General features: G+C 39.0%; 1 pseudogene; it reads right to left on the reverse strand.

Moving 5' to 3' along the window:
• Nucleotides 1-24,924: 24,924 nt before the first annotated feature.
• LOC131279776 (omega-amidase NIT2 pseudogene) lies at nucleotides 24,925-25,495 on the reverse strand (annotated as a pseudogene).
• Nucleotides 25,496-72,089: the final 46,594 nt, after the last annotated feature.

Here is a 72,089-nt window from a genome sequence, read left to right on the forward strand (position 1 = left end):
TCCTGTTTCTTGTGCACCCGACTGCCTGGAAGGGGGGGAAGTGAAGGAGGTGAAAAGCAGAATCAGAATAAATGCAGTAAAGTTCCCTCCTTAGGGTGTCAAAGCCAAAATACGTTTGCATTCTGCTCAGGTTCTTAGAAGGTATTGTAGTAACCTTAAGTAAGAGAATGTGTTCTGTGAAGGTAAACTTTGTATTAAGGGTATAAATAATTATAAAAGTTTTACAAAGCATTGTTTAAGGTATTTAAGTGGCTAATTGCAGAAAGTCATTATTTAACAAAACTGAATTGATAATAATAATAATAAAAGGCAATTTTATAACAAACTTATTCGGCAGCCAATCTCCCCTGCCAACTTGCTTCCAAAAAAAAACTGTTTCTGGTATTACATGCTACTAAGTATTTAAGGTGAAGAAAAGTTCATTATTTTAACAAACTTGGTTAGTATTAATGGCAATTATATGTTGCAAGACGTTTGCCTGGTAACTTAGTATGTGGGATATATGGAGTGTGTTTTTATTGTTAAGGCAACAGAAGATGATTTTGTCCCAAGATAAAATGATTGATTATTGGAAAGAGTAGAGTGTGGGACAGAACCTGAATGAATACTGAAAGTGTAGAAGGTTTGTGGAAGGGAAATTTTTATGATTAAATTGAGTAAGATCAATATACAAAGAAAATATTTTATCAATAGCTTCTTGTGCTTTAACCTCATCATATCCTCAATGTTTGAAGAAGAGTTCTTTTAAAAGAACATTTTATGTTCTAGAAATCAAATCCTGAAAAGTAGCCTTTTATTTCAAACTAACTGCAAGAGATTTATTCTTTCACTTTAAAGGAAAAATTAAAGTAATGGTTAAGTTCATTTAATATGTTATAAGTTGAATGAAAGGTATTTAAAGGTGTTATAAAATTAATAGGTTTTAAAAAATTAATAAAAACTGTAACTAAGAGTTAAAATCATTTATAAATGCATTTATATTGTAAAACAGTGGAAAGACAATAACTGAGATTATAGCTGGGTGAATTTAGCCTGAAACTATTATTTAAGTGTAAATTCTACACTAACCTTTCCTTTGTTTATGGTTGCTTCAGGCCTAACCTCGCCCTTTGCCTTTGCCTGTGGTTATTTCATAATTGAGAAGAGCTGGGACATCACTGTCTCCTCTTCTGGTATTAGTAACCCTTTCTCTCATGAATTCAAGTGTAAACTAAATAAATTGCTGCCTGATAGAATAAGGTTAAATGACCACTGGAGTTTTATTATCTCCAAAACCAAAAGGGGGGTGGAGGGGGAGAAGTCTCCTGCCTTGACGGTCAGTGTTCTAAGAGTGGCAATTCATGAGAGAAAGCAGTCTGTCTCCCTGAGGCTTCAAATAGCCTCAGTAAATATATATAAAACTAATCTTGTTGCTTATCCAAAATTCTGCTAATTTCAAGGTAAAATATAAAGTTCTAAAACAAAATGGTGCTAAGGCATTGAGAACATTTTGGTTATTACAATCCATTAAGTAAGAAAGAAAATTCTTGTGGTAAACTGCATGGTCATAGTGCAAATTAAGAAGAGTTTCAAAAGTCTTTGAAAAGTTTAAAGTAACTAAAGTCATGTTGTTGTGTCAAACTATTCATGTCTGCCTATTTGCTCAAATTGTTAAAAATTAAATATGCAGTTATATTTATAAATATTCTTAAAGCCCAAATTGAACTAAGCAGGATGAAAAAGTCATAGAAATCTGATTATGGAAACAATTGGGAAAGGGCCTCCTCTTTGCAAGAGCTTTTAAGGCAAGACTAGGTGTGGCAGATTACACCTATCTACTAGGCTAGGGAATTAAGAATCAGTTTGCCTGGTAATTTCCCAGTTTAAACCTTTGTCAGCCATAAATTGGAAAAAAAAAAAAAACAAAACAAAACAAAGATTAGGTTAATTTTCACAGAAGAAAAATGTTGATGTAACCCGGCGGCCTGCTGCCTCAGTCTCCCACTCCCGGGTTGGACAGCAGTGGAGGAGACCAGTTTAGGCCAGTCCTATGGGCAGTGGAAGGATGCCCAAGAAGGAGCTAACTAAGTCGGTGCCATTTCAGCACTAAATTCTATTCCTTATTTGACAAAGGGGGGGAGCAGGTAAAAACTAAAATGGTTGGAATGTGATAGAAGAAGCAGTTAAATCAAACTTTTGCGTGGGAAAGTTAAATCTCAGATAAGCTGTAACTTCTGAAGTATCCAATCTATGGAAAACAGAGGAAGAGCTTGCATGCTAGGCTTAGGGGTATAAATTGTGTCATTTTTCTTTGTTCGGGGCACCAGCCATATCTGGCTCTGCGCCCCTTCTTGCAAGACTGAGAATAAATTATTTTCTTCTCCACAGTCTGGTGAGCCTTAATTCTTCCAGAAGATTTCTTTCCAATGAAATAAAGGTAATTAGTGGCTCTATTAACAAATTTCAGTAAGTAAAGGAAAGTCCATAAAAACTATGGAGATCTTTCCTAGGTTATGATTTTTAAAAAAAAATTAAGTAATTGTGTAATGTGTTTTAAAACCTGGTAGTCAGTATGCTTTTAATTTAATAATTTTGATAACTTAAAGAAAAGAAGTTTTTAGCTTCCTGTAAGGGAAAAAGAGAACATTCCTTGCATAAACTATTATGGTTTCAATTTTATTTAACTTGAGTGTAATCTCCCATAGTTAATTTATAAACTAAATTAACATTATGTACGAAATCTTTAGAGTAATGAAAATTGTAAGTTCACATTGGTGAAATTAGGCTAAAGGAAAAAGATTGTAGATATGCTCTCTTAAATAAAGAGTAAATTTCTTTCATTGGTAATCGTAATTTAGTAAGTTTATTTAAACATGAGGTGTCTAGTCAATGCGGTTATAGTCAATTATAAGGAGTTTGTAAAACATCTTCCAAACTGAAAATGTTTAAATAGTTCTAATTGTAGAAGTCATTGTTAACTAAAGAAACTTAGATTGGTATTGGTAGCAGAAATAACTTCATGATAATAAACCTGTCTGAAGGCCACTGCAAAATACACATTTAAGTAAATGGTAATAAAAAGTTGTCTTGATTCTATTGGAAATATTCTGTTTTCATTCTAACAATGAAAAATAATATTTTTCCTCTATTACTAAAGTAAAGTACCTACTGTTATCTTCATAGTAAAATTGTGTAAGTAGTCATTTGATATATGTATTGCGTTAAGTTGTTTAAAATATATATAAAACAAGGAATAAACTTTAACATTGTCAAACTCTTGTGCATTCTAACCAGGCCTTGTATACATTACAGGTGGCCTCTCCATGTGAGTTATTGGCTAGGCTGGTCACTGACCCCTCAATTAAAAATATGTGCTATATCAGTCTCTGGTTCTGCTCCTGAAGTTGATGGAAACTATATTGCAGTTTCAAGCTCCTGCAGCCAATAATGACTCGGTACAGCCAAGTGTACAATGGATATCGCTTCCAGACTGGCACTGTTCCATGGTGCCAGAGAGCGCTATGCACCAGGCTAGTAGAATACTGGGAAATCTCTGGAATACTGGAAGGATGCTGCAACTTGCTCACTGCGTTGAAGAACATGCTGAGTGGAGCCATGATACCAGGAGACTGTAAGTAAAACTTGAGCACAATTGGCATTATGGCCTGCTCTCATGGAGAGATAACATGTAAAGTATTACAAACCTGAAACTCAAAACTAATAATGGCAACTCTGAATCCTTATGCATTAAGTAATACATTAGTTAATATTAAGTGCTGTACTTTTATCCTGTACTAAATATATGCCTAATAATTGTAATGTTATCTTTTCTATTTTGGATCAAGTGCAGAAGTATATTAGACATGTTAAATTCCTGGTAAAATCATTTTCTAAACAGTTAATAACATGTCTATAGAATAAGGTGGCAGTCTCAGCCAGTCTCAAGTTAGCAAAAGTGAGGCTTGCTTGCTGATGGTGAGTCACCTATTGAACAAGTCAAAATTGCTAGAAATTGTACAATGAAAACCAAGGTGTAAAAATCTTTATTCTGTAGTTCTGATCACTCCCACAGGTGAAAACTAAGAGTATTTCCAAATTAGTGTTCTAATCCTGAGTGAAGCCAGTTGCACAAGGAGTGCCAGTTCACCAGGAGCATCTGACAGAGCGAATGAGTGTCAATCATTGAACAGCTTGGAATGTGTCTTCAGACAAAGCTAAGTGTCTGTTGCAATTTCTCTCTAAAGATGGATAACTTAAAAAGAATATATGCTGTTCCCACCAGCTTTTAAGGAGTGCCATCTTTATAGGCACCTAACCTTGTCTACCTCTGTAATCCAATGTGTCCTCTTTTAAAAAAACAGGTATTCCAAAATTTTAATTAAGTTTGTTTCTTTCAGAGTGAACATCTTATTAACCATATGAAAACTTCATCCAACTTCGTACAGAATGCCAGATCCATCTTCCTCCAGTTAGAATAAATTAAAGAGTTTTTACACCTTATTAGGCAATGACTACAGCCCATGGCCAGCAGGAAGCAGTTACAGAAAAGAGATCGTCTCCCTTCAGCACCCCTTTTAAATTAAAGGTGTAAACTCTTTAAGAGTAAAATAAAAGTAATAGATGGATCTGGAACCTGACTGGAAATCCACGTGAGTGCCAGTGGCAGCAGAATAACTGAGGGAGGCCCCTGCCCAAGATTCTGCTGTCCAGAATGAAAAGTTCTAAACTTCTAAAAACGGTCCTTGATGCTGTACTAAAGACTGATAAATAATCAGTCAAGACAACAAACAGTCATCCACCTCATAGCTACAACAATAATTATGCCAAAGCTTAGCAAGTAAACTTTGACAAAGGGGGGAATGATGTGGGCTATGGGTGGAAGGCTCTTTGTCTCTTCAGAAATAACTAAGCTGTTTGACTTGTGTCTCTTCAGAAATAACTAAGTTGTTTGACTTGTGGGTGTGGAACGGTAAGAGGCTGCAGTCCTGCCCTTAGGGACGGTGACAGCAGGCTCCAGTCCCAGGAAATGTTTAACAAAGCAAGGGCTATAAACTTTAAGTATTTAGGGGAAATGCAAAAACCAAGGCTTATCTAAAATGTCTGGAGTCCTTGCTAAAAGCTTACCTAAGATGTGGAAGAGATATATGCTAATTGAAGCCTATTGAGAACTGAAACAAAGGGACCATTTGGCCTTTCCTCTCTGTATAAAAGACGTTTGAAAATCTTGTTCGGGGCTCGGGGGCTCGGGATTCAAACTGAAAGCTCCCGAGTCCGGCCGGCCGTCAATAAACCATTTTTTCCTTCTCAAAATCATTCCTGAGTCCTGGCCTCTCTATACTCAATTAATTGAACTTCTCTTAAATTCCACAACAATTTGATATATGTATTGCGTTAAGTTGTTTAAAATATATATAAAACAAAGAATAAACTTTAACATTGTCAAACTCTTGTGCATTCAAACCAGGCCTTGTATACATTACAAGTAGCCTCTCCATGTGAGTTATTAGCTAGGCTAGTCACTGACCCCTCAATGAAAAATATGTGCTATATCAGTCTCTAGTTCTGCTCCTGAAGTTGATAAAAACTATATTGCAGTTTCAAGCTCCTGCAGCCAATAATGACTCGGTACAGCCAAGTGTACAATAGATATCGCCTCCAGACTGGCACTGTTCCATGGTGCCAGAGAGCACTATGCACCAGGCTAGTAGAATACTAAAAAATCTCTAGAATACTAAAAAGATGCTGCAACTTGCTCACTGCGTTAAAAAACATGCTAAGTAGAGCCATGATACCAAGAGACTGTAAGTAAAACTTGAGCACAATTAGCATTATGGCCTGCTCTCATGGAGAGATAACATGTAAAGTATTACAAACCTGAAACTCAAAATTAATAATAGCAACTCTAAATCCTTATGCATTAAGTAATACATTAGTTAATATTAAGTGCTGTACTTTTATCCTGTACTAAATATATGCCTAATAATTATAATGTTATCTTTTCTATTTTAGATCAAGTGCAAAAGTATATTAGACATGTTAAATTCCTGGTAAAATCATTTTCTAAACAGTTAATAACATGTCTATAAAATAAAGTAGCAGTCTCAGCCAGTCTCAGTTAGCAAAAGTGAAGCTTGCTTGCTGATGGTGAGTCACCTATTGAACAAGTCAAAATTGCTAGAAATTGTACAATGAAAACCAAAGTGTAAAAATCTTTATTCTGTAGTTCTGATCACTCCCACAGGTGAAAACTAAGAGTATTTCCAAATTAGTGTTCTAATCCTGAGTGAAGCCAGTTGCCCAAGGAGTGCCAGTTCACCAGGAGCATCTGACAGAGCGAATGAGTGTCAATCATTGAACAGCTTGAAATGTGTCTTCAGACAAAGCTAAGTGTCTGTTGCAATTTCTCTCTAAAGATAGATAACTTAAAAAAAAATATATGCTGTTCCCACCAGCTTTTAAAGAGTGCCATCTTTATAGGCACCTAACCTTGTCTACCTCTGTAATCCAATGTGTCCTCTTTTAAAAAAACAGGTATTCCAAAATTTTAATTAAGTTTGTTTCTTTCAAAGTGAACATCTTATTAACCATATAAAAACTTCATCCAACTTCGTACAGAATGCCAGATCCATCTTCCTCCAGTTAGAATAAATTAAAGAGTTTTACACCTTATTAGGCAATAACTACAGCCCATGGCCAGCAAGAAGCAGTTACAAAAAAGAAATCGTCTCCCTTTAGCACCCCTTTTAAATTAAAGGTGTAAACTCTTTAAGAGTAAAATAAAAGTAATAGATGGATCTAGAACCTGACTAGAAATCCACGTGAGTGCCAGTGGCAGCAGAATAACTGCGGGAGGCCCCTGCCCAAGATTCTGCTGTCCAGAATGAAAAGTTCTAAACTTCTAAAAACGGTCCTTGATGCTGTACTAAAGACTGATAAATAATCAGTCAAGACAACAAACAGTCATCCACCTCATAGCTACAACAATAATTATGCCAAAGCTTAGCAAGTAAACTTTGACAAAGGGGGGGAATGATGTGGGCTATGGGTGGAAGGCTCTTTGTCTCTTCAGAAATAACTAAGCTGTTTGACTTGTGTCTCTTCAAAAATAACTAAGTTGTTTGACTTGTAAGTGTGAAACGGTAAGAGGCTGCAGTCCTGCTCTTAGGGACCAGCAGGCTCCAGTCCCAAGAAATGTTTAACAAAGCAAGGGCTATAAACTTTAAGTATTTAAGAGAAATGCAAAAACCAAAGCTTATCTAAAATGTCTGGAGTCCTTGCTAAAAGCTTACCTAAGATGTGAAAGAGATATATGCTAATTGAAGCCTATTGAGAACTGAAACAAAGGGACCTTTGGCCTTTCCTCTCTGTATAAAAGACATTTGAAAATCTTGTTCGGGGCTCGAGATTCAAACAGAAAGCTCCCGAGTCCGGCCGGCCATCAATAAACCATTTTTTCCTTCTCAAAATCATTCCTGAGTCCTAGCCTCTCTATACACAATTAATTAAACTTCTCTTAAATTCCACAACATAGTAATCCAAAAAATGTGTTAACTGTCTGTCTAAACTGTTAAATAAGAGCTAAGAACATTTATGCTGCTCAGGTTATCCTAACTGGTTGCTGATTACTAAATAAGTGTTTCCAAGAACAAGCTTGCATGTTACAGGCAACATGATTCCAGAAGAAATCCTAAAAGCAGTAAAATCTAAGATGTGAAATCATGGAGAGCTTAAAAAAAAAAAAAAAGCTATACCAGAAAAGTAAGAATTATTAGTCATTTGTAAACTTTTTCTGTTGGTGTGTTGTAATTGTTTTTGTTTTTGTCTTTGTTCAATGTCAATGTATATTTTAATACCTCTAGATGGCATAAATAAATAAAAACTTCTGAAAGAGATCTATTCAAATGGCCAAAAAATTAAATAAGTGCTTATATTATTACCTAAGTTTGAAATATTAATGAGATCTCTATAGTTGTATAATAGAAATGTATATAGTTGATTAACAGAATTACTATAAGTCTCTTCATAAAAAAAATAGCTCTTGCTTAAATTGAAATGAATATTTTTCTTAGGTAAAATGAAAGATGTAAAAGTTAAGCAAATATTGAAAAAGGTAAAAAGTTTGTGGGAATGTTAACTGAAATTTAATAAGATGTATTTTATCCTAAAATAAAATGGTTAGTTTCATAAAATAAGAAAATGGAAATATGCAGAACAGAACTAGTATGCATACAGCAAGTTGTAAAAGTATTGTGGTAGCATTTAGTGAGATAATGTGTTTTGTAAAAGTAAAACAAACCTGAATGAATACAAAATGTGCAAAACCTGTGAAAAGGTCAACGATGGACTTTTGCAGTTCTTTAAGGCTTTCTGCCCTGGCCTGATGGCAATGAAGCCTGCTGCATAGAAGAAACCTGTGGCAGTGACCCTACTGAGAAACATCAGAGACAGTGTTATTTTAAAAGCCTGGAAGAGGCAAACAATTGAGACAAACTCTAAGGTCCCTTTTACTTTATTAAATTCTTAAATGTTGTTTGGGTGGATAAGACAAAACTATACTCTCTGTTGTAATTGATAAATTACAATGTTTTCTCATGTTAAAAAAATTTGTAATATTGTTAGAATACTAAAAATCTTTTATCCCTCACTCAGATGTGTTAATTGGGAAAGGTCCTTCATGGGAGTAGGAGGGCCTCCAGCAGCCTGCTGCTTTAAAAAAAAAAAAAAAAAAAAAAAAGGTGGATATTGACCTAGCCTGTGAATTGGATGTGGCCAGTACCAATATTGGCTTTGGGTGGGGTTTGTGGCAAAGGCAAGGTTCTAATTTAGTACGCCTCGGGTTTTAGTCACAATTGTGGGAAGGGGCTATAAGTACAATATAAAAAATTGTGTGCAGCATCAGGAAGCCCTGCTGAAAGTGAAAGGCATAACCCAATAGTGTCTGGTTACTCTGAAGACTGCCATCCGTATCCAGGGGTGGATTGCAAATACTAAAAACAAGACAGAAACAATGGACTGTTGTGAATCACTCTCCATGGGGGAGAGATCTGTGGAAGAACATCTGGGACACCTGCCAGCAGTGACAGGCAACTGTCTGTCATGTTCCTGTCCACTCCTCTAACATCCCTCTCAGGACCGTTGAGGCAGATGCCTCATGAAGATCTAGAGCCATGAAATTGGGACCTGAGAGGAAGCAGAGTGGCTCCACCGGAAAAGTGAACATCATGAGTACCAGACCTTGGGGTGCCTAGCGCAGCAGTTCCTACTGCCTGCTATTCACCAACAGCTTGTGGCCTTAATGCTCACGTCAATGACTGTGACATCCACACCCTTCTCCTGGAAGGGGCAAAATATGCTTTCACTGCTACAGAAACTGCATCGGGACTCTTAGAACAAGCCAGCTATTGTTCTGAAAAATGAGTCCTCACAATGATGGACTAAGTTTATATTCAGCACTGAGTTGTGGCCCCAGGTCCAGTGAAGAGGCCAAGAGCAGGACCAAGGAAGATATTGGAGTTATGTGATAAACTTCCAGCTGCCCCACAGCCCAAAATGGGAAAGTAAGAATTTGTCATTGCCTATGCCTCAAACTATGCAAATTGGGGAAAATGAGGTCATTTTTTATCAAGTACTGGCCTATATAGCCTTGCTAGTAAGAAAATCTCAAGCCCATGAGAAATCCAAGTTTAGCCATTAAATGTCTTGCTAGTAGCTAAGTCTTATTGTTTGTTGTTGTATAATCTATGGTAGTTATGGATTATGTATAAAATGCTTGAATACTAATCAGAACTTTAATAATGAAACATGGTATACTTAATTGATTTGATGAACTGCAGAGTGATATATAAATGTGTCTTGATGTAACTCTCTTGTTTTAAGTTTGAACAGTCCTGGGACTAAATATATTGGGGGGAAAAGAAAAAAAAAAGTGTTCAAACCTAAAAAGTGAAAGTATCACGCAGGAAGCTTTGTTAATATCATTTGTGTAGACTTTGCAAAAACAAAAGGGGAAATGTGGGAAACTGACTTGCCTGTTTGCTATTGTAAATGTTACACCTGTTAAATGTAGCAGTTGTTAGATGTTGTAGTTGTTCCCTGTTATTGTAAGTGCTATGTGAACTGCAACATCAAACAGCTCCTTGGTAGTTTCCCAATAAATGCGATGGGACAACAAGGGTTGAGGTTCTCAGTTCCAGGAGCTGTGAGTCCCCTGGTCCCAGGTTTTTCTCCCCTCTTGTGTCTTTACCTTTATTTCTGTGTTGCCTTCCCTTCAAGCCAACCTATTGTGAGCTGAATGCAGCACCTGTGCATTCAAGTTCATTGAAGAAGTCAAGGATAAATTATCTTCATTCTTATAATAACTTTCAAGCAATGAAACTATAACTTTTAAAAAAGTAGAAAGGAAATTTTGAGAATTTTGATTGCTGTATTGATTGGCTTTCCAATACATATTACAGAAAGAAAAGAATAAGAATTCTAAAGGAACAATATATCCTCATCTAACTTTTTGCTAGAGGAGCTCTCCATTTGTCTTTATTCAGAAAATTATGGATGCTACACTACTTGCAAACAATAGTTTACTAGGGCAAAGGACTGGATGAATTTGTCATATGTATAAACAGGAAAAGGATAAGCTTTTCTATATAAAAATATTAAACATATTGAAATGTTTAAGATGAGTTATATATTTTTGTTAAATTTTCAGATTGCTACCAGTGCATAGAAATTGAAATTGCTATTTCATATTTTTGTATCCAAGAAAATTACCAAAATGTCTAATTCAAAATTATTACATTGTATATTGGGGTTTGTTACATGGTAGTCATAAAACTTACAAAAATATTTAGATCCCTAGATTACCTGTCTTCCTATTTTCTTGTTTTTCATGTTTAAAGGCAGCAGATTATATATAGAAATAATGTAGTCATTTACACATCTCTTTGATTCATACTCTTCTTAAGGGAATGCTTTCAATAGGTCAACATTAATGTTATATTCCTTTAAAGTTTTGGTAGGTTCCTTTCATCAAATTAAGAAAATTCTTTCCAATCCCCAATCTAATAGCTTTTGAATAAATATTGAATATTTGATTGTTTGATGAAATTATGATTTTTCTTTGACTGTTTATACAATGAATTATACATTTTATTAATATTTTCAACTATTTCATTCTTAGAATGAACCCAGCTTCTAATATCTTCTTTGAATATATTTTGAATATGAATGATATTCAGTTAGCTAACATGTTTTAATGATTCAAACATGTATTTTATGAGATTGATGTCATGTTTTTATTTTAATAGCATCCTCTATTTTCTTGCATAATTTAATTCCATTTTGTTTTACTGTGTTCTGTTTCAGTGCATTCTTCTAATAATTATTAAAAACTAAAAATTTATCTTAAAGCCCATTTTCTTTTATTCCATGAGTTTTTAGTTCTAATTTTTATATCAATCAGGTCTAAATACTTATTTCTTCTTTGGGCAAGAAAGTGCTGAAATGTGTCTCTATTTTGATGTATAAAGCATTATGTCAGTTATTGTGAAAATGTTTTGTTACAAATGACCCCAAGCTAAGTGTCTTTAAACAAAGGCATTTATATTGTTCACAAGTCTATTCATTTGCAGGGTAGTTCTATTCTGTAATGGGCTTACTTACTCAACTCCAATCAACTGTGAATCTGGTACATGGATCTCTCCTCTTGCTTGAGACATTTACATGTTTGGAGGTCTGCCTGACTCTGCCAATGTATTTCTTTTTTCTTTTTTTCTTTATTTTTTAATACTACATTAAAAACAAATGAGGTCCCCATATACCCCCCACCCCACCCCCAATGTATTTCTTACATCTCTTCATTAGGCTAGTTTTAGAATGTCCTCAAAACAATGCAGAGGAGAGTCAAAGATAAAGGAGAAATACTCAAGCAATATTTCATAATCTGGACAAGGATGCAGAGAAGCATGAAAATTTGAGGCCATTAATGCAATCACTGAACTACGTAAAAATAGAGGTCATTTTTGTAATTTCCAATTTAATGGGATTGGGGTCAGAAAAAGGGTCTGTGTAACAACAATCTTGAAATTTTGGGACTGGTTACATATGTAAATTAACAAATCCTGAATACTTGTGATAAAATCTCTGTATATATTGGTGGATGTTTTTAATACCTGCCTTAAAAGCCACTATTGGATTTATACGGATTACAGTTGTTGTATTAGCAGCATTCACATGTAGAACTATTAGCTTCCAAGTAAACCAAATATATCTTATTAGTTTTAGGGTACACTTTATTTCTAGCAATGCTTATTCACTTATTGTTCATCATATTAATATAATTGCATCTTCCTTCTTTCAGCAAATATCTGTGTGATACATTTCCTCATTTTATGTTAAAATTTTATGTGTCTTAGATGTCATCTCTCTTGACCAGATTGTAACTGAATTTTTTTCAATAGATTTTCTTTGACTGTACCAGAGATGTAGTCTCCATTTGAATTTACTTTGAAAAGAACTGCATTTAACTTCTAATACTTGTTCAGTCTTTCTCTTCTTAAAATTATTTGCTCCCTCTTTTCTATTCCTTATAACTGATTAAGTAAACTGTTTCATTTTATTTATTTTTCCATATTTTTCCTATCCTTGTATGGAAGTTAAACATTGGACTCATTTTGATGTTTTTGGTCAGTTTTTACCTAAATTTGTGTTCTTATGAGTTCAGTGTTATTAAACTGGGAATTTTTATGTAATTATGTAATTAGCCAATAAATTGGCTAACTTCTGTATTTTTCTTTAATAATTCTTTTATGTTTTCTTTTCCTATGATCTTTCTCACTTTGATTTTTTTTTTGTTCCTTATAACTACTTGAACTTTTCTATATTATATTGTTTTCATTCTACCTGTGAGGCAGTTAAATATTTAGATTCTACTGTTTTAATGACTAAGCTCATTGCATATTTAAAAATCTCTGGACTTAACAAAGGTCTTTACTATAATGCTTAATAACATAAGTATAGAATGTATTGGGAACATATGTTATATTAAGTTTATGTGCTTTTAAAGCTTGAAATAGTCCAATTTTTTTGTTTTAAACTTTTAAATTCTCAATGTATACCCATTAATTTTGTGATCTCATTCAATTATAAGGTTTTAATTACAAATTATAATTAAAACTTAAAATTTTACATTTCTTGGTGACATGTTCTCCACTGCACTGCAATCTTATAAATAAATCTAATGGTCTACTCCACATCTACATTTAGATGTCAACTTCTATTTCAGCATTTTCTTATTTAAACTTGTGCTTCAGCTCTTACCTCATCCCTAACACATTCTTCTTATCTTCTCCTTTTGATTTTAATGGAAGTTCAGTTCTCATAGTTACTTGGTTGAAAAATATGAGATTCAATATACATCTCTTTTTCTCCTACTCCACAATTGGCCAGAATTTCCTAGGAACTATACCCTCAGAGTATATGAAGATTCACTCTTCTCAGCATATGTGTTGGTATTATCCTGTTTAGAGATAATGTCATATCTCACCTAAACTTAACTACTTAACTTTGCAGTATAAGATGCAGTGAAAAAGAGAAAACATACCATTCTCTAACCTGCATGCAAGTTTATTTTTCGTTATGAAACTGTTCAAAGGAAGACAGGAATGTCTGCTAATAAGGTCATTCAGGTATCCAGGAACTTAATATGTTATCATTCTAGCATCTTTTAGAGTATAGTTTTTGTCCATTAAGTTAGGAAAAGACATTTGTATTCTGGCCAGATAGAAGGTAAAAGAGAAGTGGAAAATAAGCAATATCCATTTTTAAAAATACAATCAATGTACATATTAGTTCACTCACATGGTTTAAGAACATAATAGATGAAGGAGCCTAGGAGAGTATTCTCTAGATATCCAAAAAAGTTAATATGAGTTACCTCACCATTTACTACACTATAAAGTTACTATTTTATCCTTTGTAGGCAATAATTTGCTAGAGGGAGATAATTAGAGACTAATTATACTAATCATGCTTTTGTTCATATTTTATTATTGGATACTAAGTGTAGAATTCCAATTAATGTAGAGGAATGCAGTAGAAAATGATTAGTCAAAACCCATACTAATAATTGCTTCAGTGTATGCAAGAAATTTCTATACTCCTTTGTAAGTTTGTGTAAGTTATTTTGTTAAAATTTAAAAAGCATGTAAGTAAAAAATGAGGAATAGGAACAGTCCAGGGTTCAGCTGTATAGTCTGATTGCACAGAAAAGGGTAATGCTGGAAGGTAAGAAAAAGATCTGAGAGAGGAAGCAGCAAGTAGGCAAAGACAACTCTGGATTCAGAGACATCTTAATCTATTCTCCTTTTCTTAGCATTCCATCACATTCTCTATGCTATTTTTTTTTTCCTCGAGAGTTAATTTAAAAGGTATCTTCATATTTCTCTTCTGGGTCACTACTATTTCTACAGTTGTCTTTTGAACTTATGCTTTAATTTATACATGGAGCCAAATTTCAAGTTCTTTACCAAATTTTCATGGTTATTCATTTTAAAATCTTGTTTCTTGTCAAACTTTAATGTTTCACTTTCATATCTATAAACATATGAAACAAATTTATCTTATATTTCACTTCAAATAACTCTAATAGTTGATAACATTATGCTAATATTTCTAGTCCCTGTTGTATTTTCCACATTTCAGTCATAAAAACTTGTGAATAGTTGCTGCTCATCTCCCTTAGAATTTTTATCTGTGGGAAGCCTAAAACCAAGGGTCAAACTTTCTCCAAAGAGGCTATTCTAATTCAAATTTCAACCATGAACCTACATGTGACCTAATTTTGTTTAAAAAGAGCAGGAACCATTTTTTTTTCTTGCCCACACAACAAAAAAGTCAACACAGGCAATATTTCTTGAGATAAACTTTTTGTTTGGTTTTAGCAGCCGTATTTGTAAAAGACAAAAACAAACAACCCAAATACTCATTAACAGGTGAATGGATATACCACAATTCTACTAAGCAATGAAAGAGGAATGGATGATAAACGCACACGATGCGGATGAATCTCCATATAATCTCAATGAAAGAAGATAGACAAAAAATATATATGCCTTATAAATCCATTTATATTTCTTGAAAATACAGATTTATAGTTACAAAGCAGATTTGTGGTTTCTAGGGATAAGAGGAGTGGCTAGGAGAATTATAAAAGAAAAATCTTTTGCAGGTGGTGAAGACTTCATCATTTTCAATGTAGTTCTTTCATGGGTGTATACAAATGTCAAATTTTACCAAATTTGCCTTTTTCACTCTTCTTCTCTGAGTATATAGTGCTATTTTCCAGTAGTTAAATGATACATTATGATGTCTTCACTCTTACAACTAATGGAATGAGTGTTCATGTAGTCTTTTGTTTTAAAATTTTCTATTTCACTTTTCCAGTATGTGAAATATCTATACATATAACCAGAGGTATGCTAGAGCAGGATTGCACCAAATTACATAATCTGATTGTACATATCTCTTCCTAACATTGTGTTTAGAGATCTCATAGTAAGAGCTTGAACTGTCAGTGTGCAAGTATTTATACCAAGAAATTGGCAAATGGTAATATTGTGTCCTGCTGAAACTGAAGAATGGTTTGTACCCAAAGAAGAAATGGGGAAAGACCTGCTTGAATTGCCCCAAACCATCTTACAGTAGGGCCAGTTGATATTCCCCAGGAAAGAGGAACTAAATGCCAGGGTAGTTAGCCTAAAAGCCCTTATTAGGGAACTTGTGTGCAGAAAGCTGCAGCTACCTCATGACAGATGGAGAGACAGCAAGAAGTTCACCTGAGTATGTATGTACCTCTGGCAACTTTTACACAGGTTATACATGGTTGAGGAACAAAGGTGGCAAAGTGTCAGGGGCTTGAGTGCAAGTATTGGGAAAACATCTCCATATGTACTCTTTTCTCAAAACAAGATGTGCTTGGGATAGGCTGTGCCCAAGGTTCTAGCAGCCAAAGCTTGGCATGGTTCCAGGGTTATACGACAAGGGATGCCTGAGAAGGGCAGGGGCAGGGTCAACCTTGGTCAGAAAAGAGATGTATAGGTTTCACACGTGCTATTAAAATCTGTTTTTTTGTTAAACATTTACCAACCCACCCCTAGCTATTACCTGCATAAACAGTTCATTGGAGTTCTTAATTTTTAATAGTCCAAAAGGATCCTGAGGGAAAAAAAATGATTAAAGTAGATGATTGAAAATGAAGGGTAAGACTTGCCTTTATCTATGGAACTAGGAAGTGTTACTAGAGAGAAAAGCAGAATGAAAAAGATGGGATTTTCAGACATTCACCCCTCAGGGAAATCTTCTATATGTATTCATACTTTAGTTGTCTTCACCAGCTCTCCTCACTGCCATTTTGCCATAGGGCTCATTGTTGACACAGCTTTTATCCCGAGACCAGGTGAATCTTGGCTTGAATCTGTAGTTCCTTCTTGGATTTACATAGCTCCAAGAGCTGCAATGAAGGACAGAGTTGTCACCTCCCCTGGCAAACACCAAGGCTCTATCATTTTGTTTCCCCATAGCTACTCACACATAAAATTAATAAAGTAACTTGTAAAGTACTTCTTGGGAAAGAGTGGCTCCAGACAACCTTTTCTAGTTAATAGGTTCTAACACCAGCAAATGGGGTCAAAATACATTTGTATAAGGTGAATCTGGATACCAAGATCTGATACTTTTACCAACAACTCTGAGCAAATACAGTATGGAAGACCCTTTCAGCCAAATCCCTTTCCTTCTGTTCTTCAATGCCAGTCTTAATATGTGAACCCGCAAACTTTATAAGTGACCCTGCTCACCTTTAACTAATATGGTGTGAAGGGTATCAGTGTGCCAAAGCTCCAGTATATCAATTGAGAGTTCCCAGAAAGGTAAATGGCTGAAATTTTTAAAAAGGAAATCTCCATTAAATAAAACATTAGAGAGTTGATTATGTTGCAGAATCCTACATTCCTGTTCCGTGGCCTGTCAAAAATATACACCTTAGGACTTTGTCCTCTCTTCTGCATAGAGGTCTGATCATTTCTGGCTAAGAATGGGAATTTGCTGGTGTATTTCAGCAGCTTCTTCAGGTCTATTTCTGTACACAGGGTCCTTTCTCAGGTGCTAACATGGGCTAAGACCACACCCTAAAGTTTCACAACCATACTGTGTAGGAGGAATAAAAGCACCCAAGAGCAGCCTGTGCACAGCCGACAAGGCATAGCTTATCAGTTGCCAGACACACTGTCTCTAAGGCAAACCACACAGCTAAACAAAATGGCCACTGACCACAAAGTCAGACAGAATGGCAACCAGGCCCTGTCCAGCTACACCACGTCTTTTTCCTCCTCTCCGAGCCCCTCTCCCTTTGTTTGATCCCCACCAATCAGGCAGTATGGCGTGAAAAAGCTCAGCCTACATGATCAACCTAACCATCCCCCATAGCTTACCCTCTCCTTGTTTGGGCATATATTCGCCCCCACCAATCCAATGCCACCTAGCCCCCCTTCCCTATTGCCCTAAACTATAAATTGCTGTTCCTACACAATAAAGTTAGACTTGGTCCAGAACCCTGTCTCCGGAGTGTGCATAGTTTCCATATCCGTCCTCACTCCGGGGACCAACTAGTTCCAGCCCACCGGCCTGGGGGTTGCCTCAGTCTGGTGGAAAACGGTAGCAAGTAGGGCCTACAGACAGAGACCGTCCCGCTGATGAGGGACCTCGGGGAACGGCGTCATATGACACTATCAGGTGAGTGACCCCCTGCCATATCACGGGCAACATCCCGTCCTCCGCAAGGATGCCGCAAGCGTGAACGCTTCATGCTCTCCTAGCTCGTAGACGCATAAAATTTTCTGAAAAGGAACTCAATCAGTATTGGGATCTTATTGTACGCTTTAACCCATGGCTTTCTTCTGCCTCTCTCTGGGACCCGCACACCTGGGCAAAACTGTTAAAAAGGGTCCGTTCTGCTGAGGTTCATGAGGGCACAACTTTCCCGCTTGGCCTTATCCCTGCACTGCTCGCTATCTAAGCCTGTCTTTCCCGCGCGCCGCCAGATGAACCTCCTCCCATGCCCCCTGATCTAATGGCCTCAGAGCAAATGCCGCTGCTCAGGGATCTTGATCCCCCCAACCTCTGCACCGATTCTCCCCCCCACTATGCTTCACGGGAGCCCCTTTACTCCTTGCTAACTGAGTTCCGGTCAGAAAAAAATCAGTTTTACCAAGCACAACTCACAGGGGCATACTAGGCAAGAGTTATCCCCTCCTCCTCGTCCAGCACAGCTCTGACTTGCTAACAAACCAGACAGACAGGTTGCGGGAAAGCCCAGCCCCTGAGGGCGGGAACCACAGGTCAGCCTCTGAGAGCAGAAGCCACAGCCCCACCTTTCTCAGAAACAAAGAGCCCGCTCCTCCCGGATTAGATACTTTCCCTTGCCAGCCCCCCCTCATTTCCTCCCAACAGTCGGGATAGCTCCGCCCCTCTGCAGGCTAAAGCCCCCACCCCCTCTCGAAACGCTGCTGCACTTCCTCATTTCTCTCTGCCCCCCAACTCTTCCCTGTAAAGCAGCACCACAGTACTGAGCTCCCTGACACCTGGTACCCTCATGATCATAAAACTATCTCAAGCCTCAGGAAGGCCATCCAAGAAGATGGCCTCAATAGCCCCTATGCCCAAATGCTGTTGGAAAATCTATCCTACCAGCAAAATTGTCCTATAGATTGGAAAAATCTAGCCCAAGCTATTCTACCACCAGGCGACTACATCACCTGGAAAGCTCTTTACTACGATGAAGCAGAAGTCCTTGCCCTATGCAATTGAACTGCAAAAAATCCTGTGCCAGTAGATGCTTCAAAGGGTGAAGGCCTATTTGCCTCCCCTGAAAATAGGATGAAACCTATTTTGTCCAGTGCTGGCTTTGTGCACAAAGAGCCTTCCAGAAGCTAAATCCCAAAGGTACACCCATTCAAATGTCTTAATTAGTCCAAAAACCCAATGAATGCTTCACTGACTTCTATAGTCCAGTCAAAGAGGCAGTGGAGCACAAAGTCACTCACGGCGATGCAGCAAAGGTCCTTATTTCTAATTTGCTGTGGGACTGCGCCAATGGAGAATGTCGTAAAGCTATTGCCCCACTCAGAAAAGGTACTCCAGAGGATTGGGTGCTTGTGTGCAGGGATGTCGGCTCTAGCTCAGCTACCGTTCTCACCACAACACAGGCAGAACACCTGTCCATTAATGCTGTCACTCGACCAAATAACTGCTTCCACTGTAATCAACCTGGGCATTTTGCCCGTAATTGCCCATCAAAGCAAAACTCCCAATCCCCCAATCAGGCTCCCCCTACCAAGTGCCCCCGATGCAAAAAAGGGTTTCATTGGAGGCGAGATTATAAATCAAAAACCAACGTTGATGGCCGCCCCCTCCCATCTTTAAACTCCCTCGGGGGCACCTCTCAGCCCTGCCAGTAAGAGAGGACTCAAAAGGCTATAGAAATGATAATGACTCTTTTTGCATAACAAGAGAAGAATCAGAAAGCAATGCAAATGACAACCCTTTTAGCATTTATTGGACTATCCCTATAATGCAGCAGAAGGCCTGGCTGACATTATCAGTCCATGGGAAAGAAATGAAAAGACAAATAGACACAGGCGCAGATATTTCTGTCCTAAGCGCCAAAGATACTGATCCATCCTGCCCATTAATCCTAGGCCCAATAATGCAAGGGGTTGAAGGATTAACAACGTCTCAACAGTCACGTGACCCAGCCCCTTGGTCAGACCGAGAGGGTCATTCCGATTCCTTTAAACCGCTAGTACTGCCTAATTTATGAAATACTTTATGGGGCAGAGATATATTCCAACAACTCGGAGCAGTTTTAACTACCAGCCAGCCCCCCCAGTTCTAAAGGCCACTGCTCCACCATTACTGACTATAAACAAACCAGATCCAATAAAACTCCAATGGGATACTAAAAGCCCCATCTGGGTGGAGCAGTGACCACTGCCTCGACATAAACTTACTCACCTTTGTGATCTAGTTCAACAACAATTAGACTCTGATCACATAGAACCCTCTACTAGCCCCCATAACTCACCAATATTTGTAATACAGAAAAAGCCTCACACAAGTGGAGATTATTCCATGATCTAAGAGCCATGAATGCACACATGGAAAAAAGGGGGTCCTTACAGCCTGGCCTCCTGCATCCCTCTGCCATTTGTCATGACAATTTTGTCATAGCGATTGGTATAAAAGATTGTTTCTTTTCTATCCCTTTGCACCCTGATGACTGCCCATATTTTGCTTTCACCGTGCCCTCCATTAACAACACTGTCCCATCCCAGCACTTCCAATGGAAAGTTCTTCCCCAAGGTATGAAAAATAGCCCTACTATATGCCAATCCTTCACTCGTCATGCAGTATACCCACTAGCTGAATACTGCCAAATTATTCACTACATGGATGATATCTTACTCTCTCATCCTGACCAAGATCACCTGCACACCTGTTTCAAGGTACTCCTCCACAATCTAGCCCAGTTAGGGCTACAGATAGCCCCAGAAAAAGTCCAAATATATGCACCTTTCCAATTTCTGGGATATCATATAACAGATAAAATAACACCTTTAACACCTTCCATTCAGCTACCAGAAATCACCTCCCTAGTTGAATTACAAAAACTTTGTGGGGATATTAACTGGATCCATCCACACCTTAATATGACCACGTATGAACTCAGACCACTCTTTGATCTCCTGCAAGGTGACCCTGAACTCAGCAGTAAACGCATTCTAGATACCCCTGCCACTGAATGTATTCAAAAATTCAATTTACAGTTGAGCAACTTACTGCTCGACAGGTTTGACCCCCATCTCTCTTTATTAGCTGTAGTTTTAGCTACTAAAGGAACACCTACAGGTGTTCTCTTCCAAAATAATCCCCTGTGCTGGGTTCATCTTGCATACAGCCATCTAAGCAAAGTAGTGCTGCATATTACCGCTCTCTGTATGTATGTTAGGAAGAAAGCTAAGACATACTGCTGTGCACCTATATGGCTCTGAACTTGATGTTCTAATCATGCCCTTCACTACAGAACAATTAGACCACCTTATTCAACATAATATTGAAATGCAATTACTAATAGAAAATAACTCTGGGAAAATTGATAACCACCTTCCTAGGCACAGGCTAATTACCAGCCTTACTCTTCTGCCCTTTTCCGCCCAGCCATATGCCTTTGCCTCCTTCACCCCCATTCCTAATGCTCCTCTCGTCTTCACTGATGCCAACAAAACTCATAGTGCAACCGTTCTAAAACAACCAGGCCATCCCGATAAAATTTGGTGAGAAAAGCATTCTGGCTCAGTGCAACAAGAGGAATTATGCGCCATATTTCATACCCTTCTGTATCATCAAAATATTCCTCTAAACATATTTACTGACAGTGCCTATGCCGCCTAAGTTGTTAAGGCACTGCCCCTTGCTATTCTACATGATAAAAACAATCTCCTAGACACCATGCTCACCAACACCCAAGAGTTATAGGGAAACAGAAAGCATCCCTGGTATGTCCAACACATACGCTCTCACACAGACCTGCCAGGCCCCCTTACACAGGGTAATGACCAAGCAGATAAAGCCCTCATCCTAACGGCCTCTGTCATTGATCAAGCCAGGGCTCTTCACTCACGCTTCCACATGTCAGCTCACTCCCTCCATACACTCTTGCCCTCACTCTCGCAACAACAGTGCAAACACCTCACATGGGTCTGTAGCACCTGCAGTCCATTTCTGCCTCTGGGACCCCTGCAGCCTCAAGGAGTAAACCCTAGAGGTCTTAAACCCAATGCTATATGGCAAATGGACATTATGCATGTAGCCAACTTTGGAAAACAAAAATGTGTGCATGTCATTATAGACACTTTCTCCCACTATATAATAGCAACAGCCTCTACAGAAGGAAAAACAAAACACACCACGTCTGCTTTATTGCAAGCCATGCTTCATATGGGCATTCCATGGAAGCTAAACACTGACAATGGCCCATGTTACACATCCCGTGGCTTTCAACAATTCTGTGACACTTGGAAGATCACCCACTTCACTGGCATTCCTTATAACCCTCAAGGACAAGGTATTGTTGAATGAGCTCATGCTACTCTCAAACAACAAATTATAAAACAACAAGAGGGAAATGCTAATAATGATACCCTAAAGAAATACTCACTAAAGTCCTCATAACTATAAATTACTTTTCTTTTAATCAAAAAGGTCTTTCCCCTGCAGCCATACACTGGGGAGGCCTGCGCAATGTGCCAACGCTGTTGCCCCTGGTACGATGAAAGGATCCCCTGACAAATGGCTGGCATGGTCCGCATGCATTGCTGACCCAAGGTAGAGGATATGCTTGTATCTTTCCAGAAAATGCTGAGCATCCCACCTGAGTTCCTAGCCAGTGCGTCCAACCAGCAACATCCTTGGAGCCGCCTACGTCCTCCTCATACGGTAGCTCCCCTACTACTCCTTCCCCTCCTATTCCTCCCCTTCCCCACCTAACCATACAAATTGACAACTACGCTTGGACGTTCACCATACGAGAAACCATAAGCACCACTGAATGGACCGTAAGTCAAAATATTGGATCCGCCACTTGCCCCCTTACAGGTTGCGGTGAAGCCATTATTTTTCCCATCTGGCCCACTGCCATTAAGCTCAGCTCGAAACAATGGAACACATACCCTTATGCCTGTTTTCCCCATACCCAAACCAAAGACTACTGCACTCAAAACTGGTATGACGCCAGCTACGGAGGCTGTCCATATTTTTCCTGCATCTATTTTGACACCTGGGTACAAGGAACCCTATTTACCAAAGGATTATTCTGTGCAAATAGTACCTCCTTTTACCTACACATCACGGACCCTTGGTACCCCAGGTGGGCCTCAGGAGTCAGAGGAGCACTGTATTATTCTCCCTATACCTCCACTCCCTCCAGCTTCATCAACACTGCCCAACTCTATACCCTATATAATCACACCACTCCATTACAAAAAACAAAAGAGATAATCTCAAAAGCAGAAAAAGAACTCCAAAGCGTTATTCACCCATCTGCCACAATTTCTATTACATCTCTTTCCTGGCTACACATCCTTAACAATACCATAACCCTCCTCAACAACTCACACATATCCCCTAATCTTATCCACTGTTTCTTATGCGCCTCCCATGCCCACCCCCTTATGGCCGCTGTCCCAATTGGCAATTACAATTCATCTTTCCCTCATGGAAACAACTCATGCACCGAGCCCATACTGCCCAACATCCCCCCTGGAACGTCAGCCTCATCAACATCACATGCTTTACTTTCCCCTCTGCCGCCTCCTCCCCTCCTTCCTCTAGCCCTTCCTCTCTCCCATGTATGCACAACCTCTCCATCGCTGCACCGTACCTTGCACCAAAAGGCCTTTACTTCTGGTGCAACCACTCCCTCACTCCCTGTTTAAATGCATCGTTCAACACGCCCTGTGTCTTAGTTGCCTTAGTCCCTCAACTTACACTATATAGTGAATACGAGGTTAGTTACCTGCTCCCGCAGTCCCACTCTAAGAGAGCAGTGTTTCCTCCCATTCTAGTGGGCGCCAGTCTTACCATCGCTACTGTTGCCATCGCTGGCAGCACCCTAGGACATAGTGTTATCACCACTAACAACTTTAATGATGCACTGCAAATCACTATTGAAGACACCGCACAATCCCTAGAAGTTCTCCAAAGACAGCTTACTTTACTACCCCGAATAGCCCTTCAAAACTGTCATGCCCTAGATCTGCTGACAGCAGAGAAAGGTGGCACATGCCTCTTCTTAAAAGAAGAATGCTGTTTCTACGTAAATGAGTCTGCAGTCATAAAACAAAACCTACAAACCTTACACAACTTACGTATCAAACTGTCCAATAAAAACCAAAACCAAAACACTCTTCTTTCCTGGTTCAGCTCTCCACTCTTAGCTTGGATGGCCTCTCTCATTATCCACCTCTTAACCATCTTCTTTTTCTTACTTCTAGCTCCTTGTATCATGAAATTCATTAAGAAACAAATACAAAGTATCTTCCTACTAACCTTTTTTCAATTGCAGCATCTGCCATATCAGCTGTTACCACAAACTGAAGCTCAAACCAATTTTTAACCTGCCACAACCCATGCCAACAAGCCCCTAATCAACCCAGGTTGCCATAAAAACAACCAGTCATCATCAATCGGGTCGTGTAACAAACATACTAAAAGTACACACTGGGCCTCCTCCTTCTAAGAGCTTGGCTGGCAGCCAATGACAGGTAAGACCTTCAGAGGAAGGCAACCTAAGACAGGCATAGTCACTGCAAGTCTCTACTCATGAGCCCCTTTCTTTAAAAATATAAAAAAGGAGGGATTGTAGGAGGAATAAAAGTGCCCAAGAGCACCCTGTGCACAGCCAACAAGGCATAGCTTATCAGTTGCCGACACGCTGTCTAAGGCAACCACACAGCTAAACAAAATTGCCGCTGACCACGAAGCCAGACAGAATGGTGACCAAGCCCTGTCCAGCTACACCACATCTTTCTCCTCTCTGAGCCCCTCTCCCTTTGTTTGATCCCCACCAATCAGGCAATATGGCGTGAAAAAGCTCAGCCTATGTGATCAACCTAACTGTCCCCCATAGCTTACCCTCTCCTTGTTTGGGCGTATATTCACCCCCACCAACCAAATACTGCCTTCCCCCCCTTCCCTATTGCCCTAAACTATAAATTGCTGTTCCTACATAATAAAGTTAGACTTGGTCCAGAACCCTGTCTCTGGAGTGTGCATAGTCTCTGTATCCATCCTCACTCCCCCAGGGCCAACTAGTTCGAGCCCATCAGCCTGGGGAATGCCTCAGTCTGGTGCAAAACGGTAGCAAGTGTGAACTTGCAACATACTGTGTCCCCAGTAACATAGGAGGCTTGGTCATCCCGGGCTGGAGATGTCATGGCCACACACACTTGACTATCAACAGCCTGTCCTCACTGAAGCAGCATCCAGGGGGCAGGTTCAGTGGTCAAATTTAAAGTTCCAGTATAAACCAACAACTGGAAGCCTCTGTGCATAGATTTGCACAAGCTCTGCAAAATGGTTGTCTAGCAGATACCCAAGTCCTCTCTGCAGTAAGGAGTATTAAATGTGGAGAAACTATCACCAGGATTCAATGTCTGAGATTCTTGAAAATTAATTCTCCTAGGAACATCAACGTCAAAAAGATGAATCATTTGGTACTTTACCAGTAAATTTCAATCAGGTCTACACACAGCACCGGTGTTATATAATTTCCCAGGATCCTCTTCGGGCTGAGAAAGTATTTTGTCTCCCTGAATTACAGCACCTCTAACCAGGCCACAAGCTCCATTGAGTTCATCTGACTCATGGAAGAATCTTGAAGCTGGAAGAGGGCCAAGTGATAAGTGGACATGCCTCTCACAGGAGTACCATCTGCAGAGCATGTTGATCAGAGACCTCAAGGCTTGACTGCTGTGGCATGGCTAGAGGAGGGACCAAACTTTGTGTAATGGAATTCATTGGTAACTTAGAGAGTCGATCCTGGGATTCCAGCATTACATGACTATGGTGGTAAGAAAAAGATGGGCCTCAGACAAGCCTTTAGACTTTACTATTCCCTGCACCTGCTACATCCTGTACATCCTCAAAGAAACTGGTTAAGTTTTGATAGAAGTATACACCTCTGAATTCCAGTTTTTCCTTTCTTTTGGGAATACACTCATTTATATTTTATTGCCATGTCACAATAGTTTTAAAGGTGCCTTTTATATTTTGCGCAGGATATTAAGTGTTCCAGTTTGCCATAAGGGAAAATATGGCTATACTTTTTAATTAATACAAATAGACCCTATTACATAACCTAAGATAGAGTTTAGTTTCCTCATATAATAAAATATATTAGAGGTTTTTCTCTAATAACAGAAATATCTGGAGTTCAAGCTCTGAGCTGTGTTTTATACCATTGCTCTCAGTGGTATTGAAGTACAAATACAAATCAATTTGAAAGTGCATCTTTCCTACAACCCTTTCCTACTTACATGTCTCCCAACCTCCTCCTCCAATTTTCAGGGTCTTTATGAATTATTCCTTTTGTATTTCAACATTATTTTTTCAGCAAAGGCTTTCAATGATTTCAGATAAAATGTCAAATTTATAGACCTATTTAACAATATTTGACACTTTTTCTTTGAAACCCCTTCATTTCAAATAGAAAGCATTCTCCCACCATGTGTTTAATTCTTCTTTTATACTGCTCTCACAGGAATTTCTTTTCATATAATCCATTCCCATTTATGTTTAAATGTATTTTAAAGAGTATTAGCTGTGTCTTTAAAGTATAAAACTAAAGTTTTTCTTTTGAGTAGGATGGGAAGATGGCAACAGATTAACTGGTAGGGCCTATTGTGCTCATAAAAAACAATGAAGAGCCAAAAGATGTCTGAGGGACATGCTTTGTGGATCAGTAGACCAGGACAATGCTATATAAATCCCAGGAGGGTGAGGGTCAGAGAGATAAGTAGCCAAAATGACAAACGAGAGTTACCTGAACTCTGTGACTGCCAGGAATGTCTCTCCTCTCCACCTCCAAGATATTAAACTGGGGTTAAAACCCCTGGCTCACTGCAGCTGACTGAGAAGGGAACGGACATCTTCCCACCTGTCAGCTATTTCAAGGGAAAGGGGAAGGAACGTCAGGCTGCTTATCATCAGTGAATTCAGCCAGAAAATCCCTCTTTGAATCTTGAATCTGGAGATTCAACACAGGAACACAGGAAAGCAGACACAGAAACATATTCAGATGCCTTGACATCAACAACAACAAAAACTAACAGCCATACTAGGAAACGGGAAGAGATGGCCCAGTCAAAAGAACAAGCCAAATATCCTGAAGAGATACAGCATTTAACACAATTAGTCAGTGCTAATCACACAACCCTCTTAAATGCCTTAAAGAAATTAAAGAAAATATGACTAAAGAAATAAAGTATATTAAGAAAATACTGGGAAAGCATAAAGAACAATATGAAAGCCTGCAAAGAAAAATAACAGACATTATGGGAATTAAAGACATGGCAGATGAGATTAAAAATACATTAGAGCCACATAAGAGCAGATTTGAATTGTTTGAAGGCAGAATTAATGATTTTGAAGACAGAATGCCTGTACTGGAAAAGATAGAACAGAAATAGAAGAGAATGTGAAAAGTGGAACAAAGTCTCAGGGAATTGAATGACAATGCAAAATGCATAAACGTTAGCATTATTTGTACAAGAGGAAGAATAGAATGGAAAAGAAACAGAAAGAATATTTGTGGAAATAATGACCAAAACCTTCCCAACCCTTATGAAGAACATCAATATCAATATCCAAGAAGGACAGTGTACCCCAAGTAGAATAAATCTGAACAGAACTACACCGAGACACCTACTGTTCAGAATGACAAATATTAGAGATAAAGAGAGGATTCTGAAAGCAGCAAGAAAGAAGCAAAGTATCACATACAAGGGAACCTCATTAAGTTAAGTGCCAACCTCTTATCAGAAACCAGGGGGAGAGAAGAGACTGGTATGATATATTTATGGTACTGAAAGAGAAAAACTGTCAGCCAAGATTTCTGTATCCAGCAAAGCTGTCCTTCAAAAATGAGGATGAGTGCAAAGTCTTTACAGACAAATAAAAACTGATAGAATATGTTATTAAAAGACAAGATTTGCAACAGATAAGAAAGGGGGTGTTGCAGCCTGAAAGGAAAAAACAAGGGTGAGGGATATGGAGAAGAGTTTAGAAATGAAGATTATTAGGAAGGGTAAACTAAAGGATAAGAAGACAGACAATAGAATGATATAATAGCAGAGAGCTGAAGGAGAAAATGGATGAAGTAATTCCTTTACAATAATAACACCAAATGTTAATGGATTGAACTCCCAAATCAAAAGACAAAGACTGATAGAATGGATTTAAAAAAATATGAGCTCTCTATATATTGTCTACAAGAGACCCACCTCACACATAAGGACACAACCAGATTAAAAGTGAAAAGTTGGAAAAAAGGTATTCCATACAAATATTAACCAAAAAAGAGCTGGAGTAGACCAGGTAATGGTAAAATAATATTATAGTATATGAACAATAACTGCTCAGTGAAGCTGGCAAATTTTTCCTATGATCAGTAATCTGTAATTTTTTTTCATACAAAATAAACACTTGCTCTTAATGGAGGAGAACTGAAAAAGTGACATATTTTTGGATACTTCATTTTCTTAACTCTTCTTATTCGTATACTTTGATTAAATAATCTATCTGGGTCAATAATGACTCAACATGACTGCTGTTGAACAAGATTTTGAATTTTTCTGCCTAATGAAATTATACATTGCAATTTGTTACTGCTGTAATTCATTCCAATAAGATATGAAAAATTCCAAATAGGGATTTGATTATCTAGAAAAAAATTATGACCTAAATGGAAGTTAAATATCTAAACCAATAATTTATTTCATTCTTAGAGATTATGATAATTGCTTTCATATGAATTTTAGATTTATGTTGTAATTAATTCCCAGTATATTTTAATTATTATTTACATTTATAATTTTTGCTATGCTCTTTTTTATAATTGATTATATTAAACCTGGTCTTGTACTCTTAAAATTTGTAATTTCTTTCAACCTATTCTTCTACATATTTTACAATTGTATAACAGAGGACTTTTTTAACAGCTAAAAAGAAAACCATTGATTACATACTTAGGTTGGATCATATAGTATGTGAGTATATCTCAATAAAACTGTGCAATAAACAAATACATAATTGTGCAAGAAGAGTCAGAATTAGCAGCTATATATAGCAGGGGAAACGAAGAGACTGAGAGTTGAGGAATTTTCTTGTTTGGTTGTTTGACTGTTGTTTACTATTATTATTATTGACATAATAGCTCACTCTGTGCAGAGGCCAGGGAGACAGCTCGGTGGCTGTTGACCCACTACGTGAAGAGGCAGAGCCTGGTCATCTCTGCACAAGATCATGGAGACACAGGATTGGCTCAGCACCCTGGAGCTTGGGAACCTGCATGCTGTCATGAAGCAGGAGGTGGAGGACAACATAGTGAAAATGTTTTAATAATGATTGAAGTGATGAATGCATAACTAAGTGATTGTACCAAATAATATTGATTGTACACTTTTGATAAAGTGATTGATAAAGTATCAATAAAAGTGATTTCTTTAAAAAATTATTTCTTCTATTAATTTGGGAATTTTAACCCTTTATATCTACTAGAAGAGTTATTGATACTTCATAATAATTTTACAACTAATAAGCTTCTTAAATTTCTCTAGTGTTTCATTTAAAACTTTAGATAACTCTCTAAGATTCCACAGTCAGATATAGAACAAAATATGCTGAAAACATGTTCTCAAATTTCCAATATGTATACATATATCATTAATTTTGTTTTATTGACTGGTAACTCAAAAAAAGTGGTAAGGATCCATGTAATTTCATGACTTTCAGTAAAATTTCTATTATTCTCACTAGTTACTTGGATCAAATATCAGTTTTATTTTATTTATTTATTGTTGGCTTCCCAGGTTTTTTGAGCCTTTATTTTTTTATTGTTTTTTTTAAAGATACATAGATCACAAAAAATGTTACATTAAAAAATACAAGAGGTTCCCACATATCCCACATCCCATCCCCTTGACTCCTCCCACATCAACAACCTCTTTCATCATTGTGGTACATTCATTTGCTTGAGGGGGGCTAGGGATGGGAGGATGGGTCATATGGCCTAAGAAATTGGGGGGAGGGAGGGGTGAACATTTGAACATAGGAGATTGTCAGGTATGTGGTTGAAATTATAATGTAGAGAAAACCCTTTAGAAAACATAATATGGAAGGTTACCTGTTTAAGATGCTTAAGGGGGGTATCTGACACAGGGCAAGCTTCTAGGGAGTGTGTGAGTGTTCATTTTGTTATAATGGGTTATATCATTGGTTGGAGACCCATACAATGAGAGCGAAGGTATACCCACATCCTAGGGAGGACTGATTGTAGGGTGGCACCGTGTGGGAGCGCGGCGACAGCAAGTGTCGGCTCGTCTCCAGGCGCCGGTGCGAGTTGGACCCGGGTGGCGGGAACGGGTGTTAAGGCCCTCCGCTTGGGGTTCGAGCGTACTGCCCGCCCCTCTGCCCAGCTGCACCCGCTTCCCCCTCGGTGGCCTAACCCCGTCTCTCCCCCGAGGGCCACCACCGCGCCATGACAGCCCCACCTCGCTGCCGCAGAGAACCCTGGCTACCCCGTCTTCTGCCCGCAACCAGTGATGCACACCTGCATGAACCTATCAGCCATCTGTCGCCCCCTGGCCACGCCCCCTGCCCCTCCCCCATCTTCGCCCTATATTAACCGCTGTACTTCCTGAATAAATCAGACTTGCGCACAGATCCTGGTCTCTTCGGTAGTCTTCTTCCTACAGTGCATCCTCCGCACCTTGCCGCCCCGGAGCGCCTTCTCGGAAGGCCCCTCCATGTGTTGCAGCCCTCCGCCCGAGCCCACACCGCCCCTGCAGTGGCCCTCCGGGCGAGCCCACACTGCGACAACTGATGTTCTCAAACAGAGGGAATTGTATCTCTCAAGAGAATTGGTGGCACCCAATGGGTTAGGGCAGTCAGCTATGTCAAGTCCTCAACATTGTTGCAAGTGTCTCTGAATATGGTCCTTCAAGCAATGAAGATTGATTGTCATGTGGGCCCTGAGGGGAGGAGGAAAGAGGTATTAAATAGATGGAATCAGTGTAACTGTGGGGCAATGGGATTTGGTGAATACATTTTGAAGCACTGCTGCACCACATGGATTATAGTTTACATTGTAGTTTACACTCTACCCCAGCACATTCAGTGGGTTATGGCAGGATATGTAAGTCCAGATTTCGTCCCTGCAACACCATTCAGGAGAACTCCAAGTCCTGAAAATACCCCCACATCACACTTCTTCCTTCTCCCTGCCCTCAGCAACTACCACGGCCACCTTCTCCAGATCAATGCTACAATTTCTTCCATTACTAGTCACAACAGTTCCATAGTAGAATACCAGTAAGTCCATTCTAGTCCGTATTTTATTCCTCCATCCTGTGGACCCTGGGATAGTGATGTCCACTCTACCTCTATATCGAAAGGACTTAGATCCCAAATGGTTGATGGATGTGATTCTCCTGCTTGGAGTTGTAAGCACTCTCAGTTCCCTGGTGTGGTGGTTGACCATCTTCACCTCCTGTTAGCTGACCTGGATAAGTCCAATGAACCAGAGAGTAGGAGTTGCAAATCTGCTGAGGCCCAGGGCCCAGCTGGCACACAGACAGTCGAGAGAGTCAAGTCTCCTGAGAACACACCAACCCCAGCACCAACCACAGGTTCAGTAAAAGTGACAGAAGAGGCATGTGTAGAAAGGTCACATCTCAGTTCAAATCCATCAAACTCAGGAACACAAATTCCAAAGCAGGGCCCATTGACAAGGCACCAAACTCCAGAGCCAACTGCCCTGACCTTAGAACCTGTGTGTCTCCATAGCCCTCAGGAGCACCAGTACCTGGGGTTGTACCACTTTGGCTGTCTCTAGGATATTGCTGAGGCCTGCATAAGCATGACCCCTGTGATGACCTACAGACTCTTTTATAAAGACTCTTAGCCACGTAATCTCATTTGTCTTTATCATTTTCCCCTTTTATAGATAAGGAAAGGGATTGTATATTTTCCCATCTATTAAGACAACTTATATAGCATACCACTTTGCTAATTATGAAGGTAATGATTTGTCTTATTTTATTCAAGTGTTGATATGGCAATTTGTAACAATGGCTATCTATTAAATGAATGTCACTGAAACTAAGAAATAAACCATTTAATCATTGTGTGTGTGTGTTTTCTTTTTTTTTTTTTTTTTTTTATCTATGCCAGATACTATAGGCTAGTATTTCTTTAGGAATTTTGATGCATTATTCATATATCTTTTCCAAATATTTCCCCATTTACAATAAGTCATTCAATAACTTGCTTAGTTCCGTGATCTCATAATATATTTAAAAGATAACGTCACAGGTATGTGAATAGAGAAACATATCTTTAAGTGCACTTCTTTTGTTCATAAGCAAACCCACATAGAAACAATGCTTTGGCATTATGAGAAATCTGATATCACAGATCAAGGTGGGTTGGAAAAAGAATTCCAGTTTAAAATATTAAAGTATTAAAAAATATATAAATAAAATATTAAAAAGTATTGCAAATTGCATAAGAGCTTAACTAATAAACAAAATACTAAATGCATTAAAAGAATGTATTGGGACTGTGAGGAACTGAGGGAAGATGAGAGAATAAGAAGTGCCAGGATTAATCCTTCCAACAAAATAACTACTAAACAGGAAGGAACTGTCTGAAACTATTTTGAAATGGCAGTGGCCAGTGGAACACTTACAGCATCCAAGGAAGAGTGAAAGGAAGAGCCTAGTCAATTATGGTAAAGACCAATAATCTCTCCACATGGCAGTTACTGGCACCCAGGCTCCACTCTCATGGCAGGCCACCATGGGGTCCAGGCCCTGGCTAGATAATTTGCAACAGGAAGAGACTAAAAAATCCTGTTCCCCGAGAGCAGATGGGCCATGGCAGATCGCTGATCATGGCTTTTGATTAGCAATACCAGGTCACTGGAAGGCAATACGTTGGACAAAGGCAGTGGTTGAGGAGATTAAAGACTCTCCTCAGGGCTTCAAGGGTCAAAGTTCCATGGTAGAGTTTTCTGGGTAAGTAAAGAGAGCTCAGCTTTTAGGACTCAAGGAAGAAGGTTCTTATACCTCTCCTGATCTCCTTCCAAAGACACCTTGTAGCCAATCAGAAATCCCCTTCCTAGGTCCCTGGACTGATTTTGTCTCAGAAAGACTGACCTGGAAAATTCCTTTCCAGCATACCTCCTTCCAGAATTGTCGATGCAGGAAAAAACAGCTTGAGGTAAAAATGGGAGTGTAAGAAAATATAGAGGCACACAGTCTGGGGCAAACTCTTCCCTGATTTAAATACCTGAGAGCGAGATTCTATAGCCTTTGATATAGAGGGGGCATTCAAAATCCCATAAATAAGGGATCAAAAAATAACTAACAAATAAATACCAAAGACAAGACACAGGCACAGAAATAGCAGGGATCTCCCTGCATTCAGTAAATGCTTTGGTTAGTCCTTCTTGATAGGAGTATTGGAGCTCAAGCAAATCTCTTTCTTATCAACAGCTGGATATAAAATCAAGAAACAGATGTCTCAGGGAATAAAATGTAGATTAACATTTTAAAATATTAAAATGTTGACTGTGCAATAAAAGAGTACACGACAAACAAAATGACAGGAAATGATGACCCTTTCAAAGAAAGATGATAAAAATCCTTAGAATAGCAATGAAGAGGACTAGAATGTGGACATACCAAAACTGGTTTTAAAAATGATCTTACAATTGCACAAAGACATGAGAGAAAATGCAAAGAATTAAAGGATATCAGGTAAATAATTAATTACCAATGTAAGAATTTTCAGAAAGAAATAAAAGTTTAAAAAGGAAATAAACAAAACTAATGGAATTGAACACCAGAATAACTGAAATGAAAAATTCCTGGGTCACTTTCAGTAGCATATTGGAGCTGGCAGATGAAAAATCAGTAATCCAAATATAAGGCAATTGACATGAGTAGGGTAAGGAGCAGAAAGAAAAAAATCATATAAAAAAAATAAAAATAGCCTAAGAGACCTGTGGGACGCCAATTAGCATTCCACTATATGCTTTATAGGTGCCCAGAAGGAGAAGGGAGAAAGGGGCTAAGTAATATTCAAATAATTAATTACAAAGAACTTCCCAAACTTAGCAAAGGACATAAATAATCCACGTAAGAATTCAAGGAACACAATACAGGATAAACATGAATAAAGACAATCCATCATTTCTTGAACACACTATCAAATACTAAAGGACAAGACAAAAGTTCTGAAAGCTGCAATACAAAAGCAATGTGATATGTACAAAAAGCTCTCACTTAGATTGAATGCTGATTTCTCATATGAGACCATGGAAACAAAAAGGCAGTAGGTTGAATCCTGTAAACATCTGAAAGAACACAAATGCCAACCTGAATTTTATATGTGCTGAGACTTTTCAAAAATGAATTAAAGGTGGCAGACTTGGCCCAGGGGTTAGGGCATCCATCTACCACATGGGAGGTCCACAGTTCAAACCCCTGATCTCCTTGACCCATGTGGAGCTGGCCCGTGCACGGTGCTGATGCGCGCAAGGATGGCTGTGCCATGCAGGGGTGTCCTACGCATAGGGGAGCCCCACGTGCAAGCAGTGCGCCCCATAAGGAGAGACGCCCAGCACGAAAGAAAGTGCAGCCTACCCAGGAATGGTGCCACACACACGGAGAACTGACATAACAAGATGACACAACAAAAAAAGAAACACAGATTCCCATGCCGCTGACAACAGAAGCGGACAAAGAAGATGCAGCAAATAGACACAGAGAACAGACAACTCGAGGGTGGAATAAATAAATAAATCTTTAAAAAAAAAGAAGACACTGGGGAAACATATGAAGGAATTGTAAAAAATATAAAAAGATAACAGTTATAATGGCGATAATGGCAAAATGCAAGAAATAAAAATTGTGCTGCAAGCACAAACAGCAGATTTGAACAGACAGAGGAAAGAATTAGTGAAGTTGAAGGCAGTACATCTGAAATCACACAGATAGTAGAACATGTAGATGAAAAGAGATAAAATTCAGCAAAATACTAGGATGGTGGAAGAGTAAGGAGACCCAAGAGTTAGCTCATCCTACTTGGCAGTTAGTAATCAACCAGAACTCAGCACAGCTGTCTAGGGGTCCCAGGAAACCAGAAGAGCATCCTGCAAGATCCTTGAAAGAATGGAAGGAGGAGACTGCTGATCTGCAGTGAAGATGCATAAGTACAGCACTCCAGACCTTGGAAGCTGGTGCCATCCTCCACTAGCAGCCCAATCCACCTCAGGAACTCTTTTTGGCTGGAGCTATAAACTCCATTTCCCAAAAAACAGGGAGGATGACACGTTTGGGCACTGACTTTTGCTACTGATTAGTAAATTCAGCTGGCTAAAGTACAATCCTAAATACAGCTAATGTTTAAACCTATCCAAGTCAGAAAGAAGCTGATAGCCACTATTTTAACTCTGCCCCCAGTTTAAGGAGAAGCAAGCCTGACTGAAAATCAAAGTGATGGTAGAGACCGTCTTCTTTCCACCTAGATCAAGTTTCAGCCATAGTCCAGGCGCTAACCTCACCTCCCACAGGGAGGAAGCTGCAGGGACCTGCACAGACTTTCTGGGCAACTGCAAGTGCTTCCAACCAGCATACTGGATATGATGACATTTGTGGCTCCATCCCTGCCCTTCCCAAAGGAGAGAAGTGGAAGTATGATTCCTCAGTCTCTCTGGACAACTGCAGGCATTTTCTGCACACATGGATGGGTTTGCTGAGTGTCTATGACTGCATTCTCACACCCCACCCCACCCCAATAGGATAAGAGGGCAGCTGTGCTTCCTTAGCCTCTCAGGACAACTACCAATCTTTCAGTTGGCATGGTTTGGTGTGTTGGGTGCCCATGTTTCCATACCTACCTCTTAAAGGGTAGAAGGGCAGTACTCCCTCAGACTCTCAAGATAACTGCAGGTACTGTTGGTCAACACAAAATGGATTATTGGGCAATCTGGAGTTTCCATCCCCACCTGTGTCAGGGGAGGGGGGGACATGTACTATGTCAGCCCGTCTGGGTTACTATGGTCAGTTTTGACCTGCACAGCTTAGTTTGCATGCCCACACTTGCAGACAGGGGAGGAAGGAACATGAAGCTACCTCAGTCCTTTCAGGCATCTGCAAATGCCCTTGGCATGCACAGCTTTGATTGCTGTTCACAGCTATAGCTCCATCCCTACTCAAAATGGGGGAGAAAAGTGGGAGAAACTTCCCTGGCTCCTACTTCACAATCAGCAAAGGAGAAAGGGCAAGAAAGCCCTAAACTAAAGAGAGAAACTCTATCCAGAATAAATACATCTAGTAAGCCAGATGCCAAGGCACCAATAAAAAACTTACAACCCATACCAACAAACAGGAAGATATGGCTCAAAAAAAGAAGATGCCTACAGATTGCATAAAGGAGTTGACAAAACTAATCATACATGTTCAAACAACACTACTTAATAAATCTGATTATTTCATAAAGAGGTCAGATATTAAGAAGGCACTCGGTAAGCACAAAGGATTTGAAAGTATATGTAGGAAAATAACAGATCTGATGGGAATGAAAGGCACAATAAGAGAAATTTAAAATACATTGGAGGCTTATAACAGATTTGAAAAGGTAGAAGAAAGGATTTGTGAGTTTGAAGACATGGCCTCTGTAAACAAACATACAAAAGAACAGAAAAAGAAAAAACGGAAAAAATGTCCAGGGTTTCAGGGAAATAAATGATGGCACCAGATGTGCAAACTTATGTGTCATGGGTCTCCCAGAAGGAGAAGAGAAGGGAAAAAGGGAAGAAGGAATATTTGAAGAAATAATGGTAGAATATTTCACAACCCAAGTGAAGGACTTACATACCTGTTTCCTAGAAGCACAGTGCACTCTCATCTGAATAAACACAAATAGAACTACTTAAAGTCACATATTAATCAGAATGTCAAATGCCAAATATAGAGAGACTTCTGAGAGCAGCAAAAGAAAAGCAATGCATCACATACAAGTGATACCCAATAAGAATAAGTGCTGATTTTCCATCAGAAGCCATGGAGGCAAGAAGGCAGTGAAATGATATATACAAAATACTGCAAGAGAAAAACTTCCAGCCACAAATCTTTTATCCAGCAAAACTGCAAGAGGGGTAATTTGCCAGGAACAAATAACAAACATGAATGTATATGCACCTAGCCAGGATGCCCCAAATTGCATAACCACAAACACTGGCAAAACTGAAGGATGAAATAGAAGTCTCTACAATAATAGTTGGGACTTCAATACAACACTCTCATCACTGAATAGACCATCTGGGCAGAGGATCAATAAAGAAACAGAGAGCTTGAATAATATGATAAGTGGACTAATCCTAAGACACATATACAGAATATTGCACTCCAACCTGCAGGAAATACATTCTTCTCTAGTTCTCATGGATCTTTCTCCAGGATAGACACATGTTTGGCCACAAAACAAATCATAATAACAAGATCAAAATTATACAAAGGACTTTCTCTGATCATAATAGATTAAAGTTGGAAATCAACAACAAACAGAAAAAGTGAAAATTCACCATTATATGGAGAATAAACAACACACTCTTAGATGATAAGTGGATCAAAAAAGAAATTTACAGAATCAATAAATATCTTGAGAAGAATGAAAGTGAGAATACAACATATCAGAACCTACAGGATGCAATGAAGGAAGAGGTGAGAGGAAATTTATAGTTCTCAATACTTACATTAAAAATGATAAAACAGGAAAAATCAATGACCTCACTACACAGCTGACAGAACTAGAAAAAAGACAAAAGAGCAAACCACTCCCAATAGAAAAAGAAGGAATGGAAAAAAATGCAAAGTAGATATAAGTAAAATTGGGAACAACGACAACAAAAAAACAAAACCGATTATTAACAAAACTGAAAGTTGATTCTTCAAGAATATTAACAAAATCAACACAACCTTAGCTAAAGTGACAAAGAAAGAAAAAGAGAGAGAGAGAAGGTATAAATAAATAAAACCACAATGAAAATGGGAACATTACTACTGACCCCATAGAAAATAAGAGACCATAAGTGGATACTATGAACAACTGTACCCTAACAAACTATGCAATGCAGATATAATTGAAAAATTCCTTGGAATGTGCATTAAACATACTCTGACCCTAGAAGAAATAGAAGACCTCAACAAACCAATCACGAGTAAATAGATTGAAACAGAGTCATCAAACAACTCCCTAAAATGAAAAGCCCAGGTCCATTTGGTTTCACAGGTGAGTTCTACCTAGCATTCAAAGAAGATTTAATATCAATCCTATTTAAACACTTCCAAAAAGTTTACAAGAAGGAATGCTACCAAAATCAATCTATTAAGCCAGTATCACACTAGTACTAATGCCAGATGAAGATATTTTGAAAAAAAAAATTATTACAAGCATTTTCCAAATGAATACAGATGCACAAATCCTCAGCAAAATACTGGCTAGTCAAATCCAACAACACATTAGAAGGATAATTCATCATGAACAATTGGGTTTTATGCTAGACATGCAAGGATGGCTCAATCCAAGAAAATCGATCAGCATTATACACCACATTAATAAATCAAGGAGGAAAAATAAAGTGATCCTGTTGATTGACACAGAAAAGGAATTTGACAAAATACAGTATCCTTTCTTTATAAATACACTACAGAAGATAATAATTGATGGAAACTTTCTAAATATGATAAAGGCCATATATGAAAAATCCACAGCTAACAAATGTAATCAATGGTGAAGGACTGAAAGCCTTCACACTGAGATTGGGAACAAGACAAAAATGCCCACTATTACCACTGTTGTTCAATATGGTGCTAGATGTTCCAGATAGAGCTATCAGCCAAGAAAAAGAAATAAAAGACATCCAAATCAGAAAGGAAGAAGTAAAACTTTCAGTATTCACAGATGATATGTACCCATACATAGAAAGTCTATATCAAAGCTGCTAGAGAAAATATACTATTTCAGCAGAGTGTCAGGAGATAAGATTAATACACAAGAATGAGTACTATATCTATACACTACTAATGTGCAGTCTGAAGATGAAGTCAGGAAAAAATTCATTTACAATGACAACTTAAATAACAAATATTTAGGAATAAACTTAATCAAGGATGTAAAGTCCTGGTATTCAGAAACTACAATGCATTGCTAAAAGACATTTTTAAAAAGACCTAAATAAATGGAAAAACATTCTGTGCTTAAATACCATTAAGATGTCAATTATACCAAAACTGATATAAGGAATCAATAAAATCCCAATAAAATTTCCACCAGCATTTTTTGGAATGGAAAACACAATTACCAAATTAATTTGGAAGGTTAAGGGGGCCCAAAAAAAGCCAGAAGTCCCTTAAAAATGAAGCACAAAATTAGAAGACTCTCACTTCTGGATTTTAAATCATGTTACCTTGCTACAGTGGTAAAAGCAACATTTTACTGGCATGAAGATTGAAATACAGGCCCAATGGAACTGAATTTATGGTTCAGAAACAGACCCTCACATTTTTGTCAGGTGTTTTTTGACAGGGCTGTCAAAACTACAGAGCTGGAGCAGAAGAGTCTATTTAAAAAGCGGCACTGGAAAAATGGATATCCATAGTCAAAAGAAAGAAAGAAGACCTCTGTCTCACAGCTTACACAAAAATTAAATAGAAATGGATCAAAGACCTAAATATAAAAGTTGGAGCCATAGAGCTTCTAGAGAGAAATGTAGGGAAATACCTTCAAGACCTAGTGATACGTGTTGGTCTCTTTTATTTTTAAATTAGACTTTTATTAGCTAAAGAAGAGATTTTATTTTTCAGTTTCCCAAAACACTAAAATAGCACACAGCATAGTAGGTAAGCATACAATAAAAATGGATATATGTAACTGATAATGCCAAAAATAGTTTTTAAAGTCTTAGTTTTGGATTCCTTAACAACTTACACACAAGTATGACCCTTAAATGATGTTTATCAAAGTTATCAAGAGGAGTTACTACACACACAAAAAAAAATCTTAGAGTAAAAGATATCTCAATCCCCAGAAAGTGGGAACTTTCTGTAATAGAAATAATTGAGCTGCCTCTCTGTAACTATATTACATCAAATATTTTCAAGCTTGTTTTTATTTTACAGTAACACCGCTAGGGTTTCTAACTGGAGAAAGGATCATTCTAAAGTTTAATATTGCAACTTTCACCCCTGGGCCTCCTTTTAAATTTCATTTCAAGTGGACTGAAAGAGATATGAGAAAAGAAATCACAAATGTTCCTACAGACAAAAATTATTTTATTAAATGCAGAAATGGTAAGCTTTCCATGAACTCAGCAAGGTTTACAGAAGAGAAGAGAGTGGTTTTACAAATCTGCACCTCCATTCAATGAAAAGCAACCTGGACTGGAGTCCTTTAGAATGGGGAAGGAAGATATGTGAGGAATTTTGTTAAACAGGGTCTGTATTAGTGGTCAAAAGGGTGTTGATGCAAAATGCCAGAAATCCATTGGCTTTTATTAAGGGTATTTATTTGGGGCAGAAGCTTAGTTACCAGGCCATAAGTGTATGTTACTTCCCTCACCAGAGTCTGTTGCCATGTGTTGGAGCAAGATAGTTGCCAATGCCTGCAAGGGTTCAGACTTCCTTTTCCTCTCAAGGCCCTGAGGTCCCAGCTTCTTCCAGTATCAGCTGTATTCTGGGATAAGTTTCTTCTTTCTCCTGGGGCTTGTTCTTCCACAAGCTCAGCTGCTCTGTTCTCTCCACAACAGTCAGCTGTATTTTAACAGGCAAATGGCTCGGCTCTCTTCCCCGGGCCTCTGTTGTGTATAATGAAGCTTTCTCTCCTTTCTCATGTATCTGTTTCTCTGTGTATTTACTTCCCAGGGCTCAGCATTAAAACTCTACTTTCTCTTCTGTCATTTCCTTTTCTCTGTGAGAAAAGGGGGTAGGGACTCGAAGTCCTACGGAGATGGACCAATCAAGTAAAAGTGAAACCTCTGAATCCAATCCAATCTAATAGCCCAGAGGAATAGGCCAGTTTACAAACATAATGCAATATCTATTTTTGGAATTCATAAACAATATCAAACTGCTTCAGGGTCCCAAACTGATATGTAAATAGTGTATGTCACAATGCTTCTGAAATGCTTTTCCAATTCTGGATTTTTCAAGTTCAAATCAAAACAAGCTCAGAAAGTACCCATCCAAATCATGCAGCTTGTTAAGGATTTAAATTGCACTTACTCTAAGTTCATCAAGTCCTACAAACCACAGCAAGAATTTAATGGTCGCACTGTTTGCATCTATGTGAAATAAATCATTCTAAGACAACTTTAAGAGTAACCTCACTCTTTTCATTGTTCTGCCTGAGACCTAACTATGGCATAAGAGATTTACTAACGCAGGAGCTTGTGGACCCAGTAATCCCAGTGTCGCCTGCAGATCATCCGATGCACTTTTAACCCGTGAAAACATTTTCTTGTATTCTATTGTTTGCTCTGAAAACATGGGCTTTAAAGTGACAAAGAAAATATATTTTGTCTCATCATTAAGGAGTTCTCCAGGATAAACATACACTTTTGCAGAAACGATGGGATGTAAGCCAGACAGTTCCAACTCAGCCCCTCAAGGGAAGTACTTTAAAGTTCCGCTGCAGAAATTCCCATTTCTAACTTTAGCAAATTTGTTTTTTCAGGGCAAGGCAGTTCTGATAGCCAGGGTTATGGTTCTCTGTGGCTGTCCATGGCCCTAGGCTCCTTTCCAGCCAGTCCTCTTCCAGAGCCTCGCCCACATGAGCAAACACTTTGGCCAAGCAGGAAGGCACTCAAGTGGCTCTTCATATGAACCTGCAAGCGAACTTCTTGGCAGAAAGCCATCATGTAGAGGTAATGGAAGTTGATGCACAGTCACCAGGCCAGGTCCACCAAGATGAGCAGCGTGAGGGTCAGCCCCATTTCTTACTGCATAGAGGTTCTAAGTTGAAATGCATAAAAAGTAATGATAATTCTATATTTGGGACATAAAATGTACAGTTATACGTGGCAAAAAGTTTAAAAAATGGTGGGCGAATGGATGGATATAGAAAATGTGTATGTGTGTGATACTGAAATCAAATTGGTATCAAATTACATGTGATTGTCATATATTTAGGATGTTAAATTTAAACCATGGATCTTGGAAGAGGGAATCAGAGTAGGACAGCGGGGTTCAAATTTCTTACAAAAACAAAGGAGGAAGAGCAAAAAGCTGTCCAAGGGAACTGCTTTCAGGATCTGCAGACCAGGAGAATGATGTACACCATCCAAAAGGGAGAGTGAACAAGGTGAAGAGGCCAAAATTAATACCATGAGTTAATCAACCCTTCAGCCTAGAAAACACCCATCCCAGACACTCAGGGCAAAGTGCTTCAGTAAAACCTGTGGTTCACTGTGGCCAACTGAGAAAGGAAATGTCTGTCTTTGTGGAAACAAGGTGGTTGTAGTAGAAGGCAGAGACCAGTTTCTTTTAGGTAAGTTTGGCCAGCAGATACTGCTTTGAGTCTCTGCTTTAGTCAGGCTAGCAAGTGGAGGTTGAAAGAAACACCTTAGTGGAAAAATTCACCAAAAGTGCCATCCTCTGGCAGGCCAGGAATCTGCAAGAAGTAAAAAACATTTTGGAGTCTCATGTCACAAGTACCCTTTGATCAGGTTTTTGCTCTATTACTGGATCCCTGGCCCTGTTTTGGAAACTTAAGCTGGGAATATTTTAAGATTTAAATAAGTTGCAGTTAAAATCAAAGAAGATATGTGAAAGAAAACCCCTAGCCAAAGAGAGAAATTTACTATTGGTGTAAATTCACCAAAACAATCAGATGCCTAAACAGTAGCAAAAATTACAAGCCATACTAAGAAAAAGGAAAATATGGCCCAGTCAAAGGAATAAATCAAAAATACTGATGTGACACAGGATTTAAGACAACTAATCAATGATGTCCTCATAAATATCCTAAATCAATCCACAGAGTTGGAGACAAGAGGACTAAAAATAAAAGTTTATTGAGAAGACAGCAGGTGAATGCAAAAATTTTTTTGAAAGTCTGCAAAGAAAAGTAACAGAGCTTATGAAAACAAGTGACACATTGGATATGATTAAAAATACAATAATTTACAGGCATAAAACAGTAGATTTGAACTGGCTGAGCACAGAATTAATGAATTAAAGACAGAGCATGTGAACTTGAAAAGATAGGAAATTAGAAAGAGAAAACAATGGAAAAAATAAACATTGTCCTTGGGAATTGGAGAAAAATGCAAAATGTGCAAATATACATTTTATAGGTGTCCCATAAGGAGAAAAGAACAGAAAAGGGGTAGAAAAAAATAATTGAGGATATAATGACTGAAAATTTCCCAACCCTTATGAAAGACATAAATACCAATAAGAAAGGAGGACAACATAGCCCAAAAGAAAAAATCCAAAGAACCTTACTCTGAAACACCTACTATTCAGAATATCAAATGCCAGGGATAAAGAGAGGACTCTCAAAGCAGCAAGGGAAAAGCAATGCATCTCATACAAAGGAAGCTCAATTAGACTAAATACAAAACTCTCTTAAGAAACTATGGGGTCAAGAAGACAGTGGTATGACATATTTAAGGTATTGGAACAGAGAAACTGTTTAAGGTATTGGAACAGAATCCTTATCTGGAAAAAAAAATGTCCTTCAAAAAAGAGGGTGAGGAAGCATATGTAGCTCAAGTGGTTGAGAACCTGCTTCCCATGTACAAGGTTCCAGGTTTGATCCCCAGTAACTCCAAAACACACAAAAAACACTTCTAACTGGGGAGCAGATGTAGATCAGTGGTTGAGAACTTGTATTCCAAGTATGAGGTTCTAGGTTCAATCCCCAGTACCTCCTAAAAAAAATGAGGATGAGTTTAAAGTCTTCATAGACAAAGCAAACACTAAAAGAGTTAGTTACCAAAATACTGCTGCAGTCTGAAAGGAAAACACAAGGGAAAGAGATTTGGAGAAAATATAGAAATGAAAATTATTAGTAAGAGAAACTGTAGCAGTTTGATATGGTTCATGAATTCCAAAAAGAAACATTGGATTATGTTGTAAATGAGTCTTTTCCTCTGGTCTTATTAGAGTGTATTGGATTGAGAGGTTTTACTTTTACTTGATTAAATAATGATCTCAAAGCAAGCAGAAGGAAAGAAATAACAAGGATTAGAGGAAAAATAAAATTGGGAACAAAAAAATAGAATCAACAAAAACAAAAGTTGGTACTTAGAGAAGATCAAATTGACAAACCCTTATCTAGACTGACAAAGGAAAAAAAGAAAGAAATTGCAAATAAATAAAATCAGCTAAGAGAGGATGTAGAGTACCACTGATCCTGCAGAAATAAAAAAGATTGTAAGAGGATTCTATGAACAACTGTACACCAGCCATCTATAGAAGGTAGATGAAATGGACAAATTCTTAGAAAGACACGAACAAACTACACTGAACTTAGAAGAAGAAGACTCAACAAACCAATCAATATTTATCAAACAAACAAGCAATATTTATCAAAAACCACCAAAAACTGAAAAACCTGATCCAAATGGTTTCATAGGTGAATTCTACCAATCATTCAAACATATCTCAAACCAACCTTGTTCAAACTCTTCCAAACAATTAAGCAGGAGGGAATGCTTCCAGACTTATTCTAAGAAGCCAACATCACCCTAATACCAAACCAGACAGAGATACTGCAAAAAAGAAAAGAAAAGAAAATTACACACTGTTCCAACCCAACTCCTGGAAGTCATGAGGTTGGAACAACCACAAAACCAAAGAATGCATTCAGTACTGAGTTAGGCATGGACTTTATTGGAACTTACGAACAAGAGAAGGTCTCTGAAGGTGGTGGTCCAGAGAATGAAGATAGCACTCCACATAGAGGTAAGAAAATGAGGGACGATATAAAGGGTTTCAGAACAAATACTTTCCATAGGGTATGAGAATAGAGTTTCTGCTAATGCACAAATAGAGTCTGGTAATGTTAACACAGGAAGGGAGTATAGAGTCTTGAGAAAGTATTGCTTGTACATACCATTTGTACATTCTTTTCCCTCTGGGGAAGTTTGTTAATTTTTAACTTTTGCCCAGGTTATGCAGGTAACTATATGTTACAGGCTGTGTTTCATTTAAGGAAGGACAGCACAGGCCCTGGGTCCCCACAGTCCACTTCCATGTAGCAGCCTACATTGATCATAGAACATGCATTGCATCCATATTTCACAGCAATAATATAATAGACAGTAGAATAACAGCAACCCTGCTATAAAAGCTAGTAAATCTATAAAAACATGTCACTAGGGCCAAGAGAGGGAATTAAATCAATTAGATAGATGCTTAATAGTTATCTATCAATGTGTTGTATGTGTTCTTGTGTATGATTTAAAGCTTCTGAAATATTATGAGAGTGATCAGGAATATATACACAATATTGAACATTAATGATGGCACAGGTTCCACCTTGTGTCACAGTAAGAATCTCTAAAGCCATTCTATTCTATAAACCTCTTTATATAATTGGGTGATTTCTTCATTTGATAAGGAAACCACTACCTTGGAATCATTAAGGGCTTGAGTAGTGTGATTGCCTAAAGCAGTAATGTGTTTTTCACTGGCAATTCCAGCACCAGCTGGTAGGAAAAAAAAAAAAAATGTAATGGATAGCATCACCAAGGTGAGGTGTGCTTTCTCAAGATCTATCCTTGACTGTCTCTCAATTTCTGGGACTATGGGTTAATGAGTCATATAAAATGGTGGGGACATATAGCTGTCCCCATGGCATCATCCAGTCTAATTACAGGAATAATATGCCTGCAATCCCACAGCCTTCCTTTAGACTCACTAGTTAACAAGTGGTAGGCCTGACTTGGAAAAGATTCTCATTTCTTAGTTTAGCAGTAAAATTACACAACTGAGGGGGTAACCACAGAATCTCACTGATTCCCTCTTGTCATTTCATGCAGACAGGGATGATATGAACTAGGATGACAGATTCAGCTGTCAGCCACCCTAAACTATAATATGCAATATATCCTAATAAAGGCTCAGGTTTATTGACCTGTTCCTTTACAAGGGAAAATATATATGATTAAGACGATCATTGAAAGATGGCCAGTAGATTTTGGTTAAAGGAAAACTTCTTATTCCAAACTTCTCTGTAAGTCATAATGGGCCATGCTAGCAGATGTTCTACGCCATCCAACTTGCAGGAATTACAGTCCAGGGAAGGCCAGTAGCATCCAAGGTTGGGAGTTCTGTGCAAACCCAATATTCACTACAATTGTGGGCATGGGTTACTACCAAGGCCCAATGCAGTAAAGAAAGCAATTTATTGGGAAAAATAAGGGACATATCATGCTGGTTTAACAGTATATAAGCAACTTTTTCACTAACAGATAACAAAGTACTATGTAGGGGAATTTTATGAGAAGACTTCCAATGCAATGTATATTTCAATTCTAAATTCTTTGCATTTTTTATGGTGACATTAAAAGAAAAAAGATAGACACTAGTGGAATAAACAGAAGAAAATATCACTGCACATATGGGACAAAAGATCTCACAGTGATGAAAAGCAAAATACAAAAATATTTAATATTTTTTCATTATTTTTTATTATCTCACATTTTTGTTTTTTTATTTTTTATTTTTATTTCACATTTTAAAACCTATCATTATTTCATTTTATTAATAACTGTATTTAGTTTTTTATTGCCTGTCACTGTGAAGAAATTTTGGATCTGTTACAACTGTGGCAGGGGAGGATCATTGGTGTGGGATGTCAGTGAAGGGATTTATATGGGAGGACAGTCACCTAGACATACATGTAAGGCATATAAATCTATATTGAAATATTCATGGAACATTGTCACAGTGGGTGGAGATGCACACAATAACTGAAAGAATATCAAATTCCCATCCTGAGGAGCTCTGCCATATTCTCTAATGGATCAACAAGAATCCACCAAATACAGGAGCAATGACTAGTGAAGGAAGAATGATCCATTGATGGGCACTTGATATTGATGACTATGTGTATGAACCTTTACTCTTAAAATTGAAACTTACGTTAGTATTATACAGTCACCAAGAGTTACCTCCTGGGATCCTCCTTGTTGCTCAAATGTGGCCTTTCTCTAAATACATTACTTTTCCCCAAGCATAGGACATGACTCCCAGGGATGAGCCTCCCTGGCACAGAGGGATTACTACCAAGCACCAACTAGCAGTGCAACTGTAAAAAGACCTTGATCAAAAGGGGTAAAAGGTAAAGAAAAATGAGTTTATATGACTAAGAGACTTCAAAGCAAATCAGGAGGTCACTCCAGATGGTATGTTTATGCACATCTCAGCAGGATCTCATTGACAAACAACGCTACTACCCCAGATAGCAGGACTCTTGAGGGCTCTGGAGACATCCAGACACTAGAGTCAGGGTAGATAGCTCAGGAGTTTGGTGCCTTCTCAGAAGGCCCTATTTTGGAATTTATGCTCCCCAGAGTGACAGAGTTGGACTCAGTTATGGTTTCCCTACAGAGGACTCTTCTGTCCTTCTATTTGAACCTAAAATTAGTACTAGAGTTGATAGGTGTACATCCAAGAGACTTAACTCTTTGTGCTGGCCATGAGCCAGCTGGACCCTGAATTTCAACTGAGTTGCAATACCTACTCTCCAGGTCATCAGTTTCACCCAGGACAATTAACATGGAGGTGATGATGGAAAACTACCATACCAAGGAACTGAGAGAGTCTACAACTGCAAGTAGGAAAGTCACATCCACAAGTCCTATGCAAACACATTGCTCTCTCAGTTAGAGGTGGAGTGGACATCACCATGCCAGAATCCTCAGTATTGGGGAATGAACTATGGACTAAAGTAAACTAACTGGTATTCTACTATATACTTAATGTGATTCTAGCAAAGGTAGAAATTGTATCATTGAGGTGGACACAGTGGCCAGGTTCTGAGGGTAGGGAGAGGGAAAAACAGGTGTAATATGGGGGCATTTACGGGACTTTGGAATTGCCCTGAATAATATTGCAATGACACATACAGGGCATTATAAATCTTGACATAAATTACAGAATTGTGTGGGAGAGAGTGTAAACTACAATGTAAACTTTAATCCATGCTTAGTGGCAATGCCCAAAATATGTTCATCAACTGCAATGAATGTAACTCACTAATGAAGGATGTTGTTAATGTGAGAAAATGTTGGAAGTGTGGGGAGAGAGGCATATGTGAATCCCCTATATTTTTATGTGACATTTGTATAACCTAAAAACTTTTTGAAAAATAAAACAAAATAAAATAATCTGAAAAAAAAAATTAGTTTAGGCATAAGGATAGTACACATAGACACACATAGAGCCCAGTGGGAATAGGAGGCTCTAGATTATTAATAAACATTTTTACTGGCATTTTTGTATGAAATGTGGTCTTTTTTTGTAACTCCTATTCCTCAGGGCCTTAAGATTCCCAACCAGTAAGGTTGCATAGGCCAGTACCACAGCCAAAGGACTTCATTTTTTCCAGGCTGTACACTTTGAGGCATAGGCAACAATAGATTATTTTTATTTCTTCTTTTGGTTTCTAGGGCAACTAGTCATTCAACTTGTATTCTCAAAGTCTCCTTTTGTCCTAGTCTTAATATTTCAACTGGAGAAGGGGCCATAGCCTGAGGCACTCTAATTAAATGGTTAGGGCTGGGTAAAACCCACTTAGTGGTTGTAATTTGGGCCAAAGAATCTTCCACATAAGGCACTGGAACTAGGGTCTCATGCATTTCAGTACTTCATGGGCTAGAATTGCAGACACTGTGTTCTAGCAGGTAGGTTTTCCACTTTGTTAAGGTAATTAATTGTGCACTCCCAGAGTGATGTTTGTTCCCAGTATCTGCAGTCCACCCCTGAATAGGGATTGCAGTCTTCAGAGAGACCAGACACTTTTGGGTTAAGCCCTCCACTTGCAACAATGTCTGGTATGCTGCACATAGTTGCTTTTCTAGGGGGCTATTGTAAATCAGCCACTTTCCACAGTTGTGAACAAAACCCAAGGGATAATCATTTAGAATGATGTCTTTGTCAAAAAACCACCCAAAGCCAATAACAGTGCTGGCCACACCCAATTCACAGGGTAAGCCAGGGTCCACCCCTCTTAGTGCTTGAACCTGTGCTAGTGCCCTCTTTCTTCAAAATAAGCCTCCTGGGGCTTCCCCCATTCCCTTGCACAACCTTTCCTGATTAGCATAATACAATGGTTTTTCCCATTGAGCTAAATGAGCGATGAACAGTCTCCAGTACCCCAACAACCTCAGAAAAGCCATTAATTGCTTTGGAGTTTGTGGTGTGGGAAATCATTGTACTTTCTCAACTACAACAGAGGGTATAGTATTTGTGTTACCTGACCAAGGCCCAGAGCAGTAAGGGCCTTTCAGCTCATATCAGTTGATTGTCCATCCCCAGCTTTCAAGATGAGATGGTGTTGTCTCTGATGCTTCTTTTAATTCTGAAAGAGAATTACTGGTAAACATAATATTATCAATATAATGAAATAGCATTATAGCCACAGGGTTCTTCCACACACCCATATCCTTTGCCACAAGGCCATGACATATGGTGGGAATATGCACATAGCCTTGGGGAAGCACCATAAACTTCCATTCTTGGCCTTACCATGTGAATGTGAATGCAGACTGGCTTGACTTGTCTAAGGAGATACTAAAGAAAGTATCAGCAAGGGCTAAAACTAAGTTAGGGTAACATAACTGGGTACTAATGTCTTGCAATAAACTAGCAATGTTTGGTACTGCCACATACATGATGGTGTTATTTTATTTAATTCATGATAATTAAATACTACTGCTGTCATGTGCCATGTTCCATCAGGTTTCCATATGGGCCACACTGAACTATTGAAAAGACTGTGGGTAGTCATCATTATCTACACTCTTTCTAATTCCTTAATTTTAGCAGTATTTTCCTGGTATCCCCTGGGGTGTTGTACTGTTTGTCACAATTTTGGGAGGTGAGGACACCATCAACAGGGACCATTTAGCTTGTCCCCTTACTATGTGGCTTTATGGATACGTCCACTGCTGCAAGGCCTGTTCACAGTTGGAGTTTAGAACAGGCCTCACAGTTTTGTATGACATAACCCAGGTTCAGAACACTTTATAGGAATACCTAGTGCCCTAGCCATGCACTACCCCATAGCAGCCACTTGACAGACACTGCCTTTTTGTAGCAACAACGCTGCTTCTACTGTGAGAGTACGTCAGAACGTTCAGATACAGGCTGGGGCATCTGCCTCTTGATTCCCAGATGGAGAGGTTGTGTCTGTAACATATCACATCTTTAAAATAATTAGAATCATAACTAACAACATTATATTGTTTTCTAATATTATGCAGAAAACACTGTTACATCCTTAGGAATTTTATTTTAAAATGTATTTATATAAATATTTTACCTATACAACTTTGATTAACATGAGGTTAGGAAATTCCTTGTATTTTATACACTTTCTAAACACTTCTCATTTACTTATAAAATGTTAAATGGACTAAATTATTTTTAGTACTTCACTTCTTTCAAGGTGGAAAAACAAATCCTTTGAAATAGGATGTTAGAAAGCAAAATGTTGAAAGTTTTCAGGCTTCAACATTATGTTCTATATAAAGTGAGAAGAATGTTTTCTTACACAACCAAGGACACAATAAAATTAACATAAATTAAAGAAGGTGTTTTGATAATAGGCTTTCTGCTTTGTATACCAATTAGTCAGGAAAAAAACTCTTTTTTGTTTGTTTGATTCTCTTATTTTTAATTTATTATTATTTTTTAAAGATATATAAATCACACAAAATGTTACATTAAAAAATATAAAAGATTCCCATATACCCCACTCCCCACATGCCGCACTCTTCTCACATCAACAACTTCTATCATTAGTCTGGTACATTCATTATATTTGATGAGTATATTTTGGAGCATTGCTACACAGCATGGATTATACTTTCTATTGTTATTTACACTCTCTCCCAGTCCATTCAGTGGGTTATGGCAGAGTATGCAGTGTTCTACATCTGTCCCTGCAATATCATTCAGGACAGCTCGAAGTCCTGAAAATGCCCCAATATCACACCTCTTTTTCTCTCTCCTTGCCTTCAGCAACTCCCATGGCCACTGTCTCCACATCAGTGATATAATTTCTTCCATTGTTAGGGTCACAATAATTCTGTAGTAGAATTCCGTAAGTCCACTCTAGTCCATATTTTATTCCCGCATCCTGAGGCCCATTGGATGGTGATGTCCACTCCACCTCTAAATTAAGAGGGGGCTTAGATCCCACATGAACTATGGATTGGACTCTCCTACTTGCAGCTCCAGACTCTTGCAGTACACTGTTGTGGTGGATGATCATCATCACCTTCCTGTTAGTTGACTTGGGTAGCTCCAATGAGCCGGGGAGTAAGTGTTGCAACTTTGCTGAGGCTCCACGCCCAGCTGGCACATAGACAGTCCAGAAATCCAAGACTCCTGAGCATACACAAAACCCAGTGCCAACCAAAGATTCAGTAAAAATGATGGAAGAGGCATGCGTAGAGAGGTCACGTCTGAGTGCAACTCCATCACACTCAGGAGCCCAAATTCCAAAGTAGGGCCCACTGGCAAGGTACTGAACTCCAGAGCCACTTGTCATGACCATACAATTTGAGTGTTTTTGTAGCCCTCAGAAGCACCACTACCTAGGGTTGTACCTACTTTGTCTGTCTCTGAGATACTGCTGATATGCACATAAGTGCAACCCCCCTAATGACCACCTCAGACTCATTTTGAAGTCTCTTAGCCATATAAACACATTTCTTTTTGCTATTTTCCCCCTTTTATTCAAGGTATTTTTCTAGTTGCATCACCAGCTGGTGCTTGGTAGTAATCCCTTGGTGCCAGTGAGACTCATCCATGGGAGTCATGTCCCACACTGGGGGGAAGGCAATGCATTACATGCTGAGTTTGGCTTAGAGAGTGGTCACATTTGAGCAACATGGAGGTTCTCAGGAGGTAACACTTAGGCACCCTTCAGCTCTAGGCCTACTTGAATTCAGGCACTCAGGGCCATAAGCATAACCATCAGTATCAAGAGCTCTTCATTGGACCATCCATCTTCATTGATCTTTGCCCTTGTACTTGGAAGATTGTTGCTGCTCCATTGTGGAGTGCAACAGAGTTTCCTGGAATGGGAAATCAGCACTCCCTCAGGTGTTGTGTGAAACTCTACCCCCTATGTCAATACCAAAAAAAAATTCAAAAATATCTATATATCCTATATGCATGCCTTGGAGAACTCCCTCCCACCCATGCTAGATCTCAGAAGATAAGCTTACAAGCGGGGAGAGGAATGTTGTGAGCCAATGCCCACATGGGTGAAATCTATGATAAAGTGGAGGTGAGTAGTCGTGCACTGAAGGAATAACACAGGAGCATAGGGATATGATTGGGTTGGGCTTTCAGCCTTGAGAGGGGCTAGAGTTGGAAGGATGGATCAGACAGTCCAAGGAACTGGGGGGAGTGTTGGGAGGAGCAAGTGAACAAGGGAGGTTGTTGGGTATGTAGTTCAAACTATAATGTGGAGAAAACTGTTTAGAAAATATAACAAGGAAGGTTTACTAGTACAAGGTATTTGACAAGGGCGCATCTGGCACAGGTGCACCTGGAGCAGGCTTTTAGGGAGTGTGTGAGTGCTCATCATGTCATAGTGTATTATATCAGTGGGTGGATACTCATACAATGAGCGACAAGGTGATATCCCCCATCCTGGGGAGACCTGATGTTCTCAGAGGGGAGGGTCTCTCTTGAGAGCGTGGGTGGCTCCCAATGGGGGAGCCCTCAGCATTGTTGAAATTATCTATAAATCTTCTTCAAGCAGTGAAGCTTGATTGTCACTGTGGGCCCTGAGGGGAGGGGGAGAGAGGAATAGAAGAGTTGGAAGGTGGGGTAACTGGGGGGAAATGGAAGTGTTCTGCATGATCCTGCAATGATGTTAAATATCACCAAAAATTTATAAAGGTGTATAGTCTAAAATGTAAGCCATAATGTAAACAATAATGTAACCACGGTTGGTAGCTATGTTTCAACATCTATACATCAGTTGCAGTAAATTAACATCTGCATGTAAAAAGATCATTACTAGGGAAGGGGGAAAGGGTTTGATGTCGGGTATATGTGAGTCCCCTATATACTATATATGACTTTACATGACCTAAAACTGTCTTTAAGACATAATAAAAAATAAATAAAAATGGATGTAGACACTGAGAGAGAAATGGAAGCGATTGCCCTGCCTCTGTACATATGGGGCAACACCTATTACAGTGATGAAAAGCAAAATGTCAAAAAAAATGTATAATATTTTTCATTTTTTAATACCCAAATTTATTATTTTAGTTTAGTTTTTCTAAATTATTATGTATCCTATTTCTAATCTTTAAACTTATCATTACTATTTCATTTTCCTATTAGTTGAATTTGGCAATATATTAGACTTCATTTTTGAGGAAGTTTTGGATCACAGAGGGGTTCAATTATGGCAGGGGAGGAGCACTGATGTAGGTGTCATTGAAGGTGGAAACTTTTTATAACCTTTTACTATAATGGACAGATACTTGATTACATTAGCAGAGAGAATCAAATTTTAGTTTTACAACACTATGCTCTTTGATACTAAGACTTTTAAAACTTCATAAATATACCCATCAAATTTTACCCATCTTTGAACACAATAATTCCTTTTCACAAGCCTTCTTCACACTCTATATTCATTCAGGTTTTGTCCCACATTTTCTTCTTTCTTTATAACCAATTGTTTTATTTTAGGACAAAATTACTTTCTTTTCTCTAATAAAAAGAAAAAATACATTCTATCTGCCTTACATACTTAGGTTTCCAAGATGATTTTAGAAACTGTCTCTAAGCAAACCTCTTACAATATACTATTACCATCAAATTAAACAATCATGTCATAGTAATGACTCAATTAGATTATATGCAAATATAACTTTTTAAATCCATTACCATGCAATACTGGAACATTGATAGCAAATAAGGGGTGATTTTCAGAAATACATACATTCTTTAGTTGACTACAGTCATACCTTGCTACTCAACTGCTCTGAAACTCATCAAATGTGGCACTTGATACAAAAATTTTGACTCGTTTGTTTGGTACTCGACATGTAAGTTAAAACATGTCAGTGTCACTTGCCTCATCACTTCCTACCCTATCAAGCTGAAATAAAGGGTCACACATTAGCCATGTGGTAGCTCTCACCTTGTGTTCATCCCATTGTGGTCTTATCTTAGAGTCTGTGGTCATTTTGTGTATTTTTGCCTTTTTTTTTTTCACATTACAGGTCCTAAGAAAATCAGTAGTGATAGCGCTAAGCAGAAAAGTAATTGCACCACCAATGAGCAAAAAAAGAAATAGTAGGTAAATCTGAGAGTGATATTCACATTACTGATCTTGCTAGGGAAGACCATATGCCTAAAACAGCGGTCTCTACCATCATTAAGAATAAAGAGGGAAACGGACTTTGGCCCAGTGGTTAGGGCGTCCGTCTACCATATGGGAGGTCCGCAGTTCACGCCCCAGGCCTCCTTGACCCGTGTGGAGCTGGCCCATGCGCAGTGCTGATGCGCGCAAGGAGTGCCGTGCCACGCAAGGGTGTCCCCCGCGTGAGGGAGCCCCACGCGCAAGGAGTGCGCCCATGAGGAAAAGCTGCCCAGCGTGAAAAGAAAGTGCAGCCTGCCCAGGAATGGCGCCGCCCACACTTCCCGTGCCGCTGACGACAACAGAATCGGACAAAGAAACAAGACGCAGCAAATAGACACCAAGAACAGACAACCAGGGGAGGGGGGGGAATTAAATAAATAAATAAATCTTTAAAAAAAAAAAAAGAATAAAGAAGTGATAAAAATGACTATGAGTCTCCAAAAAAGAGTCAGGAAGTCATCAGAGGGGTAGTGCTTATGCATGCCTCAGCAGGGTACCAGAGACAGCAAGTAGATACAACCCTAGGAACTGGTTTTCCTGAGGGCTATGGAGACCCACAGGTTCTATGGACATGGCAGATGGCTCTGAGTTCTGTGCCTTGTCAGTTGGCCCTACTTTGGAGTTTGATAGAGTTTGTCTCAGATATGACCTTTCTACACATGCCTCTTCTGTCAGTTTTACTGAACCTATGGTTGGCACTGGGGTTGGTGTATACTCAGGAGACCTGAACCTCTGGACTGTCCATGTGACAGCCAGGCCCTGAGCCTCAGCAGACTTGCAACTCCTACCCTCTGATTTATTGGACTTACCCTGGCCAGCTAATAGGGAGGTGAAGAAGGTCAAACACCACACCAGGGAGCCAAGAGTGCCTACAACTGTAAGCAGGAGAATTGCATCCATCATCCATGTGGAATCTCAGCCCCCTCTCAATATAGAGGTGGAATGAACATAACCATCCCAGGGTCCACAGGATGAAGGAATAGCATATGGATCAGAGTGAACTTACTGATATTCTATTCTGGAACTACTGTGATTAGTAATAGAAGAAATAGTAACATTGATGTGGAGAAAGTGGCCATGGTAGTTGCTGAGGGTAGGGAGAGGGAAGAAGAGATATGATGTGGGGACATTTTCAGGACTTGGAGTTGTTTTGGGTGGTACTGCAGGGACAGATGCTGGACATTGTATGTCCCACCATGGCCCACTGAGTGGGCTGGGGGAGAGTGTAAACTACAATGTAAACCATTATACATGTGGTGCACAGTGCTCCAAAATGTTTTCACCAAATGCTATGAATGTGCCATGATGATGAAAGAGGTTGTTGGTGTGGGAGAAGTGAGGTGAGGGGGTTGGGGGTATGTGGGGACCTCTTATACTTTTTTAATGTAACATTTTAAAAAAATAAAGAGAGAAAATTTTTTTTTAAATGACTGTGTTGTAAAAAGAGAGCAGTAAAAAGCACCATTCCCAAACACTAAAGGTAGTTGAAAAGCTGTTATTAATTTAGGTAAATGAGAATTAGTTTGTGTGACAGTTTATAAGAAGACTTGACATGTGAAAAAGCAAAAGTGTTGCATGCCACACTTTTGAAAAACAAACCAGAACTGAGTGATCAGAGTGTTGGATTTTTTAGAGCCAGCCATGCTGGTTTGATAATTTTTAAAAAGGACCAGCATGAAGGAATTTGTAGCCAGAAGCTGTGACCAAAGGAGACTTTGAAGGGTTTGAGGCTGACCCCAAACCTTCAGGCTCAGAGGGTACTGTTGTGAAGGATATTGTATCTTTGGGTCAATCCATGGGTCTGGAGGTCAATGCTGCTGATGTGGATGATTTAGTGGAGGCACACCATGAAGAGCTCAGCACTGTGGAGCTGCAGGAATAGAAGGAGCAGCAAGAGGTGGCTGAGGAGATTTCTTCAGTTGAGGAGGAGATGAGGGAGGATTCCCAGTTCCTTGATAAAAGAAATGTGTGCAAAACGGCAGAAGTTAAAAACTTTGCGGAAAAGTACCATCTGAACAAAGCTCTGACAAGCAGAAATATGAATTTATTGAATGAACAAACAATATCACACTTTTGAGGGATTCTGAAAAAAAAAAGAAACAGTCCTCACTGGATAGGTTTTTAGTGAAGGTGACAAAGAGTATGTCAGACTAGTAATAGAAGAAATTGTAGCACTGAGGTGGAGAAAGTGACCACAGTAGTTGCTGAGGGCAAGAAGAGGGAGAAGAGATGTGATGTGGGGGCATTTTGGGGACTTTGAGTTGACCTAAATGATATTGCAGGGTCAGATGCTGGACATTATATATCCTGCCATAACCTACTGAATGTACTGGGGGAAAGTATGAACTACAGTGTAAACTATTATCTCTATGGGGCAGCAGTGCTTCAAAATGTGTTCACCGAGTGCAACGAATGTGCCACAATAATGGAGGAGGTTGTTGGTGTGGGAGGAAAGGGATGGGGGAGATGGGGGTATATGGGAACCTCTTATATTTTTTAATGTAACTATTTTTGTGATGTATATAACTTCAAAAAAATACAATTTACAAAAATGATGGAGTGGGGTGTGGGGAGTGAGGTATATGGGAACCTCTTATGTTTTTTGTTTCTTTTTATGTTTTTTAATGTAACATTCTTTGTGATCTATTAACTTTAATTTAAGAAGTGTAAAAAAAAAGAGTGTGTCAGAGCCTGTGGTGCAAATTGAAAAAAGGCAGAAAAGAGAAAGAATAGCTGAAGTACAAGTGCCCAATATTCTATTGGAGGGCGACTCTCCTTCCAAGCAACACCCCATCTAACCTCCCCTCCTCACTACTCTCTTCCCACCACCCCATTAGGCCATCGATAATTCTCAGTACAGCTAAAGTAAAGTTTTTATTTTATTTAATCTAAGTATTTATTAATTTTTAGGTTTATTTTTCACATAAAGTAATGATATACAGCCCTATCTTTTGACATATTGCCATAAATATGTGCACTGCCTTTGGTTTGGGAATGCATTACATTTATTTACATCATTATTCATGGGAAAAATTTGTTTGATATTCATCATGCCTCCTGGAACAAATAGATGATAAGTACCAAGGTCACTGTATTTATCAGTATTTCAGTAAGATATATTATGAAACATTTATAAGGACACATATTTTAAAAAGTTTTCTGGAGGCAAGGTAGCAGTTGAGTCTGGCTGCTTTCAGTGCTAAGCCTTGATAGAACTGCAGGCTTACATAGTAGTCAAAATTTTTCTATTGTTTCCCCTCTTTTACATTGAGTTGTCTGGTTCCATAGATACTACTTTAACAGAACCAATTTCATTAATCTGGCTATCGAGGTGCAATGGAAATAGAAAAGAGAACATTAATGTTGCTAAGTATTTCCTCTTCTCCAGCAGTTAAATGAATTCCATCAGGCCCACTAGCCCACAGTTGAACCATCAATGTGGAAAGGGGTTTGTAGAGGTGCTGCCAGAATGTTTTCTTCTTTCAGTTAACTCTCCAGCAGAATAGTTTCTAACAAGCATGGTTCCACAGACTAGTGCCTTGTTTAGCACTTCCGATTGGGCAAGATGTTGTATCTGTGGTCTAGCCTTCCTTTATATAAGTGGTCTAACATTAAGATTTAACAATTCTTCTATAGTTGATATATCTGGATCACTATTTTCTTCTTGCCAGGAGTTCCAGGTCTTTGTGTCCCATCCAGAGTTGGTTAATATCCTCTGGACCTAGACTCAGGGCAGCTTGCAGCCCCTAGCTCTAGCATGCCTACAACCCAGGTATTTCTAACTGATTATAAACTCAGGGCAGGCAATCGATTCAAGAATCTTACATTATTGCCTGTGCAAGGCATGTATCATTTTCTAGTTTTAATTCTTCTTCTAAGCAGTGCATAGAGGCCTTTAACACTTGTTCTGTCTTGGTGCCATGCTAGCTGGCACCGCTATCTTGTGTTCTCCCTTTTTCTCATTTAAATGCAGCTGCTCTAATAACTGTTGTAGCACAGCCAGTATAACTACCAGAGTTTTGGGAGCACCCTGTGCTCTATCAGTGGTCCCCATTCATCCATGAAAGTAGCCACCACTCCCCTCATGAACACTGTAGGCCAATGTGGGACTTCTCATGCTGAATCTCCTTTCCCTGAGCTCATGCTAGCTACTTCCAGTGGTCCTTTGGTCTCTTAGCTGACTCACCAATTGTTCCAAACCAACCCTTGGGGTGTATGGGTTTGAGTGGCCATGAGACCTAAGAATGCACTTGGCACTGCGTTAAACCTAGGCTTTATTGGGACATATGAATAAGAGGGAGTCTCTGAAGGCAGCAGTCCAGAGAATAAACAGAAGCATGAAAATGAGTGACAATATGAAGGGTTTCAGAACAAATACATCCATTGGGTATGAGAACATGAGAACAGAGTTTCTGCTTAGGTTACATGAAATGTACAGATGGGGTCTGATGCCATTAACACAGGTAGAAAGTAGATAGCCTTGATAAAATTACATCTTATATATAACATTTGTACACTCCTTTTACTCTGGGGAGGTTTGTTACTGTTATTAAATATCTTGTCTGGGTTATGCAGGTGGGTAAATGTTGTGGGTTGTGTTTTCATTCTAAGAAGGGGGAACCCAGACTAATCTCTCTAGTGAATATAAATGGGAAAACCCTCAGCAAAATACTTGCTAGCCAAATCCTAAAGCACATTAAAAGAATTATACACCATGATTAGTGGATTTTATTCTAGGTAAGCAAGGTGGTTCAACACCAGGAAATAATTAGTATAATACACCACATTAATAAACTGAAGAAAAATCACATGATCATCTCAATTGATGCAAAATAAGGCATTTGAGAAAATCTAACATGCTTTCTTGATGAAAACTCTCTGAAAGATATGAATAGAAGGCAATGTTTTCAACACGATAAAGTGCATATACGAAAAAGTCACAGCAGACATTGTACTCACTATTGGAAGGCCAAAAGTTTTCCCATTGAGAACAAGACAAGGATGCCCACTCTCACAATGGTTATTCAGTATTGTGCTAGAAATTCTAGATAAAGCAATTAGGTAAGAAAAAAGAAATAAAAAGCACCCAAATAGGAAAGGAAGAAGTAAAACTCTTGCTATTCACTGGTTACATGATCCTACAGCTAGGAAATCCTGAAAAACCCACAACAAAGCTCCTAGAACTAAAAGAAAACTTCTATTAGAAAATGGTGAGATACAGGATTAGCACACAAAAATCAGGCCTGATGATGGATGATTAGAGAGACACAAGACTCACTTCTCTCCCAGAAAAATAGCTAGAAGACAGGAAGAATCTGTTCAAAAACTGTTCTAGGGCTTAGTACACCAGGGGAAGTAAAGCTGGACAAAACCCAGAAGAGAGAGGGGGAAAGAAAAGGTGAATCAGTGTGAAAGATCTATGAGGGAAAGCTGATATGCTAGCAGCCATCCCCCCACCATTGGAGCAGGTAACATTGGGTCCTCTACCCGGATTGTGACTATGGATGGAAAGGGTTGCAGAGATACACTTCACCAGAAAATGGGAGATCAATTCAGCCTTTGGTCAATAAATTTGGTCTGCTGTGCTCCATAAGTCACATCATGCTGTGTGGAGTTTCACCATTGTTTGGCCTGGCAACTGACAAGGGAATAAAGTTATCTTACCTTCTCAAGCACCCTCCCTACTGACCTGGACTGACCCAGACTGGTTGCTGAAGATGCAGAAGGGAGTGGAATCTATTTCCTCTGCAGGAAAAGGGAGGAGGCAGCTGGGCAAGGGACAAGAGCAGCTTCAGAGAAATTTTGATTTGTGTGACTTGGCTCTGAATAGTCCACCCTGAGGGGGAATTCTCCATCAAGTTGTTTCCACAGCACCTGCCTGGTCAAGGTTAAAGAAAACACACTCTTACCAGGGTTGGAGGAGAGAAGTTTAAGAGCACAATCTCCTGGCAGACCAAGAGAATGCATGGAAGGAAGATAAAGTTAATAAATAAAAGAAGGTTTTTTGGGGCCTTTATAGCCTTCCGCCCCAGGACCCTAGGAAACTGATCTGTAATCCATTACTGGGTCCATGGCCTTGATTTGAACAACTATACAGGGACAATTTTAAAGACTATAACATGTTGAAGCAAGAATAAAAAACAGAGGAACAGATGTGGTTCACACAGTTGAACACAAACCTCCCACATGGGAGGTCATGGCTTAGTTCCTTGTGTCTCCTGGAAAAAACAAAAACAAACAACAAGCAAAACAAATAAAAAACTAACTCAGGGAGGCTGATATGGCTCAGTAGTTGAGGATCAATTTCCCACATATCAGATTCAATCTCCAGTTTCCTGTACTTCAATAACAATACAACAAAAACCTAAAATGTAAAAATGTAATGGTTTTTAATTCTCAACTATTGAGTCTTCATTCCCAGAAGGTCTGTTCTTTTTCTATTCCAGTGAGATATCATTTCATACCTATTAGTATGGCCACTATTAAAAAGTTGGAAAACTACAAGTGTTGGAGAGGATGTGGACAGATAGAAATGCTTATACACTGTTGGTGGAAATGTAGAATGGTACAGCCACTGTGGAAGACTGCTTAGCAATTCTGAAGGAAGTTGAATATAAACCTGCCATGTGATCCAGCAATACCACTATGGGATGCATACCCAGAACTGAGAGCAATGACAAGAATGGACATCTGCACACCAATGTTCAAAACAGCATTATTCACAATTGCCAAAAGGTGGAAACAACCCATTGGTGTCCATCAATCAATGAATGGATATACAAATGGTGATGTATAGACATGATGGAATATGATGCAGTAATAAGAAGAAATGGAGGCATGAATTATATGACAACACAAATGAACCTAAAGGATATTATGTTGAGTAAATCAAGCCAGACTCAAAAGGACAAATACTGTATGATTGAGCTATTATGAACTACATATTCTTACAAAATATAAATACAAATAAACTAGAGAGATGGAAATAGTATAACAACTATATAGGTCAGGGAAGCACAGGAAAAATGAGAGATGATGAGTTTCTTTTTTCTTTGCTTTTTGTTACTATCATTATTATTATTATTATTATTATTATTACTGGAATAATGAAAATGCTCTAATAATGATTAAAGTGATTAATGCATAACTATGTGATTATACCAAACAGCATTGATTGTATACTTTGGATGAGTGTAGTCTGTATTAATATATATCAATAAAATTAATCATTTTTAAAAATTACAGAATTAAAAGGATTTCTCAGAATCAGAGAATTAGAGAGGCAGAGAGCTCATTTCTCTTCCAGGAAAATAGCTAAACGACAGGCAAAAATTGTCCATAAAGCTGTCCTCAGGCTTATGACACCAAGGAATAATAGACACCACTCAGCAGAGCTAGGGGCAAAGGGAAGGGGCTCACCTGGACAGAAAACACTCGTGAGTAAAGTTGCAGTATCAGCAGGGGCTAGCATCCATTGGCCCACCGTCAGAGCAAACAGCAGTGGGTCCTCTCGCCCCTGGATGGTGGCTACAAACTGAGAGGTTTGCAGGGGTCCTGTTACACAAGATATGAGAGAGGGAAGGACACAGCATATAGAAAATCTGAATTTTTTGTGGGGTTTGGAATTTGGACATATCCATTTGTTTCTTTTTCTTAACTTTATTTTCAAAGAAGTATTAGACCACAGAAAATTTACATAAAAAATACAGGGATGAAATTAAAGAATGGAAAGCTGAGGGTTATCTTGTGCAGAATTCTTTAAAAATAAATAAATAAATAAAGATTAGTGTTAATTTTTGGAAATATATAGAAAAGGTGAAAGCATAACCTAATGTTTGTAAGTAACTAGCAATGCTATTATATGGGTATGACAGGTTGAAAGGGAAAGTCTAAGGCCATGTATAGTACTAAAAGGAAAGCTTTATAATGTAACACGGGAGAGTATAGCATAGTAAAATTTGAATAAGATAATATTACATCTATACAACTGTTTTCCTTTGAAATTGAACAAAATTTGTTAATGTTACAAGATATTAGTACCAGACAAAAAACCATTATGCTCAATGAAAGTAACTACACACAAAGAATGACATATTGTATGGGGAATGAAGTGCCTTTTTATGCTGAGTTTGGCTTAGAGAGAGGCCACATTTGAGCAACAAGGAGGCTTTGAGGAGGTAACTCTTAGGCAATGTATATTACCAGGCTAAGTTTCAGTTTCACAAAAACAAAGTTCATAAGTGCAAGCATCAATATCAAGACCCTGGTATATTGGTCTGTCCTCCTTCACTAGGCACTGCCCATGTACTCTAGAGATTCCTGCCACCCTATTAGAGAATGAAGCAGGACTCCCCAGGAAGGAATTTATTATTCTTTCTGTTATTGTGTAGGTCTCCACCCATCAAGACAATAGCCCATGTGAGCACTTGAACACATTCATATTCCATAGAGGTATGTACCAGGTGAACCACTCCCCAAACATCCCCCCACCACTGACACCCCACACCCGTGATCCTCCCCTATCTCATTTGCAAATCATCTGCAATTCAGAACCTCCTCAAAAACAAAAGCCGAAAGGAATTCAAATAAAAATAAACTATATATAAAAAATTTAAAAATATCTTTTTGCATTTCTTTCATTCCCATAAGATCTATCTTTTATGTACAGTGACAATTTCTTCTGTATGTTCCTCAGTGTCTTAATTTTTTCACTTTATTTTCAAAGAAGGTTTAGGTAACAGAAGAATCACATAGAATATATAGGGGTTTCCATAAACCCTACACCTTCCCCTCTCATATTCACCCCTATTAATAATTTCTTATATAAGTATGGTACATTTGTTATAATTGATGAACAAATATTGAAGCATTGCCACTAACCATAGTCAGTGGTTTACATTATGGTTCACATTCTATATCATACACTTTTATAAGTTCTAACAAAATGCATGATGGCCTGTATCTGTCATTGCAAGACAATGCAGAACAATTCCAGTGCTCTAAAGATGCCCCATGCTCCATCCATTCTTCCCTCCTCCTCTCTTCAGAATCCATGGTAACCACTAGGGTGCAATTTTTGAAAAATATGTTTCATAGTTACAATCATTAATATTGAGAACTTGGCATTTTGGTCCATATTCTCTTGATAGGCATTGCTTATGTTCTTGAGAGATTCTTGCCCCTCTATTTGAGAACCTAGCAGGACTCCCAAGGATGGGTATTAATATTTTCTTGTTTATCATGTGGGTCTCCACCCACTGAGATAACACCCTATGACAAGATGAACACATTTATATACTATAGAAGTGTGTTCCAGGTGCACACTTTCCCACATATCACCATAACCCTGATGCCCTGCACCGATAACCCTCTCCTGTCATGTTTTCTAAAAGAACATTTCCACGATTGTAATTTTAACCACAGATTTACAAGTCCCCAGAGATCAACAATTCTTTCCTCCAGCCATCCCCCCATAGATAGTACAACCCAATTCCCCCAACCTTGCACACTCATACTCCAGCACCATCAACCCCACTCACAACCCTGCATCACACTCACCCCCCATCCACTGCCACATCACCCCTTCCACCTTATCATAGGTTTTGTCCATATTACACATCGGCTCACCATACTCTACTTCTTTTCTGTGTCCTGATAACCTAGCTCTGCGAATCTTCCAGACTCTAGCTCTGTGAATTTGCTTAATTTGCTAAGGTCATTTCAGTGAGGTCATGTAATATTGGTCCTTTTCTGACTGGTTTCCTTCATTCAATATAAGGTCATGAAGATTATCTATGTTTTTCTGTTCGTTAATACTTTATCCCTCCTTACATCTGAGTAAAACTTAGTTGTATGACTATACCACAATTTGCCTATCCATTCATCTGTTGATGGACACTTGGATTGCTTCCCAATTTTGGCAATAGTAAATAACCCCACTAAGAATATTGGTGTGCATATATCAGTTCATGTCCCTGCTTTCAATTCTTCTGGGTATATTCCCAGCAGTGTGATTGCTGGATCATATGGTAATTCTATCATTATCTTCCTGAGGAACTGCCAATTCATACTGCACAGTGACTTCAGCATTCTACATTCCCAGCAGCTGTGGATGAGAGTCCCCATTCCTCCACATCCTCTCAGCACTTACAGTTTTCTATATTTTTAAAGATTTATTTATTTAATTCTCCCCACTCCCTTATTGTTTGCACTTCCTGTGTCTGTATGTCTCCCTTGTTTCTTTAGGAGGGGCAAGGAGCCAAACCCAGGACCTCTGATGTGGGAGGGTGGTGCCTAATTACTGGAGCCACATCTGCTCCCTGCTTTTTTGGGTTTCTCATTATATTTTTCTTCCCTGTGACACTTGTTATGTTAGTCTGTGCACTTGCCCAACATGTCAGCTCACTGTGCTCTTTAGGAGGCACTGGGAATCTCTGCTCGCTGCTTTGTTGTATCTCTTATTATGTTTTTAATTCTTTTATGTCCTGTTGCATCAGCTTGCTTCACCTGCCTGTCATGCCAGGTCGCTGTCTTCTTTAGAGACACTGGGATTTGAAACAGTAACCTCCCATGTGGTAGGTAGGAGCCCAGTCACCTGAGCCACATCTGCTTCCCAGTTTTATATTTTTTTAGCAGCCACTAGTCTAATAGGTATGAGATGATATTTCATTGTACTGTTTTTTTACTTTTTTTAAAGATTTATTTACTGTAGCAGTTTGATATTGTTTATGAATTCCAAAAATAGATATTTGATTATGTTTGTAAACTGGTCAATTGCTCTGGGAAAATTAGATTATATTGGATTCAAGGTTTCATGTTACTTGATTAAATAATGAATAAGGATTTGATTGGGCCCTATCTACAGGATATTGTGTCCCTGCCCCTAACTGGGCAGGGACTCACAGAGAAATTACACTAAAGAGAAAGGAGGTTAGAGTTTTTTTGTTGGTTCTCCAAGAACTGAACTGAGAATCAGGTATGTAAGAATGCGCCATTAGGGAAGCGGACTTGGCCCAGTGGTTAGGGCATCTGTCTACCACATGGGAGGTCCAAGGTTCAAACCCCGGGCCTCTTTGACCCGTGTGGAGCTGGCCCATGCGCAGTCCTGATGCATGCACGGAGTACCCTGCCACGCAGGGGTGTCCCCCACATATGGGAGCCCCACGCGCAAGTTGTGCGCCCCATAAGGAGAGCCACTCAGCGTGAAAGAAAGTGCAGCCTGCCCAAGAATGGCACTGCACACAGGGAGAGTTGACACAACAAGATGGAGCAAAAAGAAACATAGACATCTGTGCCGCTGACAACAACAGAAGCAGACAAAGAACATGCAGCGAAAAGACAACTGGAGCGGGGGGCAGGGGGAGAGAAGGGGAGATAAATAAATAAATAAATGAATAAATAAATCTTAAAAAAAACAAAAGGAATGTTCCATTAGACACAGCAGGGACCCTGGGAAGAGAGATGGACTGTTAGCCAAATAGTCTACAGGTGACCTTGTGGAGAGAGCAGTGCAGCTGAGACCAGAGGAAATAGGCCCTGAGAGGGGAGGAATCCAGGAAGCCTGAAGCCTGACAGATGCCAGCAGCCATCTTGCTCCAACCCGTGAAAATAGACTTTGGTGAGAGAAGTAACTTATGCTTCATGGCCTGGTATCTGTAAGCTCCTACCCCAAATAAATACCCTTTATAAAAACCAAACATTTTCTGGCATTTTGCATCAGCACCCCTTTGGCTGACAATAGAACAGGTAAAGGGCATTTTCTTGAGAGGTTGTGAGTTGCTTGGTAGAAGAGACCTACAGCACTTTATAGAAACTATTGATAGGGATATAGATGCTAAAGAGACTTTTTATGAGACCTTAGAAATAAATGATGAAAGTATTATTGGAAACTGGAAGATAGGCAATTGGTGTTTTAAAGTGGCAGAGAATTTAGCAAGATTAATTCCTGATGTTTGATGGAAGACAGAATTTGAAAATGGTGAGCTTACAATTTTAGGTGAAAGAATTTTCCAAACTAAATTTGGAAAATGTGACTTGGCTTCTCCTTCCAGCTTATAGCAAAATGCCAGATAAGATAAACTGAGGACTGAATTATTGGGCAAAAAGAAACCAGAAACTGAATCTGGAGTTTCCAAGCCTCTGGAAATCAAGCATGCAGAAGATAGTGCCCAATTTGAGGATGTAACTAAACTTGGAACTTTTAAATCAGGATTGAAAATGCACTTACCTAGAAAACACTTATGTGAAGTCTTACTATCTGATGGCTTGGACTCCTGCTTCTTACATGTTAAAACAACAAGCATTTTGAGAGAGCTGTTTCAATAAAAGCACTGTCAGCTTGGACTAAAAGGGAAATGGAAGGGAGATATTGAAGTGGAAAAGACTTCAAGAGGAAAACCATGGAAACTGAGATCTGGAATTAGGACATATCTATTGACCAAGACAGGAACCACACCCATGTATAAAGAGATGGTGAGTTTGCCCTGGCAACTGAAGAGGTTAGATGTTCCCACCTGGTGTCCAGGAAGAGCTTCGCCCTTCCCCACCCCACACCCACACCCGGCCCCCAGTACAGAGAGGATGGAGCACATTTCCCAGAATTGGGGAGGGTAAAAGTCAATGTCACATAGGGCTGAGAAGGGCCAGCCTGTCACACCATGGATAAAGGAAGGTCAGGTCACCAACTTCTTGCTCTGAAAAGGTTGGGCCAGTATGCCAAACATTATGGAATATGTTGTTTTCACTTCACTGTACTAGGTTGGTTAAGAATAACCCAAAGATTGAGTAAAGTGTGGCAATAGCCTCAACACCCTTGGAGAGTAAGTTCTGGAGCTTGGTCACCACCCAGATGCTTGATGAAGAAGAAATCAAAAAATAGCCACTGGGCAAGCCTGTAGATAGGGTGGGTCCCCACAAGGCCCCAAGGAGAGGAACCTGTCATCTTAAGACTCTTAGACTTTGAAATGTAATGAGTGTGCCCTACAGGGTTATAGAACTATAGACCACCCAGAATTCATGTTTCCCTCCCATTTTCTCCTCATGGTAATTGAAATGTTTATCTTTTGTCTGTCCATTTGTGTATTGGAAGCAGATAAATTGCTTTGTAAGTTCCAGAGGTCTACAGCAGATGGGACTTTGTCTCAAGACAAACTACTTCATAAACTGATTGTGATATGATTTTGTACTTAGTATTGCTACTGAAATAAGGTTTTTTAAAATATTGTATGCATTTTTGGAATTCAAAGGGTGGAGTGCTAAGTTCCTAGCCAGGGGAGTTCTATCACATTCCCCAATGGAACAGCAACAATCCCCCAAGTGCAATGGCAAAGACCAATAAAGAAGGATGTTCCAACAATGAGCCCTTGATACTGATGACCATGTTTATGAGCCTGTGCATCTGAAATATGAACTAGGCCTAGAGCTGTAGGGTGCCTAAGAGTTACCTCCTGAGAGCCTCCATATTGCTCAGATGTGGCCACTCTCTAAGCCAAACTCAGCATGTTAAATGCATTACCTTCTCCCCAGCATGGGACATCACTCCCTGGTGCTGAGGGATTACTACCGAGTACCAGCTGATGATGTAACTAGAAAAAGACCTTGAATAAAAGGGTCAACTCAACCAGCAGAATATCTCAGCCTACATGTAATATCAGGTGTTAAAAATGTTTTTTGACCTTGAATACAAGGGGGGAAATGAAAAGGACAAATGAGTTTATATGGCTGAGTCTCCAAAAAAAAGAGTCAGAAGGTCATCAGAGGGGTTGCCCTTATGCATGCCTCAACAGGGTCCCAGAGACAGCCAAAGTAAATTCAAGCCTAGGTATTGGTACTTCTGAGGGCTACAGAGACCCACAGGTTCTATGGACATGGCAGATGGAGTTCAGTGTCATGTCAATTGGCCCTACTTTGGAATTTGTGTTTCCGAGTGTGATGGAGTTGGACTGATATGTGATCTTTGTTCACAAGCCTCTGCTACTTTTACTGGATCTGTGGCTAATGCTGGGGCTTGCTGTATACTCATGGGACCTGAATCTCCGGACTGTCCACGTGATAGCCAGGCCTGAGCCTCAGCAGACTTGCAACTCCTACCCTCTGGTTTATTGAACTTACCCTGGCCAGCTAACAGGGAGGTGAAGAAAGTCAACCATCACACCAGGGAGCCAAGAGTGCCTACAACTGCAAGCAGGAGAATTGCATCCATCATCCATGTGGAATCTAAGCCCCCTCTCAATATAGAAGTGGAGTGAACATAACCATCGCAGGGTCCACAGGATGAAGGAATAGCACATGGATCAGAGTGGACTTACTGATATTCTATTCTGGAACTACTGTGATTAGTAATGGAAGAAAATGTAGCATGGCTGTGGAGAAAGTGGCTATGGTAGCTGCTTAGTGTAGGGAGAGGAAGGAAGAGATATGTGGGGGCATTTTCAGGACTTGGAGTTGTCCTGGGTTGTACTGCAGGGACAGTTGCTGGACATTGTATGTCCCATCATGGCCCACTGTGTGGACTTGGGGAGAGTGTAAACTACAATGTAAACCATTCTCCATGTGGTACAGCAGTGCTCCAAAATGTATTCACCAAATGCAATAAATGTCCCATGATGATAAAAGAGGTTGATATGGGAGAAGTGGGATGAGGGGGGTAGGGGATATATGGGGATCCTCATATTTTTTTAATGTGACATTAAAAAAATAAAGACAAAAATTATTAAAAAAAGAAAGGGTGGAGTGTAGCAGTTTGACAGAGTTTAGGAATTCCAAAAGCAATTATTGGATTATGTTTGTAAACTGGAATGTAACTCTGGGCATATTACATCTTATTGGATTCAGGAGTTTCATTTTTACTTAAGTAATGATTAAGGCTTGGACTGGGCCATGCCAATAGGCCATTGAGTCCCCTCCCCCTTGGTAAGTGTGGAATCACAAACTGGACCACAGGGAAAGGAGTTTGGAGCTTTAATGTTGGAGGTCCAGGAAGTGAACACACAGAGCAGCAGACACATGAACAAGGAGAGAAGGCTTCATTAGACATGGCAGATGCCCCAGGAAGAGAGATGAGCCATTCATCTGACAGTGTACACTTGACCTTATGGAGAGAGCAGAGTAGCTGAGCCTGGAGAGGAAGGAACCCTAGGAAGAGAGGAACCCACAAAGCCTGAACCCTTGCAGATGTTGGCAGCCATCTTGCATCACATAGCAAAAGACTATGGTGAGGGAACTAACATGCTTAATGGTCTGGTAAATAAGTTTCTACCCCAAATATTCTTCATAAAAGCCAACAGATCTCTGGTATTTTGTATCAGCACCCCTTTGGCTGACTAATGCACATGATTTCAGATGAGAAATCAGTGCTTAATCTTACTGAGCATTCCTTGTATGAGAAGGATCTCTTTTCTCTCTCTGCTTTTAGTATTCTCTGTTTTTGAGTATTTGATTATTTGATAAGTATGTCTCTGTGTAAGACTGCCAGGATTTTTACTGTTTGGAGTCCACTCCAAATTTTGGACATGTAAATTCATGTCCCACAAAAGAGTTGGGGAATGTACAGCCAATATTTTCTCCAACCCTCCTTCTGTTCCCTTTCCCTACTTTTATCCCTCTGGGATGCTTGTGATGCATATGTTTTTGTGTTTCATGTTGTCATTCAATTCCCTGAGTCTCTACTTAACTTTTTCTATCTTTTTAACTGTCTTTTCTAGTATCTGTCTGCTTTCAGATGTACCATTTCCAACATCACTAATTCTATTCTCCACCTGTTCATATCTGCTCTTACATGCGTCCAGCATATTTTTGATTTCTTGCATTGTGCCATGCATCACCATCAGATCCATTATATTTTTATGTATATTTACAGTTTCTCAGTATATTTCCTTGGTGTCTTCTTAATATTCTTTGTCACTTCCTTCATTTTATTATGTTGACTCATGACATTTGTTGGTCATCCATGATCAATTGTAGCACATTCTGAAACACTTCCTGTTTTTTAGTTTGTTCACTTGACTAGGCTATGTCTTCCTGTTTCTCAGTATGTTTTATAATTTTTTGTTAGTGCCTAGGTATTTGTTTATACTCTGATAGGCTGATTCATATGGTTAACTTTCTTTCACTCTAGAGGTTTACTTTGTTTTCTTTTCTGTTAAGGGGGCCCACTTTGACCATTAGTTCCACTTATTCAATATCCTGTAGTTGTCCATGTTCCCTTTAAAAATATTAAGAGCATAGGATAAAAACAATGAGGATGAGAAAAAGAATAATAGTAATAATAGAAAAGATAGAAAATGGAACTATAAAAGAGTCAGAGAAATAAGTAATAGGAATGAAAAACCATAATCAATACAAAGGAAGAAGATTAAAAGGTGAAATAAAGAAAAGACAACAGAAAAAAAGAATAAAATAAAGCACTGGAAAGTTGACAAGAAGAAGAAAAACAAAGACCTATTAAGGGAAGATGGAGTAAAAGAAAAGCAGTGGAAGAGGGGAAAAATGAAAGATAGAAAAGAAATAGAGAAAATAAGGAGAAAAAAATAAGGAAAATATAAAAGAGAAACAAATAAAGAGGAAAAAACAAAAACATAACCCAGGAAAGACAGGCTTCCCTCTTAGGCCCTTGGAAACCCATCTCAGGCTACTGATGCTCACAAATCAATCTCCATGCAGCCTTCCCTCCACAAGTAAGGTACCCAGTTTTAGAGAAAAAAAATAAAGAAAAAACATAAAATGACAATAAATATTTTAAAAACTGATCAAAAAACCTAAAACAAAAAAAACCTCAATCTATAAGTTCCTTGTCACAAAGTGACAGCTGGGTCCCTGACAATCCCCGGGGTCACTCACTGGTTCTCTTAGCAGGCACCAGCAATCAAACAAGGGACCTAGCGTATGTGAGGACTCATTCCTCCACTGAGGTACACCCATTCCACAGATTATGTAGGCTTCTGAAATCTTATCAGGCTCTTCCTGTCCTCTTTTCCCTCAGGTGAGTTGGGTTTCTAACAGTTTGCCAGGCATCTCCTTCTTTTCCTTCTCTCCTAGTTCTTTTCTGTCCCAGGACACTAGGGTATGACAGCCTGCCTGACCAGATACTCCCAAACCTCTCCCTGGGGAGAGGTTCAGTGCTGGCTGGGGTGTTTTTGAAATTCAAAGGGGCCTTAGTTAACCAAACTCACTGAAGAGATATCACTCTTCATCCTTTGCCAGACGCTTCCTCCTCCCAAAAAGGAGGGCTTTCTTTCCCAACACAGTTAACTAAAGTGAGTAAAGGGTTTTACCAAGGCTATTTGACCTGAGGGTTCGGTATATGTGCTGCTCCCAGCCACAGGGGTGAGTAACTCATGGTTTTTCTTTGGTCTCTTTGTCTTTTTGTCCCCCTCCCTCCTGAATAATACACAGCACTCTCCTGGTCTGCAGATCCACAAAGCAGCTCCCTCAGATAGCTTTTTGAACTTCCCCCATTGTTTGTGTTAGAGAGTTGAGCCCTGCCTACCAACTCCAATGCCATATTTCAGTAAGTCCAATATACTCTTAAATAAATATGGTTTAAAGAACTCACAAAGGAAATTAGGAAATATCTTGGGGCAAATGAA

This window comes from Dasypus novemcinctus, chromosome 1 (assembly GCF_030445035.2).
Source record: "Dasypus novemcinctus isolate mDasNov1 chromosome 1, mDasNov1.1.hap2, whole genome shotgun sequence".
Lineage (NCBI taxonomy): Eukaryota > Metazoa > Chordata > Mammalia > Cingulata > Dasypodidae > Dasypus > Dasypus novemcinctus.